At 37.3% G+C, this 72,089-nt stretch overlaps 3 protein-coding genes across 3 annotated transcripts; 1 reads left to right on the forward strand and 2 right to left on the reverse strand.

Annotated features, from left to right (window-relative positions):
* Positions 1-20,354: 20,354 nt before the first annotated feature.
* LOC140150665 (hyalin-like) lies at positions 20,355-42,706 on the reverse strand. The gene is made up of 19 exons (XM_072172734.1): positions 42,549-42,706; positions 39,617-39,862; positions 38,830-39,066; positions 37,471-37,713; positions 36,443-36,691; positions 35,715-35,948; positions 34,950-35,183; positions 34,284-34,517; positions 28,219-28,458; positions 27,124-27,357; positions 26,411-26,650; positions 25,765-25,998; positions 25,175-25,417; positions 24,656-24,763; positions 23,831-23,967; positions 23,494-23,615; positions 22,469-22,731; positions 22,067-22,133; positions 20,355-21,457 (listed from the first exon to the last, which is right to left on the reverse strand). The coding sequence occupies exons 1-19, from the start codon at positions 42,640-42,642 to the stop codon at positions 20,488-20,490; spliced, it is 4,629 nt and encodes a 1,542-aa protein (XP_072028835.1). The 5' UTR covers positions 42,643-42,706; the 3' UTR covers positions 20,355-20,487.
* A 4,263-nt stretch (positions 42,707-46,969) lies between these two features.
* Positions 46,970-48,355, forward strand: LOC140149715 (kappa-type opioid receptor-like). Its single transcript, XM_072171775.1, has one exon. It carries the CDS (start codon positions 46,987-46,989, stop codon positions 48,118-48,120), a length of 1,134 nt encoding a protein of 377 aa, XP_072027876.1. The 5' UTR covers positions 46,970-46,986; the 3' UTR covers positions 48,121-48,355.
* Positions 48,356-57,914: 9,559 nt separating this feature from the next.
* LOC140150049 (uncharacterized) lies at positions 57,915-61,404 on the reverse strand. The gene is given in 5 exon segments (XM_072172054.1): positions 57,915-58,152; positions 58,155-58,242; positions 58,324-58,477; positions 58,635-58,782; positions 58,785-61,404. Coding segments are annotated over 5 exon segments (3,078 nt in total). The 3' UTR covers positions 57,915-58,084.
* Positions 61,405-72,089: the final 10,685 nt, after the last annotated feature.

The following is a 72,089-nucleotide window of genomic DNA, read 5'->3' on the forward strand; positions in this document are numbered from 1 at the left end:
GATCAATTGCATACTTTCTAGACAGTTGTTTAATACAAGAGATTTGTTTCAAAAAGCTGAAGATTTTTGTGTAAATGGACAAAATACAAAATTTCTAGAATGGAAGTGGACGTTTCTTTAATTTTGACCATCATCGTCACAGGTAAGTTTACATATTTTGTTCAATCAATATGTTATATCTGATGACGGATATATGAAAACAATGCTGCTTGATTCCATCCAAGCAAATACAACATGTTTTACAGTGTTACGAGCCGCAATGAGTCAAGGCCAATCTCACCTTTTACCCAGATTCAAACGAATGCCCAACAATAATACACTGTTTGATTGAGTTAACAAAATCTAAGTCTTTAATTTAAGGTAAAATGTGATTGACACATGTACATGAACAATTAGTGCGCAAACAATATAATCATTACTTAACGGGTAGTCTTCTTCTTGGTGATCATAGAATTCTGTTGTAATGTTCTGGACAGTTGATGTAGGCCTATATCCTTGTTCAATTGTTCTGCGAAAAATCACTGTTCAGCGAAGTGGAATCAGTAACATCTTGGCTAACAGAAAAACTTGGGCTCAAACGCTAAGCTTAAGGGAGGTGTAATGAGCGTGAACCCGGTTTGGATTCCAGAGGGGGTGTGCCTGTAAAGAGTCACAGCCATCAGAAAAGGACCAGCTCAGATCGCGCTCCAAATACATTTGCATTTCAGAAATAGCTTTTTATTTCAGCCATTACAAAAAAACAGGCATAACTGGGAATCGAACCCGGGACCTCCCGTTTGTAAAACTCAGTGCGCCAAGTAACTAGCTGCGAGAAGTTTGATAGTAATCCTTGATATTGCTGAATAGAATAAATCAATACTTATAGCCCTATTTATCTAATGTACAATGCAATTCCAAATTAAAAGGGCATATAAACTAGGAATATGTGTGAAATGGCTATCAATCGATCAATCAACCAAGTTGTCAAGTTATCAACAATCAATAATAAACCGGTGAATCATGGAATATTATTAATTACTTACTAATCTACCAAACTAGTCAGTAAATAAATAAATAAATAAATAGGCATAGGCCTAAAGAGAAGTAAATACATAATGCAGAACGCAGTTAGTATTTTAGTTACAAAATTCTATTATTCTATTATTTATAATTTTCTACTATACACGGGATTAGGACATGTGCTTTAAATATCCGGGCCTAATCAATAATGCGTCTTTCACTATGTTCATTCAATATTTGTTTAACTATACTGTACCCCAGGATTATCTACTGACCAGGTGCTAAAGTCGATGCTTTAACAGTACCCAAACAAGTGTACATATCAAGGTCATAGCAGGGCATTATACAAAGAATGGTCAAAGGTCAACGTTTCCAAAGAAGTAGAGTATAAGTAGACGCAAGCTTTCGTGCGGGAAACATAAATACATACTAGCCAGCCGTGGCCTTTTTATGAGATTTGATACGGCGCCGAAGACTAGAGCTCTTCCATAATTTAGTCCGAAACCCGGTTTCCAGACGAACATTTGTGTGTTGTTACAAGGAATTCAAAGTAATTTTATCATCAAGTGACCCACATAGAGGAATACGACATCTACCGTGAGCCAATCTGCATTCTGTTGCATGCAAAAGCCGACGATCAGGTAAAAATTATAAAAGGAGCGTGAGCAGATATTTTTCTTAATTTCATGATAAGCTTAAATTGCATTGAAAACGTCAAATTGCAGTCACAAAATATATTATATTCGTAAATCACTAAAGCGAGTGGTAACGTAGGTATGTGGAAAAAGAAGTGCAATAGCAATAACAAGGTATGTGCCCAAAGAGTTGTCTTTGGCATGTCGCTTTTTTGAAATATCAGTAAAAATATCAAATTTTGGAAAAACGCCCCAAAATTTAAAACAAACACGAACCTTCCAAAATAAATACATATTCGCACTCGGCGGCCAAGTCACTACCTGCCGCTGTGATTTGGGGTAACTCGTTGCTTCCCCTCTCCAGATACCTGTACTTCAAGTTCGCCCATACCCCATGCCTTAATTGACTAAATCGTCCAGGAAATGGGTTGGGTCACTTTTGACATTTAGTAGAGAGGCCAAATCGGTCTATCTGCTCTAGTTAAGATTTTCGTGCATTATTTTAGACAAAGGTGCCAGCCGGGTTAGAATTTTTTTAAATCCATGATTTCCCATGTAAAATTCACTATTTTTTTGGTCAAATTGAACAAAATCACCGAAATAATGCATTTCCCCTGAAAAAAGGTTTATCAAAATATAAAAATATTGAATATACATGTGACATGTATTTTCCACAGCAAATATGAAGTTCATACAGTTGTTTTAATAATTGACAATGTTGGTAAAAAAAAAGTGGAAAAATCAAAATAATTTGTATTTCATGCTGAAATAGTCTATGCTTTTTTGGAAGGCATAAGTCAACAACTATGGGTCACAGAAATAAGTCACTGTGAACTTTTTTCATTATTGATATACATTTCTTGTCAAATAAATTAATTGACGCTGCAAAAAATAGCGTTAAAATGAGCATTTGTGGTAATCGTGAAAAAAAGCATGTTTTAACTCAAATTTCGTCTCAATATGGTATGATGGGATGCGTTCACAAATATAAAATATTATTATGCCCTCTATTACTCAGATCAAAAATTAAGGTTGCAGTAAATTTTCTTTTGAAGTTATGGCTACTTCTATATATTTTTCAATTTGGGGTAAAAATTGGAAGAAAAAAAAAGTCAAAAAAACACTTTTTAAGTCCGGGCTCGAGTCCACTTTTTGCTGGACTCGGGCTCGGCTCGGACAAAAAGGACTCGGGCTCGAAGTCAAGCGCAATCCAATTCCAATCCAATCAATTCATGTACAATGTGGAAAAATTATTTATCTCAAAACATCAATTGTACTTAAATTAATTGTCAATTTTCCAAGTAAGTAGAACCTTTCATGCGCATCCACCAGATTATCCATTAGCTTATCATATAATTATTATCATTAATTATGCACATCTGGATAATTATATCCATGTTTTATTAATACTTTCAGGCTGAACGCTAGTCAGTCGATGCCTATTGTTCAACAAGACCCACTCAGTCACTTAATTAGGCGCTTGAAACGATCGAATTCGGTTTTGAAATAAGTAAAATTGTTAGTTTGTCAGAATTTCGGTTTAGATTGCACCATTTGTCAAATCCGACTACCAATTTTGTCAAAATGAACTCGCGAATGTACCCATGGATGGATGATTTTGCAAGCCACAATAGAAATATCGATTATTTCTGCTGGTTATATTAGAAATGAAGCACTGGTTGGACATTTTGGGAGTCGCAAGTGGAAAAAGGTGAAACCAAAACGGATATTCTGACAAAACTATAACATATAGACCCACACGATGTGCCGTACAGAGGTGGGAAATATCTTTCTTTAGCGAATTATATTAGTTTGAAACGCTAAAACATGAATTCCGCAAAAAGCCATCCCAGTCCATGAGTACGGGTATGGGTTCGAAGTCAAAATAGGGCATGAGTACGGGTACGGGTAACGGTCCAGAGCCACGGGTACGGTTACGGGTACTACAAGTCCCTAACACATGCCTTGAATAAATCAAGAAATTGATCCCAGGCACCATCGATATCTAGGGGGAGCAAGACGTCCCATGCATTCCATTTAACCTGGTCAGTCTTTGCATAAACAAAGCATGTCCGGAAGGGATTTTGGAGGCGCCTCGGAGTACCACAAATGCGAAATTTCACATCCAAGTGATAAGATTTGCCAAGTCCCTCGGTGACGTCAACATTGCAAATACGGTCCGGTCATGATGTAAACAGCAGATCAAGGATGGTGCCATCTTCAGAGTTCATGGCAGAATGGCGGGGACACGTAACCTGGTTAACAAATTGGCAAGTTCAGGAAACAAGGGGTGATTGGAGTTCCAGTTTCTATTGAAGTCACCTACAACTATAATACCATTGAACGGTGTAGTAGTCAAAACATGGTTTCAAGGTCTTGGATACCATTTGTAGCTTCCTTAGGGCGGTAGACTACACCACACAACCATTTTTCATATCTCATAGAAAAGGACGCCCATTTGCTCTCAAGAAGGGTATCAATATGAGTAGTTCTGAAGTTTGGGATTGAGCATACTGCAGTTACTGTATGTTTTCCTATACACAATACACAGTGCTCTTACCATTGACGCGCAACCTCTACAAATAGTGTATGTTAGAAGTATAGGCAATTGCCTAGTTAACGTCGCTGTGTGAAAAATAACCGGCCAATATTAAAAGTACTCTTCTGAAATTCTAGAAAATATAGTTTTGTAACATGTCCTAAATTTTTAGCTAATTTAGGTGTTTGAAAATATTCGCACTTTTGTGTTTTAGGAAGGATATGTAAACGACAGATAACACCAAAAAATATGAAGAAATTATTTCCAAACCGTGTTACGTTCCACAGCCATTATGTTTCTCATTGTCAAGAATGTGGTTAACAATATGCACACTATTGTCTCATTTCGTGAACAAAGGCCAACACAATATTGTTATATTGCGTTCGCTTTATAATCGTTCACCCAACTGAAACTATAATACCAGCTCATTGCTCATTGCACAGGTAAAACAGAAACATGTGTGTGTGGATTTAACCAGAGAAGATCTGATGTAACATAGTTGAGCTGTTTTCAATGAGTGTTATCTTGGTTTAATAGCTTTCAATGGGGTTTAAGTCCTGCAAGGGTCGTGGTGAATTCTACTGTAGACATGACTGCATCATGGTCATTCAACCGTGTTTCTGTTAAAGCACAAATTGACGGTGAACTTGTCTGGATAAGTGTTTGAAATTCGCGGAGTTTGTTCTTGATACTCTGGGCATTAAAATGGAGCCCCCACGTCTAATTGTGTGAATGATATGATGTAGAGTTTATAGACTGAGATAACTCTGAGTCCAAAAAGCTTGAACCAGAAGAATTATCGAAGAAGTAGTCCGTAAATGGTGAGAGTGAACATGAATAAGTTACGCAAGTCCAGAGGAGTGAGTTCAGAGATTGGGAGTGTTACATAGACAAACCACTGCAGCTGCGGTGGAAGTGGTCACAACATGCTGTGCACTGAACACGACATTGAATATCGGCTTATTACATGTAGAACACTCTTGCCGTGGTCCAGGAGTTGGGTGGACATCATCAGACAAGAGTAATACTTGAAATGAGCCAGTGCTGTTAGCATAGTAGGTAATTCGCCTGTTGAAGTATCTGATGCCATGAATCTTAGATGAAATGTGGTGTATGCCGAAGTGTAGACCATGATGAACTGGTGCAGAATTCTGCAGTCAGCAGTTAAGCTTACACTGGTGTCTGAGGAGCTGGGGAAATACAAGTCTGAAACAGTTATTGTAAGAGTGCAAACTACCAGCAGGTGTGTAAAACTCATGATAGTCATCATTAAAGCAATAATGTGTGATTTGCATGAAAAATAGATTCCTATTTAAATGTTAGTTTTCACTGATAGCTACTGATCGCATATTGTCCCTTTTTAATTTCGAGCGAAACAAAATGAGGTATTTTAGCCGAATATTATTATCATGATTATCGGGAGCTTCACGCAACTGATGGGATTCTAACAAGACGTAATCTCTCTGATCGTATTATTTATCATGATTATTGGCGGAGCTACACGCAGCAGATTGGGGTGCACAAACAAGACGTACTACGAATAGGGATATGCATACAGTCTATACGGTGCGTCACTGATTCAATGCTTCAATGTACACACACAGGCGAAGTATTTATTCAGCACTCGATCGGTGAGCTCAGAATAAAACCGTACTGTAATTAAAGCACTTCAGGCTTAGTCTTTCACAGGACATGTATGTACACCAATGGCCATTACAATGGTGCAAAAAGTAGAAATTCGAAACACCTTGAGGGCGTTGCTGTGGAGCAAATCACACATTATGGCTTTGATCAAGGAGGAATCCCACAAACATACAAAGTCAGTGCAATTCTGAAATTATATTTCCAGACACAGGCATGACAGCAGCTTAAACTCTGGTAGCCATTGTTAAGGGTCATTTTAGCCTCCAGAAAAAAAAGGATAAAAAAGTAACCGACCACCCTACATGAAATGGCCATCCGCCCGTAAAACAAGGTTTTTTTCGTCGCCTAATGGAAATTTTCTTCATTTTTATATAGCTCATCTGGCTGTGGTGCAGAGCCACGTGTGCGTTCTGGAAAAAAGACCAGATCCTTCAAGAGGCGGTGCCTTGAGATGGTCTCTACCTTTTGCAGAAATATGTCTTTGTCAACGTGTCGTAGCACCTGTATTCTTGAATGCCAAAACTTGTCCGAGAAGGAAGTATAAAGATGGTGATCTGCGATATTTTGATGACTCACATCCACTCACCATGCGTCATAACTGGCAAAAAGATGATATTGATGACCTCTTGGATCGCACTACATATTGTGGTAAGAAGGTTGAGTGCTGTTGTTGTTGTTGTTGTTATCATTATATTGTTAGTAGTAGTAGTATTAGTAGTAGTATTAGTAGTAGTATTAGTAGTATTAGTAGTAGTAGTAGTAGTAGTAGTAGTAGTAGTAGTAGTAGTAGTAGTAGTAGTAGTAGTAGTAGTAGTAGTAGTAGTAGTAGTAGTAGTAGTAGTATAGTAGTAGTATTGAGGCAAAATTTTGCTATTTTCCGAAAAAATGAGAAAATACGGACGTTTTTACGTAGGTGTGTATCGCATGAGGTCACATACTCAACCAACACTTGTGCAGTCTGCCGGTTGCGAAGGCCTTAATCCCCTGTTGTTAAGCACATTTTATATGGATTACGTAACTGATCTGCTCCGGTGACTGCACTGGCGCTGAGCAGTGCAGTAAACAACACATTTTGGGGACTAAATTCAGATAAAAAGCAAATTATGATAAAAAAAAATTCATTGAAATTTTAATTATCAACAACGTAAACTTGAACCCCGACTTTAAATCATCGCAATCGGCCACAGAACGGCCGAGATCCTCCAAATTTCTGATTTAGGTTGAGATATGTTTTCTAGAAATGTACACTATACGTTTCAGTGAATAAAAAGGAAGCACTTTTGTTTGACTATCGGTACAGTAAAATTCGATCTCAATGGGCCACACAACGAGTGAGATGCATGATACATATCAATTTGTAAGCGCTCTTTAGCAAAGTCATAGTTCAATGAATTTACAAAATTGTATGACAAAACAGGCGAAAATAGTAACTTTTTGCACAAGATTTGCAATTTAAAGAGAATTGGTCATTGCTCATTAAATGAGGCAAGTATTTGGACAATATAAGTGTGATCTTATATTTAATGACATAAAATTTGAAAAATATTGTAAGGAACACTAAAAAGTTTTGACTTTTATAACCTACATTTTGGTCAAAAATGTGCTTCGATAGGTAGTTTTCAGCCTTTCACTTCATATACGTTACTCTGCCTTAAAAATAGTTTGCATTTTCACAACTTGACTATCTCTTACCAAATTTAGAAGCTGAGCAACTAAACTACGGGAGATTTGATGAAAATGTGGGATTCAACGGAAGACTTGTGAAACGTTAAACTATATGCCTACGGTTTACAAATCCGTCGTTTTTTATCATTTTAAACCTACATGTGTCTCAGATCCTACGGTCGTTCCTCTTGATGAATCCTCAACAATAGATGCAAATATAAGCACAGAGGCTGATAATTCCCCAGAAAACGGTGGATCACCAACCGTAGATATAACAACCATAGAAAGTACCAAGGCACAAACTACTACTGATGGTGTGACCACTATTAAAGGTACAATCAAAATTATGTATTTTTTACTTTTTGATTTTTTCATGTGTCAGCACATCAGCCAATCAAGCAGAATAGGACAGATAAACACAATATAGTAATGAAGCAGTCTTTGTATCCGGGTGCTCTTAAATTTGTCTGTTATAATATTCTAATGGAGTTTTCCCAAAGGTTATATAAATGTTACGCGGGTTTATCCGCAAATAAGTTCAACAGGATTAATTGTTATAGTCAAGCAGTTATTTCAGAATTCTTTGTACAAATCCAAAATTTGGGTTGATGTTACATGGCAGTTTCGTGAGTTGGTGATATTTGGTACCACTAAATACGATCACGCATCCCTCTTCGTCAAATAACTACTGGCTGCCAGCCACGGAGCGCGCAAAATCACATTTCACATCATGTAGACATCGGTCAATTCCACCCGTTTGTCTGGCATCTCTTCTTGCCTTGTACAGTGGCGGTGGAAGCATTATAGTCAGGGACAAACGATTTGCGCGAAAAAAAATCAAATTGCGCGGGGAAAAAATGGCAGATTGCGCGGAGATTGAGCGGAAAAACAGCCGCGCTTTTACCCATAAAACACAGGCATAAGAACAAAAAAAATATGAAATTATACACCCGTGTCATATAAGATATATTGTTTTAACATTATGATATCTAAATCACACAATATGCGGCAGTGTTTGATCATTTTTAGACATTTTGGCGGCCATTTTGAAAATTGACTGGACTGCTGGGTCATATCAATCGAATCATGCACTAGTATTCATCAGTAAAGCATTGTAACAAATTATAAAAATAATAATTTAATCAGACCTGGTGCCCCCAATCATGGTCGGCTCCCCCCCCCCCCCCCCCCTCATATGATGAACCACGCTACGCCACCGGATTCAATCTTAGTCAATTTAAAGCTTTTGGTAGCAAATGCCGAGCTAAATTAGAGCTAACATGATGCTGCACACGACTATGTCAATCAAATTCTCATAACATGAGCTGAAATAAAGGCCTATTCAGTGATTTGCTCATCCGGACGATCGTAAAAATCATCAAAATTTAGATTTTGATACCTTTGTCATTGTCATGAATGTGCTAACATAGCCTGCTAGTAATTCAACCGAAAGCCGTGTATGAAAGGGAAAATAAGACATTTTACATGACTACCGTACGTGATTTATATACTGACAGTATATAAATTAGCTACATGTATTTCAATGGGGCTTTAACTTTGTCAATAATGCCGTTTCCTTGTTTGTTTGTTTTTTGCCCCAATTTTTTTATTTCAGGAATACCTAATAACAATTTTAATGACTTATCCTTCACTTTTAAGGGATATATACACAATTTTAATTTTTTTTATACTTTCGCTGAATTTATGACAGGTTATGTAAGTCAGGAGTTTCATTTTGTGTTGTGCTTATATAAAAGATAGAAGGATCACACCCCATAACCCTTTGTTGTATTCTTTCTAGCAACTTCACACACTCATATCAGGTCTGCGTGTATTTTGTTTTTAGATGTCTGTAATAGGAAACTTGGAATGGAAGATGGCCGAATTGAAGATAGTCAAATAACTGCTTCTTCTACTTGGCATATTTTACAACCATCCCACTCTCCGAGTTATGCACGACTCAATCGACCAGATAGCTACCCCACATCTGTAGGGTCGTGGTGTGCTGGAGCTAGCGACCTCAATCAATGGATTCAAGTGGCCTTGGATGGCTCACAATGGATAGGTGGAATAATAACGCAAGGCAGATCGTCTATGAACGGAGACCCCAACAATCAGTATGTTACCAAATACAAAATGCAGTACAGCGACGATGGCACCAATTGGAGCTACGTAAAGGATGACAACGATCAAGATGTAAGATATCGTTAAATTTTCTTTCTTTATGTTACATTGCAAATATTAGCCTTAGAACTAGGAAGAGGTTGGACGAAGAGGGGGGAGGCGTTGTACCACCCCCTCCCATATTTTATATCCGTCAAAAACCGCGAGTGTTTTACGCCCACACGAATTGAGCTAAGAAAATTGTTACCCCACTATCTTACCCGGGGTAGGACCGCGCCGGCCATCAAAAATGACCATGGGAGGTGAGGCCTAAAATAAATATCTACAGTAAAATCCATAATTTTCGTTTAGCACTTGTAAAAATATTCCAGGAGATATTGACTTTTTATTTGTTAGTTAGATTGAAATAGTCACCTACTTTTATATTCAGGAGAAAATTCGGTGAAAATTGCATGTTAGTTGAATTTTTAATCAATATTTTTTCAATTTTGCCTATACTTTTGTACATGGCCAGAATTTCCTAATTGTTCAAGGGTGAGCTCACATTATAACGTCATAGCGACATTATGTAGGTAATGTTTTTACTTATTTTGGTAACACTTGATAGAAAAGACCCAAGGTCCGTGTTACAAAATATGGCTTAGTAGATCTAGGGTTATAAATACAAATGGCTGGCTCATATTAAATCTGGTACTGGTATTTCAAAGTCACTGGTTGTAAATGTTTAGACGCTAACACGCTTTTTAACGGGCACGCCGTCAAATTGAAAACCACAAAACCAGTCAAACTTTCGTCATCAGTCTTGGTGAATGCAGAGCGACACAAAAACCTGAACGAATGAAAGCTTGCCAACCTGATTGAAGTAGTGTTGCGTGTTATGGATTACAGTCTACTCATTTACTACCAACGGGTTTGAGTATAACTATTGTTGAAATCAGGCCCGTAACCAGGGGGACTGGAGGGCGGACGCCCTCCCCCCATCCCAAAATGCCCCAAAAGTCCCCTTTTTTGACATCAAAAGTCCCACGAGCAAAACATATTGGCTTTTTTAATGCCTTTTTGGTCAAAAAAAAGTCCAAATTTAGGAGAAAAAAGTCTACTTTTTCAAAATCTGCCACCACCCCCCCCCCTAGTCCAAAAAGGTCCAAATTTGGAAAAAGGCCAACTTTGTCAAAATCAGCCCCACCCCCCAAAAAAAAAAAAAAATATTGGTCACGGGCCTGGTTAAAAATCAGTAGCAGATTTTGATACGAGCCAGCAGTATGGTTGTGGTCAATATGGTAAAACGAAAATGGGACCCAGATCATTAAAACTTAGAAACTGCGTAAGAAGACAATTAATCGGAATAATTTCAACATTATTATGAATCAAATGAAATTAAATAAATTAATCTAGACATAATAATTCGCACATCCCAGTCATCATTCTATAGTGCACCATTTACACTCGTCGCATCCCGGTTTAACATAGCTATTCTTTATCTATAACTATATAAACAGGACGAATTCATCGGCAATTCTGACCGGGAGACACCTGTAACAAACAAGTTCGAATCACCTGTGCAAGCCAGTTTCGTTCGGATCAGACCCACAGGATGGTTTGTTCATATTAGTATGCGTTTTGAGCTACTTGGATGTCAAGGTAAAGCTTTCATATAAATTGCGAGATGTTTAGAAAATAAAGTAGTTAAGGGAATTCTATGCAGTTTACAACGGTAACTTGTGATACTATGACAAAACCCGTGACCCCCATATGTCGTTAAAAGACAAACAACCTACCCCTATACGCATGTAAATACGCACGTTTTTACGTAGGTGTGTATCGCATGAGGTCACATACTCAACCAACACTTGTTGCGGTTGCGAAGGCCTTAATCCCCTGTTGTTAAGCACATTTTATATGGATTACGTAACTGATCTGCTCCGGTGACTGCACTGGCGCTGAGCAGTGCAGTAAACAACACATTTTGGGGACTAAATTCAGATAAAAAGCAAATTATGATAACAATTCCTTGAAATTTTAATTATCAACAACGTAAACTTGAACCCCGACTTTAAATCATCGCAATCGGCCACAGAACGGCCGAGATCCTCCAAATTTCTGATTTAGGTTGAGATATGTTTTCTAAAAATGTACACAATATTTCAACACCATACGTTTCAGTGAATAAAAAGGAAGCACTTTTGTTTGACTATCGGTACAGTAAAATTCGATCTCAATGGGCCACACAACGAGTGAGATGCATGATACATATCAATTTGTAAGCGATCTTTAGCAAAGTCATAGTTCATTGAATTTACAACATTGTATGACAAAACAGGCGAAAATAGTAACTTTTTGCAAAAGATTTGCAATTTAAAGAGAATTGGTCATTGCTCATTAAAATAAGGCTAGTATATGGATAATATAAGTGTGCTCTTTTATTTAACGACATAAAATTTGAAAAATATTGTAAGGAACAATTAAAAGTTTTGACTTTTATAACCTACATTTTGGTCAAAAATGTGCTTGGATAGGTAGCTTTCAACAGATTTACCACATTCACATTGAATTGCGTTATCTGTTGACCTAATGGGGAAAAGTGTTTTTAGGGGGAAGTGTTTTGATATATAGAAGATTGAAAGTTGAAAGCTGAATTGAAAAATGTGTGCTAAAAAGGTCTACATTTAATTCATACTTGTAACAAAGGGCTCAATGTAAATTACATCAACCGAGTCTCATGACAATCCAATAATCTATATTCAGACGACCTTTAGCATGTTTGCTGCTCAATCCTTAACACAATTTTCAATGTCAGTCAGGGGGTCAGTCGGGAGAATAGAAGAGTTGCTAAGTTGAGGAGAAATTCCGAAGGAAATGATCGGTTGGTAAAACTGGTCTTTTTCAAATGGCGTAGAATAAAATCGGTAGGGATCTATCCAAAATCAGCAGAACAGAGGCAATTAATTGTGGCATGTCATGTAACATCACTTTCCCTGTGGCAGATTAGAGAGCTTCAAACCTAAGATGAGGATATTAATAGTTAGGAATTACGAAGTTGGGAACAAAGGATATAGCGATAGTTTAATTCCTATCGTGTAATTTTGAATGTGAAATATTTGTATTAATTTTTTTCCATTTATCCAGACTAGACATTCACTTCAAATACTGATCAATATTCCGAGGTTTTTATATATATCCCTGGACCAATCGGTACGCAGATTCTGCGCATCATTCCTACAGCATGTTATGATTGGTGTTCTCTTCGTCTGGAAGTCGTTGGATGCAATAATTGAAAGAATAATATTGCTGGATCAGGAGGATACCTGTAGAATAAGTCATTTTGATATCATGTACTCACCAGGAATGATTTGCACCAGAATGTAAAGTTTTCTCTCTATTATATTTGTATCAAGCACAGTGGACAAGTCTTAAAAGTGTTTATACAGTAGGTTAATTATTTTGACTGCATTTTACTAGCAAACCGCATGTAATGTAGGCCTGGATAGAATGATTATGCGGCATTGTCATAGTTTGCTTGTACTATATAATAATGTTTGTACCTCATATTGCTCAAATCAAATAGTATAACTTGTATAGGCCTAGACATTTTTCCTATTTCCCATCATGCACTATTCCAGGATATGACGTAGTACATCAACCTCATAGATCGTGTACAACTGATGGTCAACTAGCATGCTTAATACGGGCCGTTAATATAGAGCGATGTAGAACATATGTGTATAAAGAGATTGATCAGCGCCCCGGTCGCGATTATTTTTTTTCCGTTTTTCATAATCAAACAATAAATAAGATTTTCAACTGATTTTACCACATACGTTACAAATATGATGTAAGAAAAAATTCTTGATTCCTTTATTCCGATGAAAGCACCAGCCGAAATGTCCATTTACTATCAATGTAATGAAGAAAACACCCCCCGGGAGACTGTGTTTTGCTACTCTCGAAAAGCGGAATGCGGCGGAAGTACCCCAATGGAATAGTGATGATGGGAAGTAAGGTCTATTCCGCCGGCTGAGTTCTGTACAGAGTTCTGTTCATTACATTGTAGAATACGGACATTTCGGCTCTGGTGCCTTCATCGGAGAAAGGGAATCACGACTAATGGCGCTTTTCAATACGGAATAAATGCTAACCTCATCGTGACATCCTCCAAGCAGCAAAGTTCATTTCCCATTGAAAAAGCGTTATCCGACGGATCTGCAGTCGACCGTTCTGCTAATACCTTTCGGAGCACAGCAGTGTACGCCAAAATCCAAGTGTTTCTAAAATGCTTTTAGAATAAGATTAATTTTAATGCTAATTTATTGCACATGCTAAGGAACCCTGATTACTGTTGAAATAGCTGAGTGGGAAGATTTTCAATTAAGTATTTTTTTGTGTAAAAACTGAAGCATCCTGTGTATAAAAGAATATATGAATATTAACTGTACATCATATATAACGATTCGTGACACCCAATCGTGGTACAGTTGATGTGGTCTAGAAGGCAGAGTATGTAGTTTTATATAGCCCAAAGTATTTTTTGAATTAAGTGAAAATGAAGACTGAAAAGATGGTGAAAAATCTATGTAAAAATTACATAGGACCCCGCCAAAGATTACTGTTTCGTATTTATGGTAATCTAGGGCCTAATCTTTTATTTTCTAAATTAAACTTTGTGGACTTTTTATATAAATGGTAAAACCACGGAACGTCTATACAAGAAAAATGGTACGCTCCCTATACCTTGCACTGACCGATATGATAGCACGTATAACAGAGGCTCCTCGTATGCAGTGAGAAACGCACAGTTATCAACAATATTGTCAATTCGCCGTAGAAGTAATATAATAATCGAATTAACTGATAGCAATAGGGTGAAACAATTTGTTAATATATCTCACTTCACTAGTACATTCACGCGGTACCTCTGCATTGAACCATATCATGCTGATCACCAGCACCTGTAAGATTAGTGTCTTTGAAAAGAGCGATATTGTATTCAATCTATGATTGCAGACATACACAGGTGTAACCTGCTTGTAGTGCAGCGCGATATATTCAAAAAAATGTTTACCCTACAGTCTGTCCACTTAGAAGTACAAACCAAATCTGTGGCATCGGGGGTCGATGCTTTGCGTCACACGCGAGCGCGACGCGACGCGTAAAGAGAGTGATGCACAAATCGCGCAGCAGTTGGCGCGCCAAAGAAACATTGCACTGAAATAATTATTCTCATACCTCCAGTTTCCGAGGTCTATTTACTTTGTACTTCTATGTGGACAGACTATATTGCTATAGTAGTTAATCCGGTTATTACATCACTTCTACAGCGAATATACTAGTACTAGCCAGAGCTACTATACATATTAATGTGTAACTCGCAAACGCAAAATTGAAATCAACTGAAATTTTGGGAATAAGCTTTTTTCGTGGATATCTACTGAAAAGGTCATAAAAAGAGGATGCTAGGATCACGAAATACTCCTTTAATAATCACTGACAACAGCAGCTGTTGTCCACAACCCCATGCGCTAAGCAAATCCTCACTATTGATATTATTTACTGTAAAAGGACAAAAAATTACCCAATATTTAACATGCTAATCCAATGTTTTAAGGCTAAATCTTGATGTCAAAAATCTAAATAGAAGTATTCCCCTCCCCCGCCGTTGAATCCTGACGTTACGATTCACGGTAATGGAGTATTGAAATAATTATTGCGGTGTGTGAGTTTCATCATTTAAAATGCCGGCAGAGATTGATTTGTTATAAAAGCATGTATTTATGTCCATATTGGCAAACCCACAGCTAGGTAAAGGTGAAGATTAAATTTGCAGCACGGTTTTCTTGAGCAAGTTATAAATATCGTCTATAAGAATTACATTTTTGGGTAAAAATTGTGGTAAAAAGTAGGTTTCCAGCAAAAATATCGGGACTTATATTGAAAAATATCACTTAATCAAATATCAAAAATTATTCAGTGTTTTAAGCTCTACATCTGTGCCAAATTTGGTGTATTTCCTATGACAAATGTATGATTTCTACAATATATTGCAAAGTACGGCTGGGCGATAGTGATAAAGCAGCAATGTCTTATGAAGCCTTTGCCCTGTAAATTACGCACATGCAGTTGTAAATTACACACATGCAGTTGTCCAGTTTCAACAATATTAAGGGATCTAGAATGAGCGTTTCGACATGATTTTTTGTGGGACATGAGAGCACATCAGACATATCGAATTGCATTCTGAATACGAAGAATGTCTTTCTGATATCAAATAATTTTCATTTTTGAAATTCACGATATAATACAAATTTTATGACAAATTATTAAAATTTGATATTTTTTCACATTTTGATATATAACAGTCCTCGAAGTAAATTTTATAAATCTAATGATATATTCTTAAAGTGCATGTAGCTGGGAGGAAAAGCCGACGATCAATTGAAAATTTTGATATTTCATATTGAAAATATGGATTATTTCCCCAAAAAGACCTAATATTTTTTGGTGTTTTGGGAAAAAAATCCATATCTTCAATACGAAAGGTCCAAATTTTCAATTGATCGTCGGCTTTTCATCCCACCTACATACACTTTAAGTATAAATCATCAGATTTATAAAGATGACTTCGAGTACTGTTAAATATCAAAAATATCAATTTTAATGATTTCCCATAAAATGTGTATTACGTTGCGAATTTCAAAAAATCAAAATTATTTAATATCAGAAGGACATTCTTCGTATTCAGAATGCAATTCGATATGTCTGATGTGCTCTAATGTCCCAAAATAAATACTGTCCGAACGTTCATACCCCACCCCTTAATATCACGCCAAAACGAATCAAGCGAATGTAATGAAAGTAGCACAATAAGAAGGTGTCATGTATGCCATTGTATTTCACGTATTAAAATTAAATACACTGTTGATTAATTTTTTTTTCCAAACATGGTATAAATCATTCTCGGAGACACTGTATCTTAGAACTGTCCTCCAACACGGCTGGAATTTCAATTATTATACCATTCAGTATAAGCTAGTATAGTTTATTGCATACACTCTATCGCTTAAAGGGCATATCTATTGCAAAAACAAGTTTAACTCCATTCGAAGAGAATAATTATTACATTACAAGTTGACACTCGTTGCAATTTGAAAAGAGAGAAATTGTGTTGGTAAAATGCTGGCTCGTATGGGCCAGATTTCACATTTGGAATTAGGATTAGCCCCGGGATTAGCGTATAGTGTGGATGCCAATACAACTTCACTGAGGTCTCTACCAGTAGGCTTACCTTTGGAGAAACGGGAATTACACCATCATGATCAGTCCACACGACTGGAATCATTAGAATTAAAACATGTCAATCGACATGATAAATACGCATTTAATATACCAGTTGAACTTATGCAACAGAGAGCTTTTCAACTGTATGGATTGCCGCCTCAACATGGTCAACTACGTGTACCAGGTAAAGGACCGCCTCATCAGCGATCAAAAAGGACGCAATTAAGGAAAGCCTGGTCAGTTCCTACGATAAATCTTTAAAGAATGAATCTAGTGGTAAAACAAGACGCGAATATGGAAGTGGCTACGAACACGTTGATATTGCAGATGAAATGTCCTAGTATGACCTACATGATGTGTGAAGTGAAACAGAAATATGTATATCAAAATATAAATGCAATATTAAGGGCAAAGTACCACAGAGGTAACAAAATTGTTTCTGGTGTAAGAGGTCCCAGGTTGAATTCATGGTATACTAGTAGTAGATGAATAATCAGTATACACTGCAAAAAAAAGTTGGTTGAAATCATTGTTGGGCGTCGTCTGTTATTGATTGTTGTTTCAACTTTCAAATACTATTCAACAAACATGGAATTTATGACATCGATCAAAGTGCAACGTTGGGATATATATTATTGATGACAAGTTGGGTGAAACGATGCAAATTCAACAACGTTGGGCGCCTTTGCCCAACAGTTGGTAGGAATGCATATTTCCACAACGTTGGAAAAAATTCGCCCAACCCTTTTGCAGTGTACGCTCTTGCCATTCTGCCATTATCGAGGTTAAGTTTTCCGTGGAAGTGGGTGCGGTAAGCAAGCATCTCGTTGGTTTTAATTTCTAGACTAAACGTGCAGTCAGTGAATAATAGACTAAGTTTCCATATGATATTCTGGCATAGCCGAGCACATACTCCAAGTTAGTGCGTATGTATTAACGGCTGAGAAGGACAAACTCTATTTCAAGATCTCCACCCACTTCCAATGCGCACGGTGAACTTAACTTCGATATTGAATTACAAAATATAGGTAGTGAATAACAAAAATACCGCAGACAGTTCGTATTGTGGAGTCTGAATCGCTTTCTTAGCCATAATGAACTATTTCCATCAACTTGTAATTTTTTATTCTCTACTCAAAATGCTGAAATAATTGTAAGCGCTGTAATAGGCGCATGATGGCACCATTCCATTTATAAGCCTAATATTACTTATTTCATGCAAGGGACATTTCCATCCAGCACATAATATAAAATCGCTAAGATATTGGATCAATGTTCAACTTACTGTTTGCGGAATTCTTCTTTTTTCAGCCATGTTGCAATACATTTGTGTAGTGTATGTAGAATGTCTTTCTTTCTTTTCTTTCTTTCTTTCCTCCCTTTCTTTCTTTCTTTCTTTTTTTCTTTCTTTCTTTCTCTCTTTCTTTCCTTCCTCTTCCTTCCTTCCTTTCTTTCTTTCCTTCCTTCCTTCTTTCCTTTCTTTCATTTCTTTCTTTCTTTCCTTCCTTTCTTCCTTCCTTTCTTTTTTCTTTCGTCCTTTCTTTCATTCCTTCCTGTCTTTTTCTTTCTTTCTCTCTTCTTTCTTTCTTTCTTTCTTTCTTTCTTTCTTTCTTTCTTTCTTTCTTTCTTTCTTTCTTTCTTTCTTTCTTTCTTTCTCTTTCTTTCTTTCTTTCTTTCTTTCTTTTTCTTTCTTTCTTTCTTTCTTTCTTTCTTTCTTTCTTTCTCTTAAAATCATCTATGGCCACCATGGCCTACGGTATGTGGTATTTATTTAAAGGTTTAAAAAGTGCACGTTATATGATGGCGGGTGTGCTAAAAATAAGCGTCCAAAGAAATGTTTCATGTCTTCGTATCTTTATTTCATTCAAATACAGACAACAACAAAATATTATTTGAACAAGCAGATGCTTAGAAGGACAAAAGGCGCCAAAACAAACACCCCTTGATATAGCCCTACGTTGTATTAAATTACACACATATACAAATAGGCGGGAAAATCCAATGGGTTTTGAATATGGTCTAAATGCTATGAAGTCAGCTAGCTACTTTGAAAATGGTATACAAAAACTAAAAAGTACTGAATGTACTTTGTCATAGGGCTTACTTTAATTAGTTTAACTGATTTAGCCGTTTAATGTTTTTGTCAATCGAATTCCATTTTGGGGGCGGCATATTCTCTCTATTTTGTTAGCAAGCTTCGTTTTTGTTGGACACTCTCTCGCATGAGGATTCCCGCTTGTCACGCTAGTCTCGAGAAGCACACGAATCACTAATCTGGATAATGTACATTAATTTTGGTATAATTATGGCCCAGAATTTATGACTGGCAGTCCTCCAAGTAAACTTAATCTAATGATATGTACTTAATGTGTATGTAGCTGGGATGAAAAGCCGACTATCAATTGAAAATTTTGACCTTTCATATTGAAGATATACATTTTTTGCTGTTTGGGGAAAATCTTTAATACGAAAGGTCAACGTTTTCATATGATGGACGGGTTTTTCATCCCAACTACATACACTTAAAGTACATATCCTACAATTTACTTCGAGGACTGTTAAATTTCAACAATATCTATTTTTAATCATTTGCCTTAATATGTGTATTATTTCGCGAGTTTCCAAAATTAAAACTATTTGATATCAGAAGGACATTCCTCGTTTTCAAAATGCAATTCAATATGTCTGCATGTGCTCTCGGGTCCCACAAAGAATAAGTGAAAACGTCGCTATCCGAGCCCTTAAGGTTCTTGAAAGGTTATTGAATCTTTATGGGACCATTTTCCGAGCCCTTAAGGTTCTTGAAAGGTTCTTTAATCTTTATGGAACCATTTTCCGAGCCCTTAAGGTTCTTGAAAGGTTTTTTAATCTTTATGGAACCATTTTCCGAGCCCTTAAGGTTCTTGAAAGGTTCTTTAATCTTTATGGAACCATTTTTGGCCTTTATAGAACTTTTTTGGGTTCGTTACAGAATCCTTGAGGTTTCCACAAATTATAGACAACATATTTTAGAACCATTTTTTAGAGTGTATCACTTTACCAATGGTATCTTTAGTTCATGAGCTATTACTTCATTGGTGCAGAGTCGAGGTATACGTGACTGTCTGCATAACTGCTTGTTGGCCCGTGCTAACCATCAGCATGGTATGCCATTTTATCGCTTCCGGGTTCAATTGATTATCGACTAGAGCACAAACAATGCAGCAGCTCCAAAATTCAGTTTTGTCAACTAGAGCACCAATGATGCAGTAGCTCATTATATCAGTACTGTAAATAAAAGTACAAATAAACTACCGTATAATTCCGTCTACAAGCATTATCTGTCTCTAAACAAAGGGGTTTTTTTAACGAAAGAGACGAAATGCAGATACACTCCACAAAACAAAATTTGGAGTTTGAGCAACTAAATTACTGATACAGGCGGCTGTACAAACATGTATAATTGTAAGATCAATCTATCGTATTTTTTGGTCATGGTGGTGGGTGTTTGCCTTTCGCCTCTTTCGTCCAAAAACCTCCTATTTAGAGGCATTTGCTCATAGACGGAATTCTACTATATATCAATAACATTTGGCGTTATCACTGGTTATTGGACAGTGGTATTCCAGTTTACAAAACTGAGCTCATAAGACAAACATCAATACTATCATGTTCACTATATTCAATCCGGCAGTCATCATTTTGATTGGGTCCAATCACTTCACCAATATTACAGTTATCCAGCACTTGAAAGGAACCTTTGCGGCTAAGCCCGCGGCTACCCCGGCTACTAATACTGTTCCCATCCTGATTACTGAGCCGGGCCTCTCTCAGGACGCGATCAACTGAGCCTGCCCTGCTGCGAGTTTCACAGTCCAAGTCCTTAAGATCATGGAGCCTGTATTTCTCTAAGATGAACGAACCTGTTCTTCTATGTGGAGAGCCAATCGTCTCTGGACTTTCGACCCGAATATCTTGTAAAACAAGATCCAAACTTTTCCTGCTACTTATTGTACTACATCCATCCATCTCCTGATCGATCCTAGGGTCGTCTAAGATATGACCGAACGAACTCTTCCTTCTGTGAGTCGGTTTCATTTCAATGTTTGCGTTATCTGGGGCTGGTTCTACTACGATTCGCGGGGTTGAACTTCCACTAAGTGTCTCTAAATCCTCGTGACCCAAGTAGATCATCCGTCTTAATCCAACCTCAACATTGAACTCGTCACCAGTATCAACCGATCTCTTTTTATTCAAATTATACGTCTGAGACCTACCAGGCATGCGCACTAGACGCTGACAACTCAAAGTGAGTATTATCACACCGAGAGAAAGGCCTGTGACGGAGAACACCAATTGAAAAGTCATTGATGCTTTTATCATCCATAAATTAACGAAAAGCATTGTTAGAAATACCAAGGTGAAGATGCATACGGCCTCCAGTAATCTGAAGCAGGCATGCCGGTACAGAGGATACCACGATGATGTTTTGCACAGTTGAATGGTGGTCAAGAAATAGACGGTGATGTTGTGTAGGAACAGTACGCATGATGGTAGTATGAAGGTGAAGTAGCCAACAACGCTGTCAGTCAATACGCACCTGTCAGTAATAGAGAACGTAATCATTGTTGACATTGCTAATACACAGTGCAATATTAAATACCACTTATTGCAGCAATAGTGCTTGAAAAAATAGGGACTACTTTTTTGTAAGCCATCTGAAACAGGTGCTTTAAAATCACTGAAAATACTAAGGCTTATAGCCAAACATGTGCAAATTTCAGAGTGACATGCAGAAATACCGTGTTTTCTGTCATTATTTTACGGTTTTGATGAACAGTTCTTCCAAATTCATCCGCTGGACATCGATTTGTCCACCCTACTGTGGGTTCCTCTCAGGTACCCCAAAAAAGGAGGGTGCACTGTAAATGTGTGGTCTTTATACTTCAGTGGTTTAAAGCAAGAAAAGTCTCAGGTCATTGTATGTTGAAATTTTGGTCAATTGGGGATCCAACCTTCTACTTGCAATTGATAACAATGTCTTTTCACTGTGAGAGTTCCATGTTTGATACAATCGTGCTTGAAATTATCTATTTAACTCTCGTTAGACGTTGCAATTAGAATCTGTTATTGGAATTGAAAACACATTTTGACATGCCTCCCACTTCCATTACCAACGTTTCAAAGTTTTAAATAAATTAAACCTTACGTGACGTCACTTTGAGCTTCATCTGGATGTAGCCAAACTGCGATACCGACTGGTGCAACTGGAAATACTGTGAAAATATAAGCGTATGTATTTTTTTAAATTCGCAGTCCGAAAGAATGGAAGCAATTCGTTCTCACTATGTTGGGACATAAGTCTTTATGATCGTTCGTGTAACCTATTAATGTTGGGAGTATTACCCCTTAATGCTCTGCCTGCTGCGCTAGCCATTGGCTTTAACATAATAAAGTCCAAGCTTTGACATATTTTCTCAAAATATCGAGAGCTGTCATGATTGTGCAATTCCGATCTTTTTTAATTAAAGAGAATGAAACTTGTGGTCTTGCAATCGACACCCGCGTCGAATGTGTTAATATGCGAATGGTAACAAACTATTCAACTTACGCCACGCAAAGATAGAACCCATTATGATGAAGAGTTTACTCTGGACATCATCCATCCTCACTGCTGCTATGTACAAATATTGTGCCTCCACAGCCGACCACGACAATGTTGTCAAAACGAAGAAGTGAAGTAAGACTTTGACGATAACACAGCGAAAAGGTAGATTATTGACATGGCCTACCAAGAGGAGGAGGGATGCTAGGGATAGCATCGATGCATAATAATGGAAAAGAATCTGTCTATGTGTTTGAAGTCTCCATTCTCTGCAAGGAAATAAAAGCATGCGGACTTAAGATGGATCAGCCCAGGGACGTATATCGGATGTGCCCTGAAGGTTCAATGCGAAAGGGCTGATAAAGGATGTTAAAAGGGCCCCTGTCCATGGGTCCCAAAGCTCTTGCTACGACCCTGGATCAGCCTGGTCTAAAATTAGATTGTGTTTTCCCAAATTACCATGATTAGTACGGCCTAATGAGCTAATTAATATTCCTTATGATGGTGTTAACTTGAAACAATACAATAATATAACTCATCATCAGTTTGAAAAAGACACAGAGTCGTCGTGTCGAAAGCTCACGTAGGTGAACAAATTTAGTTGTGTGTAACGGTTTAAACTCTACCAACATAACTCATCATGTCCTATCACGCTACCAACTCCTGCAATTAATCGGTTGTTACATTCAAATGATTTAGACTGGGTTTTTGTCATTTCTGTTATTATGCAGATGATTTTATTATCACGAAAGGAGCTGGTTAGGTTTTTGTTTCTTTCCCAGAGTGTCCGGTGCGCATTAACATTAAAAGAATCACATGTGCACTCGGTTTCGAATCCGTCCGGGTGCACATGGGATTTTACCAACGCCACGAAAATGTATGCAGCAATACGATAAACCTATGTTTCCTTTTATGTATAAGATTTGCAAAGTAAAATGAATTGAAGTGCATTCTGTATAAATCGGCTCTTTTACACTAGTTTTACAAGAATTTTAAAAATAGTTAAGAGTGTGATTTTTTTACGTACATACCTTTTGGCAAGAAGAAGTATAACGCTTAGAAATAACGTAAACACAGCTATGTAACATGAAACTCTTCCGTAAAGGTATAAATGTGCGCTATGTACCGGTTCCGGATTAATCGTTGAATATTCCTGTACATAAATAATACGTGCTTTGGATGAATATAATATAAATATAATAGTTTTTATGTCGTTGATACTTCGTACATGATTTTTATTTCTCAGTGTTTGACGAAAATTCTATTGGTTAATCTTAGCTAAAACATTGCACTTTTAACATGTTTAAGCCATAAAATAAACAATTCTAACAGAATAACTATAGAAACACCAAGGAACAAGATTTATACCTCTGTTATGTCTGTTGTTATTTCTGTTACCATTTCTGTTACGAAGGTGTCATTGCAATCTTTGAATACCGGGTCTTCCCAAATGGCACCAATATTACTGTCAGCTAAACATCGTCTTGTTCCAGCTGGTTGATTTACTGGAAGAAAAAACCAACCAGATCGATCATCAATATAGGGCGGGAAAACCAGCAATTGCAGGGACCAACTATTGTTCTACATTTAGGAACTTAATTTTTTGCGAGGTTATCCAATTCTGGATAAAATGTAGACATTATCTGACACCCCGTGCTTGGTGTCAATCGTGGAAACATCAAATTGGCCTATTTTGGTGTGTCGGTACTAATGTATTATGATGTAGTATTACTGTTGAAACTTTCCTTAGGTATTTTTTTCACTGCTGTAATAAGGGCAAATAGGGCTGTTTGTGAACATTATGAGGTGAGAAGAGGATATCAGCCTTCAAGTCCATTTCACAAGATAATGACCAGGACATGCAGATGTACCACAGTCGTTTAATTCCTTTTCTACCTGTGAGTGTCAACCGGGAGCATCACAAAGAAAGTTGCACATACACAATCAGATCATAATACTACCAAAGTACCGTAAAACTGCGTCTTCTACTTCCCGCTCATGCCTCATAACGAGGTATCCGTATATCACGCGCGGGGAGGAAGATTAAGATACCCTCACAATCAATTCAGACAACCAGAGGAGGGCAAACGATGTGTTTGCTCTTACGGTATAACAAATCAATATAGTGTTGATATTTTGTGCAGAGTATAATACGAGTATATTATCATCATTAAAAACATAACTCGATCTCACCATTGAATGGACACCTTGTGTACGATTCTGCAATAGTTCCCACTTTTGCTGATGGCCATGACATATTCCCGAAATCATCCGATAATGAAACGCTACTAGGACACAAAGCTGTAAGAAAATAATGACATCCCATACAATTAATACACACAATTAATATAGTTAACAGCATTACGGACTAACCCATTTAGCTTTCATTACGGTACCACTGCCTTCAAAAATGTTTTCATTTTCACTTCATAATCTGAGTCCCCCTCACTGGTTTATTATCTAGCCAAAGGTAGTATATATCCCAGATGGGTCAATGAGCTACACAAAATAACCTTGTGCATGCTTACGCAGTCATGCAGTTCCTAGTAGGAAGTGACCTTGGTCTGACGCATTTTTTTGTCATTATGTTAACGTACATTTGAAAGGAACTATTATTTTCCAAACCTAAAACATTACCGTGTCGGTCAACAAGAGTTCCATTCATACTTCCATTTTGATTGAATGAACATAAATTAGGTACAGATTACATACCTGACACAACAACATTGAAGTTACATATAGCCCTGTTGCCACTAGTATCAGTAGCAACATACGTCACTTCCGATAAACCAATTTGAAATAAATCTCCAGACATGTGACTGGACAATAGCTGTACAGGTTTTCCGCTGTTATCTGATGACGTGGCGGACTCCCATAACACTGTGGTGGATGTGTTGCCGCTGTAAATGTTTATTTTTATATCATTTGGACACTGTATAATTGGAAGTTCAGTATCTGAAATTGACGAAACAAAAATCAATAATAATTCTGGCATGAAGTTATGTTTTAAAACATACTTTCTATGATAACAATCGATTGATTAATATTCATACTATATACTATAATTACAGTTGACGGAATTTATTTGCTGTGATTGACCTCCTGGCAATGACGGGAAAAGACAATACTGGTATACCAGTAAAGCGACTCTTCTCCGATACATGTACAAAGCTCGCAACAATCGAGCTAATCAAATATTTTTTAAACAACAATGTTTCAAGTAATACATTTCTTCAACATTTAACCCATCCCAAAGCAGTAGAAAACAATCCTAAGATGCACTTCATAATCGAGTCGCTTACCATAAACTGATACAGTGAAATTACAATCCGTTGAAAATGTCAATCCATCGGATGCAAAGTAAATAATAGTATGGCTACCGATACCAAAGGACTCTCCGTGTTGCCTGTCTGACGCCATGTCCAGGTGTTGCGACGTCCCATAAACGATGGGTAGAGTCCATGTCACATTGGAAGCCAAAGATGAACCTTCATCTGTCGTAGCCTTTAAGTTTTCTGGACATTCTAATCTGACTTCTGCAAGGTACGTGAAAAATATTTATTGCTTTAGATAAACGCAAAAAGATCACGTTATATCAATATAGGGACAGTGCTTTCTAAAGTCATCAAAATCTTGCTACATTCAGCTCTCTTTTCATCGATATACATGTAAACATTTGATTGTTTTGGTCTTCAGCAATACCTGACATTGACAGAACAGAAAGATCAACAGTAATTTCCAAGAATGGAACGTCAGATGCAACGAAAGTATAAAGAATAAAAAACAATTCCCGGTGAACAAAACAATTGTTAAAGAGGACAAAATTGGAGACATGAACAATAATGTAAACTACCATCTCCCAATACTTTTCAGACAATAGGAAAGGAGGATATCCCAACCAGTGGGTCACAGTACCAAAATAAGAAAAAGTCTTCTTGGCAATTTTACCTTTCACAGAGATGAAGAAACTACACGAATTGTTATTTCCATGAGCGTCCTCTGCTGTGTAAATAACTTCAGTCATTCCCACTGGAAACGTTCCACCAGAATCGAAAGAGGCGCTTATAATCTCTGCTTGGCCGGAATTATCGCTGACTCGAGGCAATTCCCAAATAACCGAAGGAATAACATTGTTCTCCACAAGTAATGTCTTATTTTCTGGACATATTAGCGTAGGTTTTTCATTATCTGAAAAAAAAACATGGTTACATATTTTTGTTCAAAGCAGTCTACCATGCTTGGTATAATAATATTTATATAAAAAAAACCAATAGCAGCACTCTTGACACAACATGCTTTACAAAAATTCCTGATGAGTCTGCCACTCTGCTGTACTTCCAAGGGACCCGGGATTCCTGACGATTGCTGTATTTCCGGCCTCTTTCTACTGGGGCTGCACCACTCTGGTCCCAATCAAATCTGGTAGATATTTACCAAACAAATGATGGTGATTTACAGAACAAATTATACTCAAGTGGATTGTCCATGTTGTCCGATTGATACCTTCCCATCACCAATTGGCCCAACTCTCGTCGCAGCAGTTCCCAATTTGGTCAAATCCTGGGAACTGGGGTGGTAGTAGTATATTGAAGACAATGCTACATTTAACCCACCCAGAGCAATCCTAAAATGTATTACATACAGGTAATCGAGTCATTTACCATAAACTGATACAGTGAAATTACAATCCGTTGAAAATGTCAATCCATCGGATGCAGTATAAATAATAGTATGGCTCCCGATACCAAAAGACTCTCCGTGTTGCCTGTTTGACACCATTTCGAGATGTTGCGACGACCCGTGAACTATAGGTAGAGTCCATTGCACATTGGAGGCCACGGGTGAACCTTCATCTGTCGTAACGTTAATGTTTCCTGGACATTCTAATCTGACTTCTGCAAGGTAATTATTAATTATAATTATTGCTTTAGTTAAATGCAAAAAGATCTCGCTATGTCAACACACTATAGAGAGTAAATGATTTCTCAAGTCATCCGGATCTTGCTGCATTCAGCTTTCGTAAATTTCAGCGATAAGTTTACATTAAAGATATTTTGTTCTTCAGCAATACCTGACATCGACAGAACAATGCCTTAGTGGTGTTAGAGACTGGAATCAGGTAAACCTTTCTCGTTACCCAAAAGGCTAGAGCAAATATTGTACCGTCTAAAAAGGATTGTTAAGATGCAAGTCTTACGAAATGGCATTTCCTGAAAGACGGAAAAGTTTGTCGAAATTGGCCTACTTGGGCCAGCTTGGCTTAGACCGGGGATGGGGATAGTGCGAGCCGTTAACCCTCTCCTATTATGGGTCGTTGTCGAGTTCCTATGGGAAGTTCATTTAAACAAAACAGAAATGTCAATTTTTTTTTTTTTTTTTTTTTTTTTTTTTCAATTGCCAAAAATGCAACATCGCGTGGAAAAAGGTATAGAGAATAAAAAACGATTTCCGGTGAACAAACAATACTTAAAGTGTGCAACATTAAGAACACATGTATCCCTATCAACTGCACCAGCTTACTGGGGACAGGTTAACACATTGGAATAATTCTGGTACATTGTATACCCTGCACAAATGTATAACCATAACCCTAACCCTAACCTAACCCAAACCCTAACCTTAAAACATGATAAACCAGAATTGTACCATATAGGAATACAAGGTGCGCAGAATTGTAAAACATATTTCAAGCATTATTGAAGGGGATCCCAACCAATGGGCAATGACAATAAAATAAAAATTATCGAAAATTTTACCTTCTACAGCGATAAAGAAGCTACACGAATTGTTATTTCCATGAGCGTCCTCTGCTGTGTAACCAATTTCAGTTATTCCCACCGGAAACGTGGTACCAGAATCGAAAGAGGCGCTTATAATCTTTGCTTGGCCGGAATTATCACTGACTTCAGGCAATTCCCAAACAACCGAAGGAATAACATTTGTCTGCACAAGTAGCGTCTTATTTTCTGGACATATTAGCGTAGGTTTTTCATTGTCTGAAAAAAATGAACACGTTAAACATTTTTGGTTCAAACACTCTATCAACTTGGTATAATTAAATTAAAATTGGTTAAACTATTAGCAGCACTCTTGACGCAACATCCTTTCTAATGCAAAGGTATGGGCGCATAAGATAGCTTCACTCTACTGGGGGCGCCCCACTCTGGCCCCAATCAAATCTGGCAGATATTTGCCAAACAAATGGTGGTTATTTAAAACAAATCATACAGTCATTAACCAAAGTTCTTGATATCTGATCCAGAAATTGCACTTACTTTGTGTACGTTTCAGCAACACTGTTGCCTTTGTCAACACTTGATGATGAGTGATTCCTACTGGCAACCGACGCTAGATGTATCTCCAGCGTAGGTCTTGGTGTGGCCAGTTGATTTTCCATCTGGGGATTTTCTTGAACCCAGTTCTAGAAACTCATCAAAAATGTGTGAGAGTTGATACTGCCCCTCGTCTCTATTCATGGTGGTGCCCTCCTCTTTCTAATTTCTATAGCCTCCTTTATCCAGCGTGTAAATCGTTCTTGTTCGGTGCCAATGATCTCAGCGTCCCCCCATCCAATAACATGATTTTTGTCCACTACGTGATCTGTTATTGCCGACTTGTTGACTGTTGTAAGAGATTTTTTTCTACCTGCCCTGGTGACTACTGTGCTGTTGACCTTCTCCACTTCCTTTCTGTGTTCTTCGAGCCGCGTTCCAAATTTTCTCCCAGTCTCCCCTATGTACGACAGATCACAGTTCAAACAGGGGATCTTGTAAACAGCCTGGGTCAAGTTGTTGGGATCACGCTTGTCTTTTGGGTGAACCAGTTCTCTGCGGAGCGTGTTGTGTGGCTTCATTGCGGTTGAGACATTATATTTCTTCATCACTCTAGACGCCCTTTCTGTTACACCTTTCACATACGGTAGCACAACCATACCTCGGCTTCTGGTACTGTCATCAGTCTTTTTAGCCGATTTCTTTGGCTTAACACTTTGCATCTGGTCTTTGACTTTTCAAAAGACCACTTGGGGATACCCACATGTTTGGAGCGCTTCTTGGATTTTCTTTTCTTCTTCTTCCTTATCCTGCTCTTCAGTTACGATGGTGTCTTTCCTGTTGTATAATGTGCGTACTACTCCGAGTTTCTGATGTAAAGGATGATGCGACTGGTAGCTGCGATATTGGTCGGTATGTGTAGGCTTGCGATAGACCAACAACTTCACTGTTCCATCGTCTTTCTTCACAATTAAGGTGTCCAGAAATGGAATCTGACCTTGCGATTCTTGTTCAAAGGTGAATTTGATGGAGCCTGATTTGTCTACTTGGTTGATGTGGTCTGTGAGCTGCTGGACACTATCTCTTTGGATCACCTCAAGGATGTCGTCGACATATCGGAGCCATAGCTTCGGTCTACAATCAAGCGGCGCAGTAGCGATAGCCTGTTGTTCTAAGGCTTCCATGAAAATGTTGGCCGCTATCGGGCTTACAGGACTGCCCATCGCCGTACCAAAGAGCTGACGATATATTTTGCCTTTGAACGTGAAATACGTGGTGGTCAGTATGAACTCCAGTAGATGCACGACATCCTCACTTGTTATTTTGAACCCTGTATCTTTGTTGTACACTCTAAGCAAATTTTCATTATCCAGTCTATTTCTCACAATCTCTAACACTTGGTCAATTGGCGTGTTGGTAAATAAACTAACCACATCATGCGAATTAAGTATATCTTCCTCCTCAATAACAACTTTGGCCAGATCTTCAGCTAGCTGCTGAGAGTTCTTCACATGATGTTGGGTATTGCCGACTAAACCACCAAGTATATCCGCAAGCCATCTTGATGTGCTGTAACCAATCGTCGCTGTGTAATCCACAATAGGACGCAGAGGGGTATTAGGCTTGTGTATTTTTGGCGTGCAATATAGCCTAGGAACATTTTCAGCAGTGGGGTAAAGTTGTTTATACTTAGTTTCGGTGATCTTACCTTCCTTCTTTAATTTTGACAACGCAGAAACCAGTTTACGTTTGTACTTCGCCGTCGGATCATTTGGTAGTTCTTCGTATGTCTTCTTATCTCCCAGCATGGTATTTACTTTCTCATCGTAATCAACTCTGTCCAACACTACGGTAGATTTCCCTTTGTCAGCTGGCAAGATGATAATATCCTCCGCTTTCTTGAGATCTTTGATGGCTTTTCTTTCTTCCTTGGTGACATTCTGTTCCGGTACTTTTGATGATTTTAAAGTACTCGCTATTTTTGCACGAAGTTGAATTCCATCGGCCAGCGGTAGGTGTTTACACGCCAGTTCAGTCGCCAACACAAATTCCTCCGCGGGTATCTTAGGCGGTGAAATAGCATAATTAAGGCCCTTTGTTAACACGCTGGTTTGTGCAGCATTTAGTTTGTATTTTGATAGGTTCACAACCCATTTTTTGAGCTGAGAACCCGACAGATCAATCGCAGAATCATGGAACTTTTTGTTGTTAGTGGCGGCTTTTTTTGTCAATATTTCAAGCTTCTGTAGGTGACGGCGTTTAGTGTCTTGATACGTAGTCTCGCTGACAGTCGCTAGGTGACGCTCGATCTTTTGTCCTAAATCAGATTCCGCGGGAATCTCATTGTTTACGTCGTCTTTTAGCTGATCTTTTTTCGCTTTTAGGGGCAGTATCAACTCTCACACATTTTTGATGAGTTTCTAGAACTGGGTTCAAGAAAATCCCCAGATGGAAAATCAACTGGCAACACCAAGACCTACGCTGGAGATACATCTAGCGTCGGTTGCCAGTAGGAATCACTCATCATCAAGTGTTGACAAAGGCAACAGTGTTGCTGAAACGTACACAAAGTAAGTGCAATTTCTGGATCAGATATCAAGAACTTTGGTTAATGAGTTTACTCTACCGATCCTGATGAATTTGTTCAACCAAATCATACAGTGTTTTCTCGAGTGGATTGATACCTGCGTCCTAACATCAATTGTAGTGTCCCCACTCTGGTCGCAACAGTTCCCAATTCGGCTTCACCCTGGAAACTGGGGAGGTGCAAGTATATTGAAGACTGCGGCCAGAGTGTTGTTGGCCAATTGATGTTGGGACGCATGTATATATTTTACTTCAGTAAATACTACATCATTTCTTTTGTAAATGTTCACTCCATTTTTCCAGACTACGAAATTTATAATATTTAAATTTTATAATATCAAAATATAAAACTATGAAATAACAATAGAATATAAAACTTTGCTGCTACTAACTGAAAAATATTTGGGGAAAAACAATATTGTTATTTCTGTTACATTCGCAGTTATATAGCTACTTTCACTATAGACTATGCCATAGTCGAATTTTGAGAAATTTAGAAATAGGCCTATGTTATCAATCTCGATATTATAATGTAATAAATAGTCTATAAACAAATCTAGTTGCCCTAGATGTAGGCATTCTAAGTGATCATTTGTGTCCTGCCTTACTTTTGTTTTTTAATATTTTTTGAAAGAGGGCTCCCTTCATGCCTACCAGTGATTTTCTAGCAGTCTGTTTTATTTTGCAGAATTGCTCAGCTCACGTTACTCACGAAAAATACGACTATGGACAAACGATTGCGGTTAAGTCAGTGACGCTACGATGAGAATAAAATTGGCTCCACCCCCTGACCAATCAGAAACAGCGAATAGTTTCCGTCTCGTCCATAATTGTACAGGGGTTCTTGCATTTGGCAAAAGATAATACAATTTATTTAAAGAAAAATCAACGGTGGTACAAATCGATCAAGATTATATTTTGTATTTACTGTGATAAATATCGAATAATAACCCAAATAAATAAGAAATACCTGTATGGAAAAGTCAAATTATACAACGCCAACTATTTGTCATCCCCGTGGGAAAGTGCAGCAATTTATTCGCCAAAATCGATCAGCAGGAGAAAATACCCCTAATTTGCATATAGCATCTATCTTGGCCTCGAACCTCACATTGTTTTTTTTAAAAATAGGCCGGCAAGATCACATCACAACACAATGTTGACTTTTCTGTTATTTTAGGGGGCTGGCATTTTTTTTTCGGAAGAGGGGGTCATAGATTTTTGGAAAGAAAAATAGGGGGGTCATAAAATATTTGGTGAGATAGTTTGTTTATTTTTAATTCAAAAAGACTGATTTCAATACAATTTTAGTTTGTTTAAGGGCTAAGGTGTATTGGTGGGGGGACATAAAATTTTGTTGCCGAAATAGGGGGGTCGCAATTTTATTGACGCGGATGTTTTGTTAATTTGGAAGAAAATGCCGGCCCCCTTAATTAGCACTAGTTACTTCAGGTGCTTTTGATATTTAATGGCATGCCGAAAGACGGAAAGAGCCTCATGTCCGAAATTCTAAAATAGCTACAAATAGGCATGAACTAATTTTCCCGTTATTATGAAATATTTATCTTTAAAAAAATGATTACCACAATAATTTAATAATCCGCACAATCGTTCTCCATGTGTCGCGAATAATTTCTTTCCTTGAAGACAATATTGTCCCTGGCTAGAACTATCGATGTAAATGCGTTCATATTTTGCTTCCCAAGGTAAACTCAAATTGTGTGCTTCTTCTAGTCTGGGATTTCCCACCCGACAAAAAGTCCTAGCAAACGGTGCTGCTTTGGTAGAAAATATATTTCCCATTTTATATCTAGTTGGTAGCTTAGGAACCGGGGGCTAGAATACTCTTCACCCCCCCCCCCAATAATTTCAGGTGAAGTGAAAATGTCATTAAAATCCAGGAAACTAGGTATTTTTGGCAAAATTTTCTGACCTAAAGAATGGGTCATCAACAAATTCCATTTTGTGAGCCCCCCCCCCCCTGCTAAAAATCTGGTTAGAATGGTGAAAACGTCTTTACCAGCCATGGAATGATGAAGGACTTCTTCCTGAGCCAGTTTACAATTTTAACATCCTAGTGAGAATGCATGATGAATCGCAGTTTGTTTTGTATCGCACCCGGCCTCATCAGCAGAATTCCCTGAAGAAGTCTCGGGTGATATTGGCCATGTCATGGTCCGTCTCTAAACAGCGGAGCTAAATAATTATGTTTATAAATTATATATTCTATATTTCTTCCCTCGTTATATATATATTTTATAGCCGGTAGAGACACACTTTTGAAGTTATTTACCCGATCAGGATTTATCCACACACGTACATTGTACCACACATGACACGTGCATGAACGTATTTCTTCCACTGGTTCATCACATATAAACAAACTTTGAAGTTTTACCGCAAGAGAGCCAAACACCACGGGAACAGCATAAAATGAGGTCACAATAATGCAAATGAAATTGATTACTATCGGGAAAATGGTAAGGCCCCGCCTACACAAATGCTGCATCACAATTGGTTAATTTATATGAAATGCATTACATCATGCTATTCTTAGTAGGCCAAAAATCCGACATTCTTGCCATAGGGGCCTGTGTTAAGCATTTTGACCGCAATCGAATGTCAGTAGTCCACTTGGGTAGCAAACTAACAGAGGGCGTACGGAGACTGAATAGATCAGGAAAATCTATCAATTGTGCACACAATCGGAGTTTTTAAAAATGCAAAGGTAATTCTGAATATGCACAATGGCAAGTGGACTACGGAGAAGTCTACTTTCACTATTCATTAACCATATCGGTAATTTTCGAAATTCTTTGCAATTAGAACCTACATCTACTACATCATTACATAAATGCGAATACTCAATGAGTCCAAGTTGTCATTGACATCGACGAAGTTTCGATTTCTGTTTTAATAAAAGTTTAAGAATTGTACATCAATGGTCAATAAGTATTCCTTACCAAATACATGAATATTAAAGCTGCAATCGGTAACCATAATGCCTTTAATATCATAAACAACATAGGTTATCGATGAAGAACCGATCGGAAACACCTGCCCGAATTCTTCCGTTACATTCACCTCAACATAGTCATCCCCACCAATTACTTCCGGTGCATTCCAAGTAACCGTTGCAAATGCGGATGCTCTGTCGGTTGCAGTGTTGAGATCATCTGGGCAAATTATGGTTACCCCTGTAATAACAATAATTGGGCAATATTATGATAATTCTGCTTGTAATAATGTCTTCATAATTATGTTTCCGTTAATTAGTTGCAAATGAATAAAAGTAATAGAACGAGAGTAAGCAGGAAGCAAAAACAAAACACTATACATAAGCTAAATCATCAAAGTTCAACAAAATGCTCTTCTCTTCTCTTACTTTTGACATACATAAACTTGTAATGAACCCCTATAGGCATAAAGGATATAAGATAAAGGGTTTCTTTTGGGTTCATTGATCAAACGTGTGACCACTACCGGTATTACAAAAGAGGCATGTGTGCTCAAAACAAATTGAATAAAGATTATCACATGATTCGTAAGGAGTTACATTAGTTCGGGTAGGGGTGTGTGTGGGGGGTGTGTGTGCGTGTAAGGATGCAAAATATGGTTTGGACACATACCATGAATGGTCACATTGAAAGAGCAAGATGTCACAGTAGTATTCTCGCCATCAATCACTGCATACGTCACTTCCGTTGTACCAACTACAAATTCAGAAGATGGAGATAAGCTTCCAATCACGTGAACATAACCGTCACCGCCTTGTGCCTCGGGAGGCTCCCACGATACTATGGTGGATCCGAGCCTGTTGTCTATTGCTTTATGGATGTCCAGAGGACATTCGATGGAAACCTCTATACAAAAATTAAGAGATTATAAAAGAGATATCGTTATGTAGGTATCAACCACTAATCCTCAAAGCATAAGGTGGTACTACCCCCATTGATAAATTTGTGATTATTTTTGCATTTTTCTCAAAAACGAATAACACACTGGTAACAAAAGTTATGTATATTATAGGGGCAAGGAATCCAGTTACTACACTGGAATTTCAGTGATTCAAGACGACAAGCGGTACGTTATTTCTGATAAGAAAAGAGGTACCACTAGAATGTACCTCATTTCTTAACATGTATAGTCTTGAATTAATTGAAGTAATTGGATTCCTTTCCCCTATAATATGCATAACTGTTGTTACCAGTGTGTAATTATTTTTTTTAGAAAAATGCAAAATTAATCACAAAATTTATCAGGGGGTGTAGTACCACCTTAACCATTACGAATCACATATTACTTTGTGGACATATTACCACATGGAGTTATCGGTGGCTCTGAAAAAAGCTGTTTATAACGGAGAAACGATATAGAAATAATATTATATTTACCTAGAAGTAGGACACTGAAATTGCAAGTGGCCATGTTGCCAAATGGATCAGTAGCTGCGTACATTACGTTAGTCGTCCCAACTGAAAATTCTTGTTCAGATGTCGATGTAACAGTCACAAATCCCGAGTTGTCCCAAGATGTCGGCTCGTTCCAAGTGATTTCTGGATGTTCGTCGTCAGCGCTAAATGTAATAGTTATGTCACTAGGGCAGGTGATTGACGGCATTTCCAAATCTGTGTGTTAAAAATAGTATGTACACAGTCATGATTTCATAACAAAATCATCAATTTCAACCCAGAACTTGTTTACACATTTTCCATCAAAAGTACAGAAATACCAGCAACTGTATGAAAGGTGACTTATATGACTTCCTGTTAACAACGAGTAATGACATGTAGCCTCTAGTGCCAATATCACTCTTTTTTTTAACTTTGTTTTATAAACGCTTTCTGTTTTCTATCGGAAAAATATTTGTATGTGTTGAAACATAATAAATAATGTAATTGTAATGTCATACTTAAAATGTTCTATTGTGCAGATATGCGTGGTGATAGGTTAAGAATTGCGGGCATAAGCATCATTATTTTGGTTTCGAGCACTTGGGTGTAATATTTTATTGTTCCAGTGTATATACAATGCATAAGCATCGTACCTATACCTAATCATAAATACTTCTGTATTAGGATTTTAATATAAAAAAAAGTTAGATAAATAAAATTGAACTCACCTTCAACTGAAACATCAAAACTACATTTAGTCACAAATTTGTTATCCATCGCAAACACGTGATAAGAAACCGTCGTTCTTCCCAGATAGAATGTCGTTCCTGGCTTATAAGTCGAATTTGTCCATAAGAGTTCTTGTTCCCCGTCACCATGTGACGCGGTAACAACTGGCTCGTTCCAAAACACAGTGGTATAATTGACGTGTGAATCACTTTCAAGCAGTTTGGATTCAGGACACGATATATTGACGCCTGTGATTACAAAAAAAGACCATTTGTATATAGTGTCAACAATTAAACTTATTCAAAACATAAAGTCTTCTTACTAGATACTGCACTGGGTATTTTTTACCAAACATTGGGTCAATCAACTCATTTGTTGGGTAAAATTGTTTGTGTCATTTTCAAAAGAATGCTTTTGCAAACACTCTGTCCCAGTTTATCTTCACAGGATAAGGAAGCTACATGAGCTGCAAAGGGTTTCGTGCATTCAAGGTTATTCACAGGTGGCCCAATGTTGGGTAGATTTACTCATCGTGTTTACAGGGATACACGCCGATGGCGGAATGCTTTGCCATGCAGCGGGTAAACTGTCCCAAAAATAAATAAATAAATAACCGCTCATAATAATTTTAGACTAGTGTAAGTAATCCAAGTGCCGTGGGGCAGATATTTTTATTGATGTTCCTGTCAAATACTACACTGGTTAGGTGGTAATACCTCATTTAGTTACACAGTACATACCCCATTGTAGACAAGTGCCTCAAGTGAATGCCACTTTGTATGAACTACATTAGGGTTATACACTATATAACAATCTGGTAGAAAACCTGACAGAGAGCTCAATTTGTGAAGTGAAAATGAAAATTTGTTTCAGGCACAAACAACGTAATAACATAAGGTAGCTTAATGATGTGTAGCAATGTAATACTTATATTCCTTTCTCCATAAGTACACATAAGTATGGCATAACTGTGTCATTATTCAAAACTTTGCTACAGACATTCAATTTATATTACATAAAAACTCACCAATGATATTTAGATAAAAGATGCAATCCGTTATAAATCTGTTATCATTCGTTTGATAAAAGAAATATGTAACTTGGTTAGTCCCGACGCTAAACTCATCTCTCGGATTATAAATAGATCTGGTTGCCACTTCTGCCTCTCTCGCTGATGGAGAAATACCAGGAAGATTCCAAGATACTTTCGTCTTACCAATCACGCCATTTACAACTTGTGTGATATTACCTGGGCAAGTTACTGTGATTTCTGTGAACATTTTCAAAAACGTTAGGAATCGTAAAATTTACTGGCATTTTACTATCGTGACTTGTATTCTTTATATTAAACATAAATATCACCCGCAACTGTGCACGTAGCCTACTATATATAAAACCAGAGCTTTGCTTTGTTATCTATAGATGAGTTGACTTCTGACGTCATTGCCTGGCAGTATGCGCCCGCATCATCAAAATTTCCATTGTTTTTTGCCTGGCATCATATTTTGTTCAGGGCCCGTGCTTTTAAAACTCCCGCCACATGACAGTAAGGCTAACAGTGTAGTAGTTGTATGCAGTTCGCTCAAGCATATCGATATACCAGTTCCTTGCCTTTGTTGATAAACATTGAGGTCAACTCATCTATATATGCGTGGCAGAGACTGCCTTTTATATTGCATAAAATGCTAAATTTATATAGGCTATAATGAGCCCACCGGTGCATCTGTTTTGTATGGTTAGAGTTAGATAGCATTTAGGGTTAAGGGTAAGTGTTACGGTTAGAGTTATAGGCCTGAGACTAACTCAGGATAGCCTCCTGGTGCTAGGTCAAGACCTGCGACTAACATGAGTTAGACAATTTTTGAAGGAAGGCCGAGGCTTAAAGTTTAAAGCCACCAGTACTATAAATGTTAATGTAATACGTCGTAGTGTATATATGCTTAGTATTTTGAGTTTGAAGTATATGTGACGTGTCATGTCAAAAGGAGACACTTTTGGGCAGGTTATCAATTTTGAGGTTTTTACATATCTTAAGTATAGAGATATTTTGCTCCACAACGCCGTTTTCCCCAATGAAATCGGACATTTCTAAGCGAAGATATTGAGTTTGTAAGTTATGATATCATAAATTTGGATATTGAGATATCGGCCTTTAAAAATATTATTGACAATGTTGAGAGTAGGAATTACCTTGAAAAATGACTCAAAAAATACAAGATGCCAGTTATATTCCTGTCTGAAACTATCAGACAATATTTTCAACATTAATAACATGTCAAATTCGCAACAAACCCAAATTGTGAAAAAATTACCCCTGGCAGATTTTTGGCTATATCTCCATTTACGATCCTGCCCAAAAGTGTCTCCTTTTGACATGACACCATACCTGCTACACTGATGTTAAAGCTACAAGTGTTGATGTTCCCAAATGGATCGCGGGCTATATACTCCACTGTTGTAAGTCCTATAGGAAACCGTCCACCAGATCTATGTTTCGATGATACCGCGGCAAACCCTGAGTTGTCAGAATAAACTGGTTTCCTCCATGTCACCCTGAGATCATCTCCAAGAGTAGTCAGATAATCGGCATTCTTTGGGCAATTCAACTTCGGTTTTTCTGTGTCTGTGAATATAATTGCGTAGAAAAATGATGGTTTTTTAGTGACTTCGACTTTGAATTATTGTAGCAGAAATTATATCAGAGGTTAAGGTGGTACTACACCCCTTGATAAATTTGTGACTATTTTTGCATTTTTCTCAAAAATGATAACAAACTGATAACAAAAATTATGAATATTACAGGGGCAAGGAATCCAGTTAATACACTGGAATTTCAGTGACTCAAGACAGGCGGTTCGTTATTTATGATAAGAAAAGAGGTACAGCTAGAATGTACCTCTTTGCTTAACATATATAATGAACCACTTGTCTTGAATCACTGACATTTCAGTGAAGTAATTGGATATACATAATTTTTGTTAACAGTAGTGTAGTGTTTTTACATATAAACGTATTTACGTTTTTAAAATAGCTCCAATGGCCTTATAACCCGACATTTTTAAATGTTAGTATAAAACGTTTTGATCAAAAGCAAACATGTTTATAACGTTTTAATAACATTTTTGTGTTTGCTGGGAGGGTCAGCCAAGGTTGGACACTCTCCCCGTACTAACCTTTGACAGTAACATCAAACGTGCATTCTGCCACCACTGGATCATCCATTTGTAGTCCTCTGTGAACAGAATATGTCACCGTTGTAGTCCCTAGATCGAACCTGTCCCTGGGTTTGTGAGACGCATGTAGTGATTCTCCTTCTCGGAGGCCTCCATCTATAATCGGCGTTCCCCAACTTACTAAAGCGTTGTTCGCACCAGGATCAGTCGAAACTGAAATACTTGCTGGGCAGATTATGGATATTTCTGGAGATTATAGGAAAAAGAAATGCAGTAATAATAAAATATAATGTTTGAATTGTGTGAGTGATGATCAAAATGTTATCAATTACATACAAGGTGATTAAATGCAAGTGGGATTATATAGGATGAGCCATGTTGCTCAGTACATGTATTAGCCTTTAAAAAAAAGGCATTTCGTGATCCACAGCCTCATCCCCCAATTTTTTTTCAAAAAAAGTTGAGATTTTTTATACCACTGGAGACCTCTGGCTACATAATGTTTATGTACCAAACATTTCTGGTATACCAGAACGAAATTACAAAATGGCCTTTGGAGCAGTGTAATATAATCATGTTTAACTCAGAAACGCAAAACCGGAATCAACTGAAATTTTGGCAGTAAGCTTTTTTCGGAGATATCTACTGAAAATGTCATAAAAAGAGGATGCTAGGATCATGAAATCATCATTTAATAAGTAAATGCAGTATACTTAAAATATTCATATACATTGCAATAGTCAAGGCCATTAATAATATCAAAACGGAACGTTTTGGGATTTTTTCCCTCACGAGAAAAATCATGCATTTTGGCGGAAATGACACCCCACATATTAAGTCTTGGGATCTCTTTTATAGAACCCATGCCATTCCTATTGTGTGCCAGCTTTATTTGTCTCAATATTTGAGTGCAAACACCGCTTCGTCAAGATTCGTTAATAACCATTATTGGGAGCAACCTAAAAGAATCCATAGTGGTCCGACGCCACATTAAACTATAACCCTAATCGTAATCTTAATCTTAATTTCTTAATCTTTCACTGAACCTAATCCTGACCCTAGCCCTAATCTTCACCCACACCACCGTACTCTAATCCTAACCTATAAACCCAACCCTAATCTTAATATTCTAAAGCCTTGTCCAGTCTAAATGATGATTATTTCAGAAGCAAACTATATAAACGAGTAATGACCTATGTATTGTTTACTTTAACGCGGTTAAACCAATTTGTGCCTGAGCCTTTCACCGAATGTTATTCTACCGTGATATTTCAAATGGTTAGGGAAACCCAAAACATTCACCGGCAGCAAGTAGTGATATTCTTGGGAAACATTTTCAATAGCGGAAAATCCCGATTTGTAAACAATAAAAACAATTTACAAAATTATTTATTTCATATTGTACAATGAATTAAAACTTTCAGTAATTGTTTTAGATATTTAGGTCTTTTCTGACGTAGAATTAACATTGAGTCCAATTAAAACAATGAAAGGCGTATTTGTAAAAAAAACGCCATTGGAGTTGGTATAAGATTATGTGGCAGAGAAGCTAAATGCCTATTCAGTGATTTGCTCATCGGGTGGATCGTAAAAATCATCAAAATTCCGGTTTTAGCACATTTGTTACTGTCATAGATGTGCTAACATAACCTGCTAGTGGTTAAGCGGAAAGCCGAGTATTTCAAACAATAGGACACATTTTACACAAATTTGTTACTTCCATACTTAAAGGAGGATTTCGTGATCCTCTTTTTATGACATTTTCCAGTAGATATCCACGAAAAAAGCTTATACCCAAAATTTCAGTTGATTCCGATTTTCCGTTTGCGAGTTATGCATGATTATGTGTATTACACTGCTCCATAGGCCACTGTTGTAATTTCGTTCTGGTATACCAGAACGAAATCCAAATGTGGCGATATTTTTGCTAAACGAATTAATCTGCAAGAAATATTTGGTACATAAACATTATGTAGCCAGAGGTATCCAGTGGTATACAAATCGCAACTTTTTTGGGAGAAAGTGGGGGATGAGGCTGTGGATCACGAAGTGCCCTTTTAAGTAGAGAAATTAGCCACATGTATTTGAATGGGGTTTCAACTTTGTCAACACTGCTGTTTTCTTCGATTTTTATTATTTGAATGACTTATCCTTCACTTCGGGCAATTTATAAACCATTTTAATTTTGTTACACTTTATCGCAATAACAATATTGCTAGAGAAGCGGTGGCCCTCGCGCTTCAATGCCATTCTGCCTCGATAGCTATGATCAGAAGGTACGCTTAATAAACGGGAGGTCCAAGGTTCAACTCTCGAGCAATTGAAGGGAGCGGTTAGTTTTGCACAAACAAACGTGCTTCAAAACAATATGCTACCACCATTGTGCAACAATTGCAAATTAAATACTCTTGCCAGTTTACTAGTGCTGACCGACTGACTTGAATATTTCACTCACTGATTTCATAACATTGCACAAAGTTGCCCAAAAAATTTAATCATTATTTCACAAAAGTGAACACAATTTGCCAACACTATATTTGAGTTGCGCAAAGTACACAAAATTGCCCACATTCGCCATATGCATTAACCAATTTCGTTTATTTCTGCAACTTTTGACATTAACTGTGACAAGGGGCATATGTTGCTTTAACATACAAAAAATAAGTAAACGTCTAAACAATAATATGTAAGTAAACATTAATTACAATACATTGCATTCCTTTTTTTATCTTTGACAAATAAATTGTCTAGCTTACGCCTTTATTTCTGAAATTTTCTATATTCTTTCTTTCTCTTTTTCTTTCTTCGTACCATTATTATAAATATAATGTGATACATTGCATTACAATACATAACTTACAAACGCATGGTTGTGCATAGTATGTACAGAATGCATTAGTTTTAAAGATCAGAAAAATACCAAAAGACTTACCACTTTCAGTTGTGCCTGTAAATGGTGTTGTAAAAGCGTGTACTTGTAAACCGTGTCCTAAACTGGCAATGATCATCAATAATATCTCAAACATGGTGTCAGCCAAATTGAATATTAACTGTGAATATCAAGCACCAACTTACTTTCTCTAACTAAATTCAATGAACTCTATAGTTCATAGTCAAAAGGCGCTAAATTTCCTGTCGCTTAAAAGCTGTGTAGCTGTCGCATCTGTAGCATAAATGAAAAATACAACGCAAGAACTCCAAAACATCACAGCGACTTGTGACTATAAAATGATACGGTGTTGCATCCAATGGCCTTGTATCTAAAGGAAATGGTACAGATTTGCTATCTTTTATTTCCGTCAATATGTGTCAAGCAACTCTCTGATGTGTCGAACCTGTATGTTTACATCAAACCTTTGACCTCTATTATCCGGTTTATGATGTGTCGTCATTCCTGTTGTGGTCAATCGGACACGGTTGGTTTACTGTACTTTCCTTTTTATTTTCCTCCTAGTTTGTTTTTATATTCCTTCTTCTTTATTATGTTATCATCTTTTATTTTGTTTTGCCTTCTACTTTGTTTTTCTTTCTTTCTTCCTTCCTTCCTTGAAATTCTTTTATCTTTACCTTGTTCATTGTCTCCTTTTTCTTCTTCTTCGAAATTCTTTCCTTCTTTTTTTTCTTCTTCACCACCTGCTTATCTTCTCCTTCTGTGTCTCCTCCTCCTTCTTCTTCTTCTTCTTCGTTTTGTTTTCTTCCTTTCCCCCTTCCCGTACTAGTAGTAATTCACCACCTTAAATCTTTATTCCTCATTTAACGGCATGGACTTTTTCCTTTCGCTGACGATGCATTCAATTCAACTACATAAACCCAACTAAAATCATACAATATTCAATATTATATACCGTAAAAGTTTCCGCAAGTTCCAGGTTTCGTCCGTTGGTGCCTCAATTTCTGAATCAGTGATGTTCCTCAATCTTGGTCAAAAATGTGTCGTCATTCCTGTTGTGGTCAATCGGACACGGTTGGTTTACTGTACTTTCCTTTTTATTTTCCTCCTAGTTTGTTTTTATATTCCTTCTTCTTTATTATGTTATCATCTTTTATTTTGTTTTGCTTTCTACTTTGTTTTTCTTTCTTTCTTCCTTCCTTCCTTGAAATTCTTTTATCTTTACCTTGTTCATTGTCTCCTTTTTCTTCTTCTTCGAAATTCTTTCCTTCTTTTTTTCTTCTTCACCACCTGCTTATCTTCTCCTTCTGTGTCTCCTCCTCCTTCTTCTTCTTCTTCTTCTTCTTCGTTTTGTTTTCTTCCTTTCCCCCTTCCCGTACTAGTAGTAATTCACCACCTTAAATCTGTATTCCTCATTTAACGGCATGGACTTTTTCCTTTCGCTGACGATGCATTCAATTCAACTACATAAACCCAACTAAAATCATACAATATTCAATATTATATACCGTAAAAGTTTCCGCAAGTTCCAGGTTTCGTCCGTTGGTGCCTCAATTTCTGAATCAGTGATGTTCCTCAATCTTGGTCAAAAATATCGAGAACATGAAGACCTGTAGTAAACATTTTTTTAAATTTTGTCTGATACTTTCCTTCTTTTTTCTTCTTCATTATCTTCCGTTCTTCTCCTTTGTTTTCTTCTTTGCTTTTCATTTCTTCTTTCACCCTTCTCGTAGTCGTAATTCGCCACATTAAATCTTTATTCCTCATTTATTGGCATGGACTTTTTCTTTTCACTGACGATGCTTTCCATTCAACTACAAAGGCCCAACTAAAATTATATAGTATTCAAAATTAAATACCGTAAAAGTTTCCGCAGGTTCCAGGTTGCATCCGTTGGTGGTTCAATTTCTGAATCAGTGATGTTCCTCAAACTTGGTCAACAATATGGAGAACATGAAGACCTCTAGTATTTTTTTTTAAAATTTTGTCGGATACTTTCCTATGATATTAAATACCTTACGGTACTGAACGCGAGCTATATACAGTTATGACCATCTGGACTACAGGACTACAGGCTTAACATCTCTCCAAAGAACGTATCCCTCTCATGGTTAATTTATCTAATTCTACATGTACCGCAGGGACAACGAAATTTACTTGACCAATTAAATTTCTAGTTTTCCTATCAAGTGGTCCCACCGGGAATTGAACCCGACCCGGTCCTGGTCCACCAGAGGCCGATACTCCAACCAATGTACCGCGCTCTCGCTTATCGCTTTCACTGATCAGTGGCTGATGGGGCATGAACAGGGGACCTTAAAAAAACGCTGCTCTGATGTCGAGTGATAGTTCTTTCCATGGAGCTAGTATATCCGTGGAGGTGCTATAGATTACTTAACGCTTTGTTCCTTTGTGCCGATTTGATTTGCTGACAAGCTATTCATCGAGAGGTACCTTTTGTTAAGGACAAAAGGATTCCGCCATCAAATCGGTAACTGACATGACAGTGTATTAACGCTTTAATAGGCAGGCTACTGTCAATAAGTGATCAAAAGAATGTCATGTGAAATCGCCCACTTGAGTGAAAGGTACCTTTTGTTCTCATACAGTCACGGGTGTGAGTCTTCGCCAGCACACAAAAGTACACTTTACCGTCGATGTACACTTATTTACCACCCACCTTAATTTAGGCGCATCATTCAAATAAATTCAATAGAGTTGCCGACCAATTACCCGTGATAACGTGGCATATAGCTACCTGGTATAATAATTGGTCTATGTCTTACTGTGTCACTATTAATGAACTATTTCGCAGTATATGCCTATTATTGTTATCATGGTTATAGGTCTATTCAATAAAGTTAAGCACCGGAAAATGTTCGATTTTTTGTGTCAGTTCCTGGAGAAGTGACACCTTCTAATACAGGTTTGACGATCATGTGACAAATCGAATCTGTGACATCAATATTGATATCGATATCAATTAGGCTGTTCCAGTTAAATTACATACACATTGGCCATTGGCTGTTCCATTTAATTTACATACTCCCTCTGAAATAATGGGCCCAAAATAGCTGTTCCATTTAATTAACATACTCCTTCTGAAATGGCTGTTCCATTTAATTTATATACTCCCTCTGGAATAGATTTCCCCTAATCAAATTGCATATTGTGAACTTCAATCTATCAAATTGCATAGCTTCACTGTCAAAGAGAGAATGTTTTGCACGTTTTACTCCTTCTGAAATGGCTGTTCCATTTAATTTATATACTCCCTCTGCAATAGATTTCCCCTAATCAAATTGCATATTGTGAACTTCAATCTATCAAATTGCATAGCTTCACTGTCAAAGAGAGAATGTTTTGCACGGTTTTTTTTTACTTAAAAAAAGAAATTAAACATTTTTTTCAGCATTAGGCTGCATGTTGGTGATCATTTATTTATATGTCCATGATTTTACACATCAAACAATGAGTAACAACCAGTTTTTGAAGACACAAGCTATAAATCTGTGCATTAACGTTTAAAATTGAAATAGCAAACAAAATATCAAATACATTCTATTTTATCAACATTCTGATCAGTGGCTTCGATTCTAAGTAACCGATTAAAATAGATTGATAATTTTACCCTCTACTAATATTCCAAAGCATTTTTATATACAATCACAGTCAATCGATCCAGTAATGGGTATCATGTTTGCACAAAAGCAGATCGACATCTCAAAATTTTATTATAGAAATGCTTTTACGGGTGGGGACGTGAATTCAATTATAATGTGAGTTACAGTATAATCAACGACAGTCTCAACGTCCGACGTGTCAAAAGACAAGTTACCACTGCGGTGACTTATTGGTAAGTAAATGGCGTTTTTGTATATAGCTCATCTTGGCATTATCGCGTACTATAAGTTATAGTTTCTCTTAACGAAAAGGCATTTATTGATATTTTGCTATATGTCACCGAACCAGGCAATATTGCTGCCAGTATATGGTATTTAACAGTATAATACGCGTTCTATTCGAAATGAATTGTCTACCACAAACTACATGTAGAAGTCGAAAATTGACGAATGACGCTTAGCTGTGGGTAGCCGTTTCTGCCATACTAAAACCATGATTTATATACATTGTAAGACTTCCTTCACTCCATGATCAATACACATTTTCTCGGTGTTCCTCTTGCCCTCGTTATCAATAAGGGTCCGAACCATCTGAGTCATTCTTCTCCCAGATGAAATATATAGCGTGGAATTTACTCCTGGGAGTGCAATATATTCTTTGTCGTCATAATCTGCCCATTCTTGTCACATTATTTTGTTGCTCGCTCTCTAATCTCTGCATGTTTTTTCCTATTCTGTTGATCTTTTGTTATGCATACTTGGTTGTTTTAAGTGATATAATAGAGCGTTATCAAATTGCTTTCCATTGTTTTGCTTTAACCTATGCAGATATATAAAAAAACATCTTCAGAATCAGAATGAGCAACTTAACCACTGCACAACAAGATGCGGCAATCACTCTGGTACCAGTTGCCTGGGATTGGCGTCTTATGGTACAACTTGGCCTTGCAATAATCGGCGTTCTTGGCAATTCCCTCGTTATCCACATATACCGAAGCAACAGAGATCTAAAAGGGAATACCACCAACCTCTTCATCGCCGCCTTAGCAATTGCTGATCTTATCACATCCATTTGCATCATACCATTCCCGTTGCTGTCCCGTGCTCCTCAGAATGTGCTAGGAAGCATCTACTGCAAGGTGGTCTTCTCCTCCAATGTCATGTGGGTGTCCATTGTTGCGTCAATCATTACCTTGACGACATTATCTGTGGAGAGGTACATAGCTGTTGCATTCCCAACTCACTATAAGCGCATCTTCACGAAGTCAAAGACAACACTTATCATTGTTTGTATCTGGTTATTCGCCTTCGCAATGAACACCTTTGGCTACTATGAGACGTTTGTCATCAACGGACAATGCACGCATGTTATTCCGAGCAACGAATTCCAGCTGTTTCTTGGGGTTGCAGTTTTCTTAGTGGAGTATCTCATTCCCATGATTATTATGCTTGCTACAAATATTCGTACCATTCAACTGTTACATAAACAAGCTAAAGTATTTGGAGGTAATGATACTAAAAACGGTCCAGCATTGTCACTCTTGAGAGCACGTCGTCGCGTCGTATACATGCTTCTGATCGTCATTCTGGCTTTTATAATCTGCTGGTCTCCCGATCAAATTGCTTTCCTTGGGTTCAATATCGGCTTCATTCCATTCGGGTTCGCCTTTGGTCACGTATATCGCGCTTTCATTGCTCTGGCATTTGCAAACTCTTGTTTTAATCCGGCGATCTATATTATCGCCAATCGGAACTTTCGGAAAGCGTTTTTGGATCTTCTACCGTCGCGACGCCGAACGTCATCCGATAGCCATACAAATACTTTATTTGAGACACCGGTTGACGGAGATGATACTGGAATTACAAATAAAGGCCGTGAAAATTTTGGAGCTTTTGGTGACGACGGAAAGACGTTGTCTACAGTTGTTAGTGACAGTCGCGACAAGGACGAGGGCAGTGCGGACACAGTGGCCCTTGAGCATGTTGACTAGATACTCATGATACATTTCCTTGCGCTACACAAGATCCATTTGTGGTATTAATGTTAGATTGTAAGAATATTAGAGATTTATGGCTACTGATCATTCTGATACTATGATATATTTGAAAAGGTTGTGACATAAATTACATCGGTACTAATCTTTTTGGGACATCTCGTACATTTTCGTGCAATATAGTTCTAGCATTATTTGTTATATAAGCCATTTTATATTATGATAAGCACCCCGCAAATAATGATAAACATGCATCTCTTTGGTTTCACTTTGATTTTGTAAATGGAAGGTTCCTGTTTTGAATCTTTTATGGTATGAGTTTCGCTTGGTAAATTGGAGGTTCCCGTATTGAATCTCTTATAATGGTAGATGTTCCTCCAAGTGATCAGAATGTGTTTTTTAGATGTGTTAAAGTCTCGGGTCTGATGTAGCCAACGGTCGATCGGTTTTTTTTTAAAAAGGCTAACCTGTTACATTAGGAAATTAATTTGGAGAAAACCTTCTGTTAATAAAATACTATGCTGAGCCACCAGCCTGGGTGGCTCACGCTCCAGTAATTTCAGATGATTGAGCTCAGTAATACATCAAAGAATGTCTTCCAATTCATGAAAACAAATAGATAATCAGCTTATCGGATTAAAAGCTTAGAGGGAAGGTCTTGCTGCTCAGTGAGTGTTTGTAATTATCAGGTTTTCTCCAAATTCATTCTCTAATGTAAGATGTTGGCACAAAAATGTGACGTGGTATATCAAAAGGAGACACTTTTGGACAGGATCTTAAATGGAGAAATAGAAAACAATCTGCCCGGCGTGAATTTTTCACAATTTGGATTTGTTGCAAATTTGTAATGTTAATAACGTTTAAAATATTTTCTGTTAGTTTCAGACCAGAATATAACTAGCATCTTGTATTTTTTCAGACATTTTTCAAGGTCATTCCTACTCTCAACATTGTCAATAATATTTTTAAAGGCCGATATCTCAATTTCCAATTTTATAATATCATAACTTACGAACTCAATATCTTCGCTTAGGAATGTCCAATTTCATTGGGGGAAACGGCGTTGTGGAGCAAAATATCTCTATATTTAAGAAATGTAAAACACTCAAAATTGATAACCTGCCCAAAAGTGTCTCTTTTTGATATACCACGTCACAAGTAAGCCAATTTTCTTAATTCCAAATCTTTTTTTTTTTCAATATTATTTAGCCATGACGATATGTTGAAAATAAAATATTGTTTGAGTTCTGTGATTAATGTTTGCATTTTTACGGATTTATTTCAAAATAAATATATGTCCACCTGCACAATTCATCGATCATACACTGCTTAATTAATTAAGAACTATCATCACTAATTTTGTTTGCACTAAATACAGTAATTGCTTGAATTTTAATTGATTAATCTATTGACATGTTCACTCATTAGGATGTTGTATTTTATTTTAACTAATTATAATAAAATTTGTAATTACGTAACGTTTTTGGACATAATGTAGTTCATTGCTTGATCATCCGATACATATGAGGTGTAATTAAACAACTCTGGATTAGATGTGTGAACAATTAATTATGGAATGTTAAGGTTGGGCCTCATTAGAGCTAAATTGTTGTCTAGATTGTATAATATTGTGTCTATTTAGAATGGTAAAAAACTGTGCCGTCAGATTTATTTAAGAATGTTTAATTTTGGATTAAATCCTAAGAAAAATACGATTTTGACCCAAATTGTTTTGGACAACATAACAAACAAATTCTTCGGTATAAATAAATGTTTCTTATAAAATACCTAATGAATAGGATAGAAGGGGCAGCTGAAGACGAAGGAGCGGAAAAAGGAATTATTTAAGATAAAAAAAGGGCGTAAAATTACGAAAAAGGTTTAAAAATGTTGAACTATATGTAACATTTTCTACTTTCAGGTCGCTAACGCCTATAATCTTCTTTTTTCTTCACTTTTTCAAACAATCGGAAAAAATTGGGTAATAATCATATTGCATGCTGAATACGATGAATGTCCTTCTGATATCAAATAATTTTGATATTTTTGTGTTGTTGTTTTTTACAAATTTTATGGTAAATTATTAAATTGAAATTGAAATTTTCTATAATTTAACAGTCCTCGAAGTAAACTTTATAAATCTAATGATATGTACTTAAAGTGTATGTTGCTGAGAGGAAAAGCCTTCTATCATTTGAAACTTTTGACCTTTCATATTGAAGATAAACAGTTTTTTCCCAAAAAGACTTAAAATTTGTAGGTGTTTTGGGGGAAAATGTATATCTTCAATAAGAAATGTCAAAATATTCATATGATGGACGGCTTTTCCTCCCAGCTACATACCCATATCATTAGATTTATGAAATTAAATTCGAAGACTTGTATTATATCTCGAATTTCAAAAAATCAAAATTATTTGATATCAGAAGGACATTCCTCATATGCAGAATGCGATTTGATGTGCCTGATGTGCTCTCATGTCCCACAAAAAATACTGTCCTTTAACATACAAAAATTGTATGCGTAATATGCCATGTCTATATTATTATAAAAATGATTTGTATAAATTATGGTCTCATCAGTCACAACCTTCACTTTCTTATTTTTATATGATACAATTCACCTGAGCAATTTCATCTGTACATATAATATTCCCATCACATCCTTAAGGGGGTACTACACAAAAGATATGTATATTACTGGGGCAAGGAATTACTACACTGGAATTTCAGTGACTCAAGACAAGCGGTTCAGTATATATGATAGGAAATGAGGTACATCCTAGCGATACCTTATCATATCATAAATAGCGAACCGCTTGTCTTGGGTCACTGAAATTCCAGCGTAGTAATTTGATTCCTTGATATACCTAACTTTTGTTACCAGTGTGTTATAAGTTTTTGAGGAAAATGCAAAAATAGACACAAATTTATCGAGGGGTGTAGTACCCCCTTAATCTTCTAGTTTTTATAGAACATCAATGACAAATCTCATCCGCCACATCCTTCATCTTCATCTATTTATATGAAACGATTCACTTTAACGATTTCCTAACATGCCTAATATTCATATTACATCCTTGATCTTCGAGTTTTCATAGAGCATCAATCGAATTCTTATAGAATAGTAATGTCAAATGAATGATAATCTCATCCGTCACATCCTTGATCTTCATCTTTTTATATGAAACTATTATACTAAACTATAGAAAGACTGACATTGAGAGCGGGTGCTTGTAAGATCTCAGGCACTTTCAAGTAGAAATTCCTCCTTTTTCACAAAATAAGACACATTTTCTTTTGGTAAAATAAAGGCGTAAATAGGTGACACGGTAAAATCTCAGTGTCTTCACAACTCTGGCTAGAAGATGAACAGAACAAGTGCCGAATTAAAAAAACTGCTGTCCGCGATTGTTTTGATTGTCGTTAGGCGACAATATTGTCAATGAAATGCGTATCACATGTGTAATGCGTACGCGTAAACTTAAACCATTTTTTCACGCGCATACCGCGCCCTGACGTCGACGCGCTTGATGATGGCTCACTACTGGCTCACTAGTACTACAGCAATGCTATTTAGGTGCAAACAAAATACCGTATCGCATGTTGACATTGATCTGCGCTTCTGCAAAATGTAAAATGATGATTTTGTTTGTTTGTTTGTTTGCTTTTTTGTGTAACTATGTGTGTGTGTAGGCCCAATGTCAAAGGTTTGTATTGGTGTTAGGAGTTGTTTAGATGGTGGATGTTCCCTACTTTTTCATCTTTTGGTATATTAAATTTGATGTTACATTCCAATAATGTCCAGTAGGCCTAGGACCTGCTCAGAACGCGCTATTGGATACGATTATTTCTTCGTCGGCATGTCCATCATAATATGAATGCTTTTGTCAAAATGATCATTATCAACATTTATTTATTTATATTATTTTATTTTATTTTATTTTATTTTAACAGATCGATTCATTTGATTATATGTTTATCATTCATGTCATTCACTCATTTATCCATTCAACAATTCATTCATTCATTCATTCATTTATGTATCAGTAATTAATATCCTCACAAGGGAAACTTTGTTTAACCCACTTTTGGTTAGTAGCTATCCCCCCTGGCAAGTTGTACATTTTTGGCCCTGTGGGCACCACTCTTGTCATAAAGGGTACATAGTTGACATTAAAATATTCACATCAATTGAGGCTTTGTTAATTGCTCATCTTCCAGTACACTTCAGTTGGATTAATATAATTAAAGTAGAACGCTAGAATAGATAATCCTTGCAGAAGTGGAACAGTATAAAGCATGTTGACAACACCTGTCTGCATTAGAGACATTTCTTGTGTGTACTGAGTTCGCAGAGGTATATGTATGAGCTCTCCCTGACAAGAAACACACAACTTGCCAGGGGGAACAGCTAGAAATGTTACGGTGGGACATTCTATAATATAATATTTTGTGCACTGCATTTTATTCCCGTTTTTATTATTAGTAGTAAATGGTTAATTTAACTAGTTTATTTTTGATATCAAACAACATATTAGTTCACACATAGACCTACAATTAATGTGAGCAATGCACTACTTCATCAATGATCAATAGACCTACACATCTACAGTAGACGCGCGCAAGTAACTAGGCCTACACGTCATGTGCCTAGCTAAGCCGTAGGATGATGAGCATAAATTAGAAATAGATTGCACCTGTATGTTTAAATTCTGCTTTAATTTCAATGGTATGGTCGTTCATATAGGCCTACACTTGTGGTGTGTGAGACCAGTCGGCTGATTTTTGATATAATCTGATGTTAGTTTTTGCTATCTACTGAAGATAGCTCGAGACAAATGGTACCGGGGTGCCGAATAAGCCAATATACATCTATCAGCGAGTTGAATTGCTAGTGGTACTAGTATTATATGAATCGGTTACCGGTAGTAAATCGGCTGCATCTTGCCAAAGACGACCAGTTTACCTTGTAAAAGTGGCACTGAATTTGTAAACTTACGCTGACCGGACGTGCAACCCGTGATTCATTATAGTTCCTAAAAATGAAAAGACTGGGATGGTATCAGAACAATGCACAATTTGATTAGAGTTTATAGTTGTAAGTTTCATGAGGAGCAACAAATTGTTGCACGATTAATATAGAAACGATTGGGGGGAAAGGTGAACAACCAAGTCAATGCTAAGCTATAGACGAATCCAACGAGCCAAGTCATGGTCAGGATTTGGTCGGCCATCTTTGGTTTCCCGCTAGCACCAACCTGGGGTTTTGAGCGCCCGATTGTGCAAATAAATGCCGCCTAACACCTAGAGAAGATGCAAAGACGAGGAGGGTTAATAGAATAATATATACAATAGAGGTAATCCTGTCGCATCTATTCATGCATAGTCCTTTTGTTCATCCATTTGTACATCTATGAATAGATGCGACGGGATTACCTGCGGAATTATCTCTATTGTATTATTCTAGTAACCCTCCTCGACCTTCTCTAGGTGTAAAGCGGCTTTATTTGCACAACTGTTGAACTGTATTGTGTTGTAAACTTCTTTTGTCTACCTGTGTTTTCGCGGAAGGTGTAAAACGGGTGATGGAATGCAGTTTAAAATTTCCGCCAAGGCCGAATCATTTCACATTTTGGATGCCTTGTAGCCGACGGGGACCCAACTAAAGGCTGCTAGTCAGGTGTAGGAATGCGTGTATTTGGATTCGTCTATAAGTAAGCATAAATCGCAGCTTCAGATGTCTACGGCCATACCACGTACTACACCGGTTCTCGTCCAATCACCGAAGTTAAGCATGCAACGTCGGGCCTGTTAGTACTTGGATGGGAGAACGCCTGGAATATCGGGTGCTGTAAACGTTTGCATTCTAATCCTTCATTTTTTATTTTTACTCGTGTTGAAGTTTGTTTCCTCTATCTCCTGTGATGTAATTTTTCTATCTTCAAAGCAGCTTTGTTCAAAATATGAATTTTTTTCTCACTATGATTTAAGTTTCTCGAGCACATCGGCATAACAACTCGAATTTAATTGCTACCAGAGCGCCACTACATATCACCAACACCGTAGCCAAGGGGCCGAGGAAAAGTGGGACAGCTTCCCCACCTCTTTGTGAGAAGTCTTGCCCCTCCCCCGCTCTTGCCCCTCTTCTTGCCGCCCCCACGCGTGGGATGCTGGCCGCCCTGATATTTAAGATTTTTAGTCTTTGATTACTTTTTAGCCCGTTTATGACCATTTCACTTTGAAACGTGCTTCTCCTGTCCCCCGCCACCTACGACCACCCTCTGAAAAAGTGCTGGCTACGCCACTGACCAACGTCAACATTGAGCATGTTGAGTCGATCGTGCATGGTCAGCTGCTGTATGGATGGGCGACCAACAACTTTTTGTATATAAAATTATATGATCTCACGGACCAAAACTACGCCAGGGACTGTTCCTATTGTTTTTCAAAATAAAAATATCGATGTGAATAGTTCAATTCAACAAAACTATCATAGTTACAACTGAAATTCTGTGGTAATTTGCAATTTTATCAATAAAAACAAATCACCAAATTTAAATTATCCTACTGAAACTTACTCTTTTATCGAGTAGACCTGCGGCACGGTAGAAAGACTGACAATGAGAGCGGGTGCCTGTAAGATCTCAGGCATTGCCAAGTAGAAATTCCTCCTTTTTCACAAAATAGAGTAATAAGACACATTTTCTTTTGGTAAAATAAAGGCGTAAATATGTGACACGGTAAAATCTCAGTGTCTTCACAACTCTGGCTAGAAGATGAACAGAACAAGTGCCGAATTTAAAAAAACTGCTGTCCGCGATTGTTTTGATTGTCGTTAGGCGACAATATTGTCAATGAAATGCGTATCACATGTGTAATGCGTAATGCGTAAACTTAAACCATTTTTTCACGTGCATACCGCGCCCTGACGACGACGCGTTTGATGATGGCTCACTACTGGCTCACTAGTACTACAGCAATGCTATTTAGGTGCAAACAAAATACCGTATCGCATGTTGACATTTATCTGTGCTTCTCATGATGCAGTCATGTCTACAGTAGAATTCATCTCGACCTTTGCAGGACTTAACCCCATTAAAAGCTATTAAACCAAGATAACACTCATTGAAACAGCTCAACTGATTAAATCGGATCTTCTCTGGTTGTGCACAAGTGACTGTTTTTCATGTGCGATATCGCAATAAAGCTGGTATTCATAGCTTCAGTTGGGTAACCGATTATAAAGGAAACGAAAGGAAACAATGTTATGTGTGGCTTTGTTCACGAAATCAGACAATGTCGTGCTTTTTGTAAACCAGCATTCTTGAAAATGAGCAACATAATGATTTTTGACTTAACACGGTTTAGAAATAATTTCTTCATATTTTTGGTGTTATCTGTCGTTTACATGTCCTTCCTAAAACACAAAAGTACGACCCTCTCCAAACACCTAAATTAGCTAAAAATTTAGGACATGTTACAAAACTTTATTTTCTAGAACCTATTTAGAATAATTTAAATGTAGCTTTTACCGGTTTTTTGTGGCATCCTTCAGAAGTGAGCGGTCCGATACCAATATTTTCGGTCAAATCTCCATTCAAATAACACGGGGAGTTGGCTAGCTATGCCTTGCCCTCACTCATATTTTACAAAAGTACGACCATTTCTGAACATCTAACCTAGCTGTAATTTTAGGTCATGTTAGAGAAATATATTTGCTAGAAGTTTTGGAGAATAAATAAAATATTGGCTGGTTATTTTTCACACAGTGATGTTAACTAGGCAAGTGTCCATTCTCCCAACATACATCATTTGTAGGGGTCACGCGTCAATGGTGAGAGCACTGTGTATTGTGTATAGGAAAACGGACAGTAACTGCAGTATGTGCAAATGTAAAATGATGATTTTGTTTGTTTGTTTGTTTGCTTGTTTGTGTATGTGTGTGTAGGCCCAATGTCAAAGGTTTTTATTGGTGTTATGAGTTGTTTAGATGGTGGATGTTTCCCTACTTTTTCATCTTTTGGTATATTAAATTTGATGTTACATTCCAATAATGTCCAGTAGGCCTAGGACCTGCTCAGAACGCGCTATTGGATACGATTTTTTTCTGCGTCGGCATGTCCTTCATATACGAATGCTTTTGTCAAAATGATCATTATCAACATTTATTTATTTTATTTTATTTTATTTTATTTTATTTTATTTTATTTTATTTTATTTTATTTTATTTTATTTTATTTTATTTTATTTTATTTTTTTTTTTTTTTTTTTTTTTTTTTTTTTTTTTTACTTTTCAATTCATTTGATTATATGGTTATCATTCATTCATTCAACAATTCATTCATTCATTTATTCATTCATTCATTTATGTATCAGTAATTAATATCCTCACAAGGGAAACTTTGTTTAACCCACTTTTGGTTAGTAGCTATCCCCCCTGGCAAGTTGTACATTTTTGGCCCTGTGGGCACCACTCTTGTCATAAAGGGTACATTGTTGACATTAAAATATTCACATCAATTGAGGCTTTGTTAATTTCTCATCTTCCAGTACACTTCAGTTGGATTAATATAATTAAAGTAGAACGCTAGAATAGATAATCCTTGCAGAAGTGGAACAGTATAAAGCATGTTGACAACACCTGTCTGCATTAGAGACATTTCTTGTGTGCACTGAGTTCGCAGAGGTATATGTATGAGCTCTCCCTGACAAGAAACACACAACTTGCCAGGGGGAACAGCTACAAATGTTACGGTGGGACATTCTATAATATAATATTTTGTGCACTGCATTTTATTCCCGTTTTTATTAGTAGTAGTAAATGGTTAATTTAACAAGTTTATTTTGATATCAAACAACATATTAGTTCACACATAGACCTACAATTAATGTGAGCAATGCACTACTTCATCGATGATCAATAGGCCTACACATCTACAGTAGACGCGCGCAAGTAACTAGGCCTACACGTCATGTGCCTAGCTAAGCCGTAGGATGATGAGCATAAATTAGAAATAGATTGCACCTGTATGTTTAAATTCTGCTTTAATTTCAATGGTATGGTCGTTCATATAGGCCTACACTTGTGGTGTGTGAGACCAGTCGGCTGATTTTTGATATAATCTGATGTTAGTTTTTGCTATCTACTGAAGATAGCTCGAGCGAGACAAATGGTACCGAGGTGCCGAATAAGCCTATATACATCTATCAGCGAGTTGAATTGCAAGTGGTACTAGTATTATGTGAATCGGTTACCGGTATTAAATCGGCTGTATCTTGCCAAAGACGACCAGTTTACCTTGTAAAAGTGGCACTGAATTTGTAAACTTATGCTGACCGGACGTGCAACCCGTGATTTATTATAGTTCCTAAAAATGAAAAGACTAGGATGTTATCAGAACAATGCACAATTTGATTAGAGTTTATAGTTGTAAGTTTCATGAGGAGCAACAAATTGTTGCACGATTAATATAGAAACGATTGGGGGGAAAGGTGAACAACCAAGTCAATGCTAAGCTATAAGTAAGCTTAAATCGCAGCTTCAGATGTCTACGGCCATACCACGTAGTACACCGGTTCTCGTCCGATCACCGAAGTTAAGCATGCAACGTCGGGCCCGGTTTGCATTCTTCTTCTTCTTCTTCTTGGTAAGTGTGTGCTTCAGGAACTGAATATATTCACACTGCAGTTGTGCGTACCTGCTATGACGAATATGGCTGCAGGTAGAATCAGGTGCAAAATATATACAAGGTGATGTGCGATAAAAAAAAACCGGAAGGATGCCGGCTGGTTACATGGAGACTTCGCTCAATGCTGCCTTGAAGGCATCGAGCGAGGTGAAGTCTCCTGGGTCCTTCCTGAGGGCGTTCCATTCTCTGCTGGTGTGTGGGAAGAAGGAAGCCAAGTAAGTCTGGGAGCTGCAGTATGGTGTCCAGAATCTGGAAGCATGTCCTCTGGTGTTAGATGTTGCTACGGTTAGATGTTGCTCCCAGTTGATGTCGACCAGATTGTACCTTATTTTGTACAGCATGGCGAGTCTGGCTTGACGACGTCTAGATTGGAGTGACGGCCATTTGAGCTCATTAAGAAGTGAGGTGACGCTGGTCCTACGATCATACTGGCTGGTGACGAATCGCGCACTACTTCTTTGGACTTGTTACACCTTTTTGATGTTGCGCTGGGTGTGGGGATCCCAGGCCACTGCAGCGTATTCTACAATTGGTCTTACATAGGTGTTGTATGTAGCCTCCTTGATTTTCCTGCTGCAGCGATGGAAGTTACGTCCAAGGAAGGCACGGGTTCCATTGGCTTTCTTGGTGACGATGTCAACATGAGTGTTAAAGTTGAGTTTGCTGTCGATGTTCAGACCCAAGTACTTTGCAGAGGACACCTCTTCTAGGGTTACGCCGTGGATGTTGTAGGCAGTGGTGATAGGCTTTCTTTTTGTTGGTGACATGGATTACCTGGCACTTGGATGGATGGAATTGCATTAGCCAAGTGCGTTCCCACTCCTGCAATGCATCTAGGTCGTCCTGAAGAAGTTTGGTGTCTTGACTCGTTGTGATACGTCTGTACAGGACACAGTCATCTGCAAAGAGGCGGGTGACCGAGCTTCTGGTACTGGCTGGAAGGTCATTTATAAAGGCCAGAAACAAGAGGGGCCGAGTACACTGCCTTGTGGAACACCTGATGTTACTCCGATTTCGCTGCTGCTTTGCCCATCTACGAGCACTTTCTGGGTCCTGCCACTAAGGAAGTCTTGTACCCAGTGGATCGTGTTGTCATGGATTCCATAGTGCTTGATCTTATGTAGAAACAGCTTGTGGGACACCTTGTCGAATGCTTTGGCGAAATCCAGCAATATCAGGTCAGTCTGGCCTTTCTCGTCAATGCATTTAGCCAGGTCTTGGAGGGTGAGGATGAGTTGTGTATCACACGATCTCTTCTTCCGAAAGCCATGTTGTGCATCTGTCAGAATTGGGTGCTTGGAAAAGTGACCAATCATAGCATGGTGGAGAATATGCTCGCAGAGCTTGCACAGGATGGATGTCAGAGAAATAGGTCTGTAGTTGGCAGCTAAGGAGCGGTTCCCTTTCTTGAAGATCGGAACGACGGATGCTTTTTTCCAAGAAGCTGGTACTTTGCCTTGATCCAAAGAAGCTTGGAAAAGTAAGGTGATTGCAGGAGCAATTTCCACTGCCGTTTCTCTGAGAAGTCTTGCCGGAATTCCATCTGGACCTGTGGCCTTGTGGGGTTTCAAGTTCTGGAGAAGCTTGATGACACCTTGAATGTTGACTGTGATTCTATCCATTGAAGGATGTGGGCTAGGTCCAAGGTCTGGCAGGGTGGTTGACTTGTCATCAGTGAATACAGATGCAAAGTGGCGGTTCAGGATGCTTGCTTTGGTCTTTGGATCGCTGTGGAGGATGTTGCCATCTCTAAGCGGAGCAGTTCCTGTTTGGTCGCAGCGCTTGGCTTTGATTAGCGCACCAAGACGTTTGTTTCCACCTGGTTCACTGCATATGATGTTGGTGAGATATTGGCTGTAAACTTGCCGGCATGTTGTTTGAGCTTGCTTCTTAAGTCTCCTGAAGCGACGCCAGTCTCTGTCTTTATTTGTCTTTTTCGCCTTTCTAAAGGCACGATGCTTTCTACGGCAGATTCTCTTGGTGGAAGTTGAGAACCACGGTTGGCTGAATCTTGAAGAGCTGAGTTTTGATGGCACATACTCGTTTAGGATCTTCTCAAGCTGATCTTCAACTTCAGTAGCAAGTATTTCAACTGGAGTGGAGGTGGAGTATCTTGAGACGAAGCTATCTGCCCAGGTTTTAGTGGCAGAGTGGATTGCGTCAAGGTCAGCACGTTTCCAGAGGTAAATCTTGCGCTTGACTGGTTTGGACCGACTTGCTTGGATATTCAAGTCCACGTAAACAATGTCATGGTCACTTAGACCTGGCATTCCTTCACATCGGTTGACCAATGAAGGCCGGTTGGTGATTACGATGTCAAGAGTGTTGTCACCTCTTGTGGGGAAGTCGACGAGCTGTTCAAGTCCAGTACGTGACAGTGTCTGCAGGAATGACTCATTGAGGCTTTTTGGATATTGATGGCCGATCACTTGGTCAGTAGACCATTCGATATCAGGCAGATTGATATCGCCACTAATCCAGATTGCACATTCAGGGTTTGACAACCAAAGATCTTCAATGGTCTTGTTTAGAGAGTCTATGTATTCTTGGCTGTTGTTGGTTGGCCGGTACAAGGCGCCAATGACCAGAGGTTTCTCTTTATCATTCAGGATTTTAGCAGCCACAAATTCAGCATCAGAGTTGGTTTCAAGTTGATAGCTGGTAAGGCTGGAATGAACAGCAAGAAGAACTCCACCGTATCCATCGTGGCGATCTTTACGGTATAATTTGTAGTCTGGAGGAAGGATTTCTCCATGAGTTATAGCTGGTTTAAGCCAGGTTTCACAACCGGATATAACGTCAGGTTTCACAGCATCAATTAGACTCCATAGCACTTCCTTCTTTCTATAGATGCTTTGAAAGTTTATAGTAAGCGAACGAAGATTGGTAGTGCTGTTGCTAGGTTTGCTGCTGCTGTGCATAGATGTCTTTGATGGCGAGGACTGGGCATTTGGTGACCCTGGTTCGGAAGAGCTGCTGCTGCTGGTTGATAAGCTCCTCTTAGTGCTCTCAAAAACATCAGATTCAGACAAGCTATTGTCTAAGGTGGTAGAGTCGAATAGGCTTGCTGAGACGTTGGGTAAACCACAGTTGGTGCACTCCCATGGGAGATCTGATCTGGCAAGGCTTGCTAACACTGTTTCACTTATATGAACACATTCGACATGAAACCACGTGCTGCATTCATCGCAAAGAATGCTCGCTTTTGCACCTTTGTAGTCTGTGCAGGCTTTGTGACATTCGCCACAGGGATACTTTGGTTGCCTAGGTCCTGGGTTTCGCTCAACGTCGCCAGCCCTGATGATCAGAAGTAGGGCTGTTGTTTGGATCAGCAGGATGACTTTAAGTGTGATCCAACTCAGAGTGATGGAGGAAAAGATAGCCGTATACACAGGATACGTATGTACAGGATACATACAGCATGATTGGATCTTAATACATGGGTCATGTGATTTATCAATAATATCAGTGTCTATTGTCTCATAAGATAAACATACCGGTACACAAGTATATCGTAAGCATACAAGTTCATGGCGTTTAAGAGCAACAAATGGCTTGCAGAAAACAGAACATACGTAGTACATGAGCATAATGAGCTTTTGCTGCTCACTTTATCTAACAGTTTGATCCAGTTGTCCCATAACTTCTCAAGCATGCAGGTGGGATGCAAGCATGCACGACACACACACACACACACAAACTACATGACAATAGACATGTTTGATGGATGGAGGGTGTTGAAGGATGGAGGGTGAGCATGCAAGGATTAAGGGAACACACGGCAGGCAGATAAAGGGTGGCGGGATACAAGCATTGGTATGTACAACAAGCATAATACATGTAACAAGGATTGGTAAACATTCACACAAGCAGGATTGGTAACCAATGGTAACCGGTAACAACATAAACAACGTAGGATTGGTGCATAAGGATTGGTAGCAGGGTTGGTAGGTAGTAAGGGTTGGTAGCAAGGATTGGTAACAAGGATACAGTCCAGTCTCTCACCAACAGACATAAACATTGGCAACAATATTGCCCTACCTGTACTACAGCATTGACAGCGACACTCGATCGCAAGGGACTACTATGAATGTCTTCCGAATTCGGCAGTCTCGTATTGGTGGCTGATGAGCTGCATATGAAGGATGGATTTTACGACAGATGATGGAAAAATCTGAACATGACAGGTCATGAGTCACGTTTGGTGATGAAGGTAAAACACCAGAGATGCAAATTCGATGGAGAAAACCACGCAATTTGAGGGAGAAACACAAATTTTGCGGGAGAGATTAAAACTGCGCCATATTGGTCATGCGCGGTACACACATCCCCTAATCCTTCATTTTTTATTTTTACTCGTGTTGAAGTTTGTTTCCTCTATCTCCTGTGATGTAATTTTTCTATCTTCAAAGCAGCTTTGTTCAAAATATGAAAAAAATTTCTCACTATGTTTAAGTTTCTGGAGCACACCGGCATAACAACTCGAAATTAATTGCTACCAGAGCGCCACTACATATCGCCAACACCGTAGCCAAGGGGGCCGGGGGAAAAGGGGGACAGCCCATTTCACTTTGAAACTTGCCTCTCCTGTCCCCCGCCACCTACGACCACCCTCTGAAAAAGTGCTGGCTACGCCAGCTGACCAGCGTCAACATTGAGCATGTTGAGTGGATCGTCATGATCGTGCATCATGTGCATGGTCAGCTGCTGTATGGATGGGCGACCAACAACTTTTTGTATGATCTCGCGGACCAAAACTACGCCAGGGACTGTTCCTATTGTTTTTCAAAATAAAAATATCGATGTGAATATTTCAATTCAACAAAACTAGCATAGTTACAACTGAACTTCTTTGCAATTTTATCAATAAAAACAAATCACCAAATTATCCTAGTGAAACTTACTTTTTTATGGAGTAGACCTACGGCACGGTCGAAAGACTGACTGTCACTGACAATGAGAGCGGGTACTTGTAAGATCTCAGGGAATGCCAAGTAGAAATTCCTCCTTTTTCACAAAATAGAGCAATAAGACACATTTTCTTTTGGTAAAATAAAGGCGTAAATAGGTGACACGGCAAAATCTCAGTGTCGTCACAACTCTGGCTAGAAGATGAACAGAACAAGTGCCGAATTTAAAAAACTGCTGTCCGCGAGTGTTTTGATTGTCGTTAGGCGACAATGTCCGAGAAAAAGAGATAGAGAAGCGACACTCTGTACAAACTGCCTATACCATGCTATACAGCAGTTGAAGACATGCAATTCGCAAGCGTCGTCGCCGGCCAAGTCTTACTACGATCGTGTAATGAGAAGATACCATAGAGTCCTACATAGAGGTCTGAGGAGGAGACGGTCCAAATTGACCTAGTGACCTATAATTTATGCGAAAATCACATTTTTAGAGTATAAGTCCGCCCACCGCTGTCAATCATTCTAATGAACAAATAAACAAGCTCTGTCAATGACGTAATCCTAATTATAAATGAAAGAATCACATTGTACATGTACTGTCTGCTGTACTAGATGTCTTCCAACAAGTGCCGGAGTGTCGCGGCCCTGACAATGTTGTCAATGAAGTGCGTATCACATGTGTAATGCGTACGCGTAAACTTAAACCATTTTTTCACGCGCAAACCGCGCCCTGACGTCGACGCGCTTGATGATGGCTCACTACTGGCTCACTAGTACTACAGCAATGCTATTTAGGTGCAAACAAAATACCGTATCGCATGTTGACATTTATCTGTGTTTCTGCAAAATGTAAAATGATGATTTTGTTTGTTTGTTTGTTTGTTTGCTTGTCTGTGTATGTGTGTGTGTAGGCCCAATGTCAAAGGTTTTTATTGGTGTTATGAGTTGTGTAGATGGTGGATGTTCCCTACTTTTTCATCTTTTGGTATATTAAATTTGATGTTACATTCCAATAATGTCCAGTAGGCCTAGGACCTGCGCAAAACGCGCTATTGGATACGATTATTTTCTTCGTCGGCATGTCCATCATATTATACGAATGCTTTTGTCAAAATGATCATTATCAACATTTATTTATTTATTTTATTTTATTTTATTTTATTTTATTTTATTTTATTTTATTTTATTTTATTTTATTTTATTTTATTTTATTTTAACAGATCGATTCATTTGATTATATGGTTATCATTCATTCATTCATTCAACAATTTATTCATTCATTCATTTATGTATCAGTAATTAATATCCTCACAAGGGAAACTTTGTTTAACCCACTTTTGGTTAGTAGCTATCCCCCCTGGCAAATTGTAAATTTTTGGCCCTGTGGGCATCACTCTTGTCATAAAGGGTACATTGTTGACATTAAAATATTCACATCAATTGAGGCTTTGTTAATTGCTCATCTTCCAGTACACTTCAGTTGGATTAATATAATTAAAGTAGAACGCTAGAATAGATAATCCTTGCAGAAGTGGAACAGTATAAAGCATGTTGACAACACCTGTCTGCATTGGAGACATTTCTTGTGTGCACTGAGTTCGCAGAGGTATGTATGAGCTCTCCCTGACAAGAAACACACAACTTACCAGGGGGAACAGCTACAAATGTTACGATGGGACATTCTTTAATATAATATTTTGAATACTGCATTTTATTCCCGTTTTTATTATCAGTAGTAAATGGTTAATTTAACTAGTTTATTTTTGATATCAAACAACATATTAGTTCACACATAGACCTACAATTAATGTGAGCAATGCACTACTTCATCAATGATCAATAGGCCTACACATCTACAGTAGACGCGCGCAAGTAACTAGGCCTACACGTCATGTGCCTAGCTAAGCCGTAGGACGATGAGCATAAATTAAAAATAGATTGCGCCTGTATGTTTAAATTCTGCTTTAATTTCAATGGTATGGTCGTTCATATAGGCCTACACTTGTGGTGTGTGAGACCAGTCGGCTGATTTTTGATATAATCTGATGTTAGTTTTTGCTATCTACTGAAGATAGCTCGAGACAAATGGTACCGAGGTGCCGAATAAGCCTATATACATCTATCAGCGAGTTGAATTGCTAGTGGTACTGGTATTATATGAATCTTGCCAAAGACGACCAGTTTACCTTGTAAAAGTGGCACTGAATTTGTAAACTTACGCTGACCGGACGTGCAACCCGTGATTTATTATAGTTCCTAAAAATGAAAAGACTAGGATGTTATCAGAACAATGCACAATTTGATCAGAGTTTATAGTTGTAAGTTTCATGAGGAGCAACAAATTGTTGCACGATTAATATAGAAACGATTGGGGGGGGGGATGTGAACAACCAAGTCAATGCTAAGCTATAAGTAAGCTTAAATTGCTCCTTGATCTTTCTATATGAAACGATTCACTTAAACAATTTCCTAACATGCCTAATATTCACATAACATCCTTGATCCTCGAGTTTTATAGGCATGTTAGGTATTTGTTAAAGTGAATCGTTTCATATAAAAAAATCAAGGATGTGGCGGATGAGATTTGTCATTGGTGTCCTATAAAAACTCGAGGATCAAGGATGTTATGTGAATATTAAGATCAAGGATGTGGCAAATGAGATTTGTCATTGATGTCCTATAAAAATTCGAAGATCAAGGATGTAATATGGATATTAGGAAATTTTTGAAGTTAATCGTATCAGATAAAAAGATGAAGATCAAGGATGATGAGGATGAGATTTGTCATTGGTGTCCTATAAGAACTCGAAGATCAAGGATGTAATGGGAATATTAGGAAATTGTTAAAGTGAATCGTTTCATATATAAAGATGAAGATCAAGGATGTAGCGGATGTGATTTGTCATTGATGTCCTTTAAAAACTCGAAGATCAATGTATGGGAATATTAGGAAATTCATCTTCGAGTTTTTATAGGACACCAATGACAAATCTCATCCCCCACATCCTTGATCTTTTTATTATTATGAAACGATTCACTTTAACAATTTCCTAACATGCCTAATATTCACATAAAATCCTTGATCCTCGAGTTTCTATAGAAAATAAATGACAAATCTCATCCGCCACATCCTTGATCTTCATCTTTTTATATGAAACGATTCATTTTATCCATTTCCTAATATTCCCATTACATCCTTGATCTTCGAGTTTCAATGACAAATCACATCTGCCACATCCTTGATCTTCATCTTTTTATATGAAACGATTCACTTTAACAATTTCCTAACATGCCTAATATTCCCATTACATCCTTGATCCTCGAGTTTTGATAGAAAATCAATGACAAATCTCATCCGCCACATCCTTGATCTTCATCTTTTTATATGAAACGATTCATTTTATCAATTTCCTAATATTCCCATTACATCCTTGATCTTTGAGTTTCAATGACAAATCACATCTGCCACATCCTTGATCTTCATCTTTTTATATGAAACGATTCACTTTATCAATTTCCTAATATTCCCATTACATCCTTGATCTTCGAGTTTTTAAAGGACATCAATGACAAATCACATCCGCTACATCCTTGATCTTCATCTTTTTATATGAAACGATTCATTTTATCAATTTCCTAATAGTCCCATTACATCCTTGATCTTCGAGTTTCAATGACAAATCACATCTGCCACATCCTTGATCTTCATCTTTTATATGAAACGATTCACTTTAACAATTTCCTAATATTCTATATTTCCTAATATCGTTTCATATAAAAAGATGAAGATCAAAGATGAGGTGGATGAGATTTGTCATTGAAACTCGAAGATCAAGGATGTAATGGAATATTAGGAAATTCATCCGCCACATCCTTGATCTTCATCTTTTTATATGAAACGATTCACTTTATCAATTTCCTAATATTCACATTACATCCTTGATCTTCGAGTTTTTATAGGACACCAATGACAAATCTCATCCGCCACATCCTTGATCTTTTTATATGAAACGATTCACTTTAACAATTTCCTAACATGCCTAATATTCACATAACATCCTTGATCCTCGAGTTTTTATAGAAAATCAATGACAAATCTCATCCGCCACATCCTTGATCTTCATCTTTTATATGAAACGATTCACTTTATCAATTTCCTAATATTCACATTACATCCTTGATCTTCGAGTTTTTATAGGACACCAATGACAAATCTCATCCGCCACATCCTTGATCTTTTTATATGAAACGATTCACTTTAACAATTTCCTAACATGCCTAATATTCACATAAAATCCTTGATCCTCGAGTTTTTATGGAAAATCAATGACAAATCTCATCCGCCACATCCTTGATCTTCATCTTTTAATATGAAACGATTCACTTTATCAATTTCCTAATATTCCCATTACATCCTTGATCTTCGAGTTTTTAAAGGACATCAATGACAAATCACACCCGCTACATCCTTGATCTTCATCTTTTTATATGAAACGATTCATTATATCAATTTCCTAATATTCCCATTACATCCTTGATCTTCGAGTTTCAATGACAAATCACATCTGCCACATCCTTGATCTTCATCTTTTTATATGAAACAATTCACTTTATCAATTTCCTTATATTCCCATCACATCACATCCTTGATCTTCGAGTTTTTATAGGACACCAATGACAAATCTCATCCGCCACATCCTTGATCTTTTTTATATGAAAGGATGACTTTAACAATGTCCTAACATGCCTAATATTCACATAACATCCTTGATCCTCGAGTTTTTATAGAAAATCAATGACAAATCTCATCGGCCACATCCTTGATCTTCATCTTTTATATGAAAGGATTCACTTTAACAATTTCCTAATATTCACATTACATCCTTGATCTTCGAGTTTTTAAAGGACATCAATGACAAATCACATCCGCTACATCCTTGATCTTCATCTTTTTATATGAAACGATTCACTTTATCAATTTCCTAATATTCCCATTACATCCTTGATCTTCGAGTTTTTAAAGGACATCAATGACAAATCACATCCGCTACATCCTTGATCTTCATCTTTTTATATGAAACGATTCACTTTATCAATTTCCTAATATTCCCATTACATCCTTGATCTTCGAGTTTCAATGACAAATCACATCTGCCACATCCTTGATCTTCATCTTTTTATATGAAACGATTCACTTTAACAATTTCCTAATATTCTATATTTCCTAATATTCTATATCAGATAAAAAGATGAAGATCAAGGATGAGGTGGATGAGATATGTCATTGGTGTCCTATAAGAACTCGAAGATCAAGGATGTAATGAATATTAGTTGTTTTTTCAAAAAAGATGAAGATCAGATGTAACGGATGTGATCAATCATTGATGTCCTTTAAAAACTCGAAGATCAATGTATGGGAATATTAGGAAATTCATCCGCCACATCCTTGATCTTCATCTTTTTATATGAAACGATTCACTTTATCAATTTCCTAATATTCACATAACATCCTTGATCCTCGAGTTTTTATAGAAAATCAATGACAAATCTCATCCGCCACATCCTTGATCTTCATCTTTTTATATGAAACAATTCACTTTATCAATTTCCTTATATTCCCATTACATCCTTGATCTTCGAGTTTTTAAAGGACATCAATGACAAATCACATCCGCTACATCCTTGATCTTCATCTTTTTATATGAAACGATTCACTTTATCAATTTCCTAATATTCCCATTACATCCTTGATCTTCGAGTTTCAATGACAAATCACATCTGCCACATCCTTGATCTTCATCTTTTTATATTAAACGATTCACTTTAACAATTTCCTAATATTCTATTTCCTAATATTCTATATCAGATAAAAAGATGAAGATCAAAGATGAGGTGGATGAGATTTGTCATTGGTGTCCTATAACTCGAAGATCAAGGATGTAATGTGAATATTAGGAAATTGTTAAAGTGAATCGTTTCATATATAAAGATGAAGATCAAGGATGTAGCGGATGTGATTTGTCATTGATGTCCTTTAAAAACTCGAAGATCAAGGATGTAATGGGAATATTAGGAAATTCATCCGCCACATCCTTGATCTTCATCTTTTTATATGAAACGATTCACTTTATCAATTTCCTAATATTCACATTACATCCTTGATCTTCGAGTTTTTGTAGGACACCAATGACAAATCTCATCCGCCACATCCTAGATCTTTTTATATGAAACGATTCACTTTAACAATTTCCTAACATGCCTAATATTCACATAACATCCTTGATCCTCGAGTTTTTATAGAAAATCAATGACAAATCTCATCCGCCACATCCTTGATCTTCATCTTTTATATGAAACGATTCACTTTATCAATTTCCTAATATTCCCATTACATCCTGGATCTTCGAGTTTCAATGACAAATCACATCTGCCACATCCTTGATCTTCATCTTTTTATATGAAAGGATTCACTTTAACAATTTCCTAATATTCACATTACATCCTTGATCTTCGAGTTCTTATAGGACACCAATGACAAATCTCATCCGCCTCATCCTTGATCTTCATCTTTTTATCTGATACGATTAACTTGATCAATTTCCTAATATCCATATTACATCCTTGATCTTCGATTTTTATAGGACATCAATTTCAAATCTCATTTGCCACATCCTTGATCTTTTTATATGAAACGATTCACTTTAACAATTTCCTAACATGCCTAATATTCACATAACATCCTTGATCCTCGAGTTTTTATAGAAAATCAATGACAAATCTCATCCGCCACATCCTTGATATTCATCTTTTTATATGAAACGATTCACTTTATCAATTTCCTAATATTCACATTACATCCTTGATCTTCGAGTTTTTATAGGACATCAATGACAAATCTCATCCGCCACATCCTTGATCTTTTTATATGAAACGATTCACTTTAACAATTTCCTAACATGCCTAATATTCACATAACATCCTTGATCCTCGAGTTTTTATAGAAAATCAATGACAAATCTCATCCGCCACATCCTTGATCTTCATCTTTTATATGAAACGATTCACTTTATCCATTTCCTAATATTCACATAAAATCCTTGATCCTCGAGTTTTTATGGAAAATCAATGACAAATCTCATCCGCCACATCCTTGATCTTCATCTTTTATATGAAACAATTCACTTGATCAATTTCCTTATATTCCCATTACATCCTTGATCTTCGAGTTTTTAAAGGACATCAATGAGAAATCACATCCGCTACATCCTTGATCTTCATCTTTTTATGTGAAACGATTCACTTTATCAATTTCCTAATATTCCCATTACATCCTTGATCTTCGAGTTTCAATGACAAATCACATCTGCCACATCCTTGATCTTCATCTTTTTATATGAAACGATTCACTTTAACAATTTCCTAATATTCTATTTCCTAATATTCTATATCAGATAAAAAGATGAAGATCAAGATGAGGTGGATGAGATTTGTCATTGGTGTCTATAAGAACTCGAAGATCAAGGTATGTAATATTAGGAATTAGTTGTTAAAGAATCGTTTCATAAGATGAAGATCAGATGTAACGATGTGATTTGTCATTGATGTCTTGTAACTCGAAGATCAGGATGTAATGAATATTAGGAAATTCATCCGCCACATCCTTGATATTAAACTTTTTATATGAAACGATACACTTTATCAATTTCCTAATATTCACATTACATCATTGATCTTCGAGTTTTTGTAGGACACCAATGACAAATCTCATCCGCCACATCCTAGATCTTTTATATGAAACGATTCACTTTAACAATTTCCTAACATGCCTAATATTCACATAACATCCTTGATCCTCGAGTTTTTATAGAAAATCAATGACAAATCTCATCCGCCACATCCTTGATCTTCATCTTTTTATATGAAACGATTCACTTTATCAATTTCCTAATATTCCCATTACATCCTGGATCTTCGAGTTTCAATGACAAATCACATCTGCCACATCCTTGATCTTCATCTTTTATGAAACGATTCACTTTAACAATTTCCTAATATTCACATTACATCCTTGATCTTCGAGTTCTTATAGGACACCAATGACAAATCTCATCCGCCTCATCCTTGATCTTCATCTTTTTATCTGATACGATTAACTTGATCAATTTCCTAATATCCATATTACATCCTTGATCTTCGATTTTTTATAGGACATCAATTTCAAATCTCATTTGCCACATCCTTGATCTTTTATATGAAACGATTCACTTTAACAATTTCCTAACATGCCTAATATTCACATAACATCCTTGATCCTCGAGTTTTTATAGAAAATCAATAACAAATCTCATCCGCCACATCCTTGATATTCATCTTTTATATGAAACGATTCACTTTATCAATTTCCTAATATTCACATTACATCCTTGATCTTCGAGTTTTTATAGGACATCAATGACAAATCTCATCCGCCACATCCTTGATCTTTTTATATGAAAGGATTCACTTTAACAATTTCCTAACATGCCTAATATTCACATAACATCCTTGATCCTCGAGTTTTTATAGAAAATCAATGACAAATCTCATCCGCCACATCCTTGATCTTCATCTTTTATATGAAACGATTCACTTTATCAATTTCCTAATATTCACATTACATCCTTGATCTTCGAGTTTTTATAGGACACCAATGACAAATCTCATCCGCCACATCCTTGATCTTTTTATATGAAACGATTCACTTTAACAATTTCCTAACATGCCTAATATTCACATAAAATCCTTGATCCTCGAGTTTTTATGGAAAATCAATGACAAATCTCATCCGCCACATCCTTGATCTTCATCTTTTTATATGAAACGATTCACTTTATCAATTTCCTAATATTCCCATTACATCCTTGATCTTCGAGTTTTTAAAGGACATCAATGACAAATCACACCCGCTACATCCTTGATCTTCATCTTTTATATGAAACGATTCATTATATCAATTTCCTAATATTCCCATTACATCCTTGATCTTCGAGTTTCAATGACAAATCACATCTGCCACATCCTTGATCTTCATCTTTTTATATGCAACGATTCACTTTAACAATTTCCTCATATTCACTATATTTCCTAATATTCTATATCAGATAAAAAGATGACGATCAAGGAAGAGGTGGATGAGATTTGTCATTGGTGTCCTATAAGAACTCGAAGATCAAGGCTGTAATGTGAATATTAGATATTAAGTGAATCGTTTCATAAAGATGAAGATCAAGATCCTGATTTGTCATTGATGTCTTTAAAACTCGAAGATCAATGATGTAATAGAATATTAGAAATTCATCCGCCACATCCTTGATCTTCATCTTTTA

Source organism: Amphiura filiformis, chromosome 4 (assembly GCF_039555335.1).
Source record: "Amphiura filiformis chromosome 4, Afil_fr2py, whole genome shotgun sequence".
Lineage (NCBI taxonomy): Eukaryota > Metazoa > Echinodermata > Ophiuroidea > Amphilepidida > Amphiuridae > Amphiura > Amphiura filiformis.

What these genes read in the sequence shown, in the direction of transcription:
- LOC140149715 (XM_072171775.1), top strand. Translation starts at nt 46,987, where the DNA reads ATGAGCAACTTAACCACTGCACAACAAGATGCGGCAATCACTCTGGTA.
- LOC140150665 (XM_072172734.1), bottom strand. Translation starts at nt 42,642, where the DNA reads ATGTTTGAGATATTATTGATGATCATTGCCAGTTTAGGACACGGTTTA. An exon ending in TTTCAATGTGACCATTCATG is followed by an intron (nt 34,518 to 34,949) that starts GTATGTGTCCAA and finishes TTGTTATTACAG; the next exon opens with GGGTAACCATAATTTGCCCA. An exon ending in TTTCTTCATCTCTGTGAAAG is followed by an intron (nt 25,999 to 26,410) that starts GTAAAATTGCCA and finishes CGTACCTTGCAG; the next exon opens with AAGTCAGATTAGAATGTCCA.